The sequence below is a fragment of the Phragmites australis genome, chromosome 11, assembly GCF_958298935.1.
Source record: "Phragmites australis chromosome 11, lpPhrAust1.1, whole genome shotgun sequence".
Lineage (NCBI taxonomy): Eukaryota > Viridiplantae > Streptophyta > Magnoliopsida > Poales > Poaceae > Phragmites > Phragmites australis.
The window spans coordinates 4,088,658-4,144,984 of record NC_084931.1 but is presented as its reverse complement, the minus strand read 5'-3'; the positions used below and the strand labels follow the sequence as shown (position 1 = coordinate 4,144,984).

Below are 56,327 nucleotides of genomic sequence, written 5' to 3'. Positions count from 1 at the left end.
CTGTGGTTGTAAGAATCTCCAGAGTTGAAAGTTAAAAAGAAGAATAAAAGGGGACATCATTCACAGCTGGTGAACCAGTGGTAACACATGGCACAGAGAAGAGTGAGAACCAGTTCATTCCATGCAGTAACAATTATATAAACCCCAATGGCAGCGGCTTTTTTTTTTTTTTTTGCGGGCAGGCAGCGGCTGTTCCTTGGCACATTGAACAGAGAGGATTGGGTCTGAACCCCTCAATGGAGTTGCTGTCATATGCCCTGGGTTAGATCTAATCTTGCCTTTCCACTGCAAATTACATTGTTAATTACTGTCCACTGTACTTTCTGTTAATGTAGAGGAAGCCGCCATCCAGCAGATGAAATATATATACTGGCAAAAGTGCAGGAAATTTTGCAGGCACACAGATCTAGATCTACCTTCCTTCCTTCCTCTCCAAATTCCCATTGGTAAATGAGCTGTTCTGATTAACCACTGCAGCGTTACCGATCCCGTAGAAGATAACGGAACTTGCAGGGGATTTACATTGGAAGCAGAACTTCTGTTGCAGTGTTGGTTGTTTTACCTGACACGGTTGTGGTACAAACTCCTGCTCTGTTTTTACAGTATAAGAAACTGATTTACAGGGATAAGTGCTCAGTGCTCCGATAGCATACATGTATAGAGATTAAGGTCGAAGTAGAACTATCAACCATCCATGAGAAGCTACCCACACGCTCTGATCGACTAGGCTTAGGAACGATACTCGCTGATTGATCGGTGAACCTGACAAAGCAAGTACACTAGTAATTAGCTACCACTGAAAAAATCTCAAGACGCATAACAGTGCTCATGAACCAATCTATGAGAAGAGTTCATGAATATTGCGGGTAACAATACACATCATAGCATCAGAATGCAGCATCTGGGAAGCTGAGAGCTGGCACAAGCTTAAAGTCTAACCATTTTTTACATGGATGCAAGGGAATGGAGGGATGAAGCTATGCTTCCTGAATAGCGATAGAAGAGATAGTTTTTTAAAAAAGTACAGTAATTTGCACAATGCACGGTTTCCAAGGTTTTCACCACATCATGATCTAGATCTACCGACCCAACCTTGTTCACCTGCTCCAGTTTGTTTCATGACGCATATGGCATCGGCAGTTTTGTTGGCAAAATGTCAATGCATCTGTTCTCCTCGTGGTGCTTGTGCAAGCTGCTACTGCTACTCATAGTGGTAATCAAATCGACCAGTGGTTACAAGGCATCTCGGTATGGCATATGTATCTTTCATTTCATGAAGCAAAAGTGATCGAGTGATCACGTGAGGGAGTGGACTATTGGAGATACTTGCCGCATGACTGGATCCACCCAACCATATTCCATTGTTTCGTAGGCCTTTGTAGACATAATGCGGTTATCGGTAATCTTGTGTTTCATGTAACATATTATCCCCAATATTCACTTACAGTCTAACTCACTTGTAGGATAGGTCTGCATTCATATAGTACATCATTTACATCTTTATAATCATTTCGTGTAAAAGGGTTAATATGGATGTGTTATGTTTGGAGGACAAATACTTATCAGTTGCTCCCAACAAATCTAAACTATCAAAGTGACATTATTCCACCACACCGTAACACTTAAGGCACACGGGTCGAAAACAGAAACACTAATAGACCGGGTATTACACCTCATCTTTCGTTAGGAGGGTAATTACATATACCTAACCCAATACAAACCAAAAACAAGGTGAGTTTTAGGATTAGGAGAAGCAAAGGTGGACAAAATTCAAACTGAAAGGGGGAAAAGAGAGAAAGGGAATTAAAAAAAAAATATTCAAAAGCTAGCTTGCGAGCAACAGCTATATGAGAAAGTTTGCTTTGTGAATGAAAATGGTGAAGTGAGACACATTGGCAAGGAGGGAATCTAGGCATGAGAGGTGGGGAAGTGGTAGGGCACATGGAGGGGTAAAAGACATGGAAAATACAATACACAAGGACAAGGATAGGCATCATGTGAGAAGGTGATGGTGGAACAGATAAACACAGATTTCATTGGGGGAGGTGGACATTTGTTTAATTCCAAGCAATTAAGGACAGGGTAGACATGTATCAGCAATAAACAAGTGAAGTTAGTGCCTTAACCGGTGAAGAGCAATGAACAAAAAGAGCCATGGAGTGGGGCGGCGACTAATTTCCAAATTTTTGTCTTTCTGAAAAGATTGCAAAAAGATCCTGTCAATTGGTGATGCCTAGACCAGGGAAGACAAACAGAATAGCCTGCTCAGTTGTACATTGCCACATTTCAAAGGGAGATGCAGACAGGATCAGATTGGACACAATTAGTTGGCATGTCTGGTTACTATATTTTTCATAGAAATGAAACAGAATTTGCTGCATAGCGGCTAATTTCTGGCTCATTTCTAAATGGTTACCTGCTGAAACATTTTGGAGTCTGCCTTCTCGTGTTGCCGAACACAGGGATATGCGCCATCTGCCACTGGAAACTGACGAAGCTCTCCAAGAATATGGTATCCGTAACTGAAACCGTGTACAACTGAGGAAGGAAAATATGTAAAGCTAGAAGGGTTAGTACATAATTTTCTTCTTCAGATCTGAACTCTGAAGGCTTGACATCCTTGAGAAAGTAACAGAAACCTTCTCACTTGCAAACTCAAGGAACTTTAACCAGCTAAAGCTTTCTCATTTATACAAGCGAAGTTCCAGAAAATAACATTAGTTTCACACTTCAGAGGAGCAGCTGAGCTTCAGATGTCTGAATAACAAATTCCATGTAGAAATCTTGCTTTATTTCCTTTTCAAATAGAACCAAAGGCTTAAAAACGATTAATCTGTACCAGATCCATAAATCTTTTATATGAACAGCATTGAACATCTGTTGAAAACTTGAAATCATAGGTTTGCTTTATCAAGACAAATGCATACAAAACTTTGTCAACAACAGCATCATCCAGAAGCGCAGATAGTAATACATTGTATTCCCGTGTATTGTGAATCACCCTGTTTTCCATCAACCAGTTTGCAAATACCAATTGGTCCTATCATTTCCATTTTTTCCATCAAACCTGCTAAATCAAGAAATAGAAACATAGAATTGTAAACCACAGAAATCAATCAATTCTTTGGTGCACACAGCGGAATGATTAGAAATTCAGATATAGAATTGGTGAATGGTCAATTCACACACAAGCTATACATCTTTAGTTATTATTTAATTAACCAAGATAATTGTTCTTTAAAGAACCATCTCGAGAACAGTGCCCGGGTTCTGTGGGTAGTGGAATTATGTCCTTTGATCTCTTTCTGCTCTAAGCAGCTACTATTAAACCAAAAGTATCCATATAGTAGCTGTAACCATCTTTCTCTACTTTGTGACCTCATCACCTTTTATCATATGCAATTAATTTTTGTTTTGAGGTGGGTGTGCGCATTTCACACTGATAACTACGTAATTATGCAGTATATTCGTTGCTTGCCCACCATCAGCTCCAATCTTCTCCTGAAATAGCAGATTGTTCACGATTCCCAAGAAAGACTAGCTTTGCTTTTCACTGCAGGTCTGTGCCATTGGAAGCAGATTATTTGGTGACAGCAGAAATTAGGTATGAGATTAAATGGGACATGCACATTTTGAACAACACAGAATGGCTTTTCGTGGTGGTTTCAAAATTCTCTGCACTGATGTTGTGAAAAATCAAAGGTTCTGTTGTTCTTTTATATAGTTCTGAACTTTTGAGAACGTCCATCATCACACTTAGGTTCCAGTTCATGTCCAGTATAGTCCTATGTTAGTTTCTTGAAATAATGGTGAGGTTCCATGGTCAAATGATGTCATGATGTGGGACAGTGAAACTAAAATCCGAGGTATAACACTTCCAAACAGAGGTCAGCATCGTTGCATTGAACTTAGAAAATAATTGCATCTATAGTAAAATGCACCTAAGAACTCATGATTAAGGACAGGTAAGTACAAAAGCATTCACCCTGCTTGACAGTGCACCTAAGCACAGGTAAAATACGCTTTATCTTAATTATAGAGGAATGAACAACAAAGCAGCTAAGGTAATAACACCAGCTGATATGACCAAGAACATTTGAAAACTTTATGGGAAGCAACTTTTTGCAAGAGCTTATGGGAAGCATTTTACAGACCAAATGTGATATAAACTGGATTATGCACTAAATGTAACAATGCATGGAAAGGATCGCATCACCTAAAAGTGGTTCCTTCCTGAAATTAAGGGACCTGCCACATCTTAGTAATTGTATAAACCACAAAAGAGAAGCATGAATGGCTCAAAAGTACTGGTGAACTTACACTTGCACAATGTCTATACAGAGAACTATGACAGCATGCCATGATCCAAATAAACCAGACAAAAATGAAGTCAAGTTAGCTTTTTGAATGCAGAAAGTGTTGGCGGAGATAATTCACATAATTGATTGATTGATTGTTCAAGGTGCACGGGTTACACGTATATATAGCCCATCGAGGCCGGTGTGAATATGAGGCCAGTGTGAACACAAGGTGTGAATACGAGGTGTGAACACAACATCTGTCTAAGCCGAACATGAGGTCAATGTGAACACAAGGTGTGAACACGAGATGTGAATACAATATCTGTCTAGCACGCCCTCGCAATATGAACATCTACTCATAAACGTTCAGACTGGACCAAGATAGACGTAGGCAATCCCTTGGTGGAGACGTAGTCAATCTCGAACATCCCCCGCGGTCATAGAGTGAGCAACGCGGGCGCTCAGACTGGAGTGGAAGCCGACAATTTTCTCAAGATGATAATAGCCCTTTTGTTGATGATGTAACCTAGAGCGAGGTGATAGTGGTCGAACCGTGGAGGAGGATGCAAGCCTAAAGCACCAATACGAGCACACGCGTGTACAAAGTTAGGTTGATCCATCTGAGGACCTCGACTAGAGGCGGTGGCCTGGAGGTGTGGGAGGAAGGCACTAACTCGGAACGATAGCTGACATGGTGACGAGGACGAGCAGCATGGGGTGGAGTCACTACTTGGAGAGGTGGTGACCCCGATGATGACAGTGTGACCACAAGCGCCAGCGCTACAGTCATGATAAGCGATGCAGCGATAAACTCGTTCTCGGTAGTGTGACGGGCTCATGCTTGCGGACGACGAGCCGATAACGATGACCCGACGTGATGACGACAACAGGTGGGATGCTCGGAAGGCCACGAATGAGGGTCATGTTGACGAGCTCGTCACGTCCAATCACGACGTCATCAGAGAGGCGATGGAGAGGTCGAAGCCATGGTGGTGAAGTCCAAATGCGAGGAACGTCGATGGGTCATCAGGGCAACATAAACTAATATATGATCGGGAAAAAATAGAGAAAACCCAATCTGAAGATGATGCGGAAAACTTTAATTGGTGGTAGCCAATATTTAGATCGACGACGCGAACACTAAACTACGGGTTGCGTAGCCCCCGGTGGAGATCATGGGGATTGATCTCCTCAGGGCGGTGCGAGAAAAGCTATTTAGTGGCCCAGTTGATGAACGAAACCCTCTGATACCATGTTGGCGGAAATAATTCACGCAACTAATTGATTAATTGTTCAAGGTACATGGGTTACATATATATATAGCCGGTCGAGGCCAGAGTGAATACAAGGTGTGAACACGACATCTGTCTAATAACCGGTGTGAATATGAGATTGGTGTGAACACGAGATGTGAATATGACATATGTCTAACAGAAAGATAGAACCGTGCAGTATGGCAGGTTCAAAAAACAGAAAAAACTAATGTCATGTTGAACTTATATTTCCCCAACACTGTTTGATGAGGAAGCTGTTTTCTCCAGCACACAGCATGGGCGCTAACTGAACCAACTCATAGTTTATGAAATAATACAAAATTTGGAGAAACAAATTAAGTTTGTGGCTGCTGATTCTGTACCATCTAGCAAGAGAAACAAAATAGTAAAAGCGCCAGCATCTAACAGAAGTTTGAAACTAGCAAAATACGAAAGGGTAGAGAGGAGGGTGGGGATGAGAAGCAGAAATGATCATAAAATCAAAATGAGGAGAAAAGATATCAATACTCTGAATTGTAAGGTACTCCTATCGCCGGAGTGAAGACAGGAATAAAGGATTGATGCGTCAAGAACCTTCGATAAATGTCGAAATTCCATTGAAAAATCCAGTCTACACAGGCATGTGACAACAGGAACCACGGTGCATTAGCGACAAGAAGCTCACTGTCGGTTTAAATCATTGGCGATTTGGGGGGGGGGGGGGGGGCATACATTTGTGTATACTGAAATGGTGAAGTGGCGCCTGCAGTCCAGGCAGCTCGTCTATAAATGAACCATGATCGATGAACGAATGAATGATGATACCTCAACCTTCAAGCACACTCCAAAGGACAAAAACATTTAAAAAAATTAAAGTTGCGGTATTGCTCACAAACCAAACCAACCTCGTAGTTCAGATCCCCTTTCTTTTCTCTGCCCAGCATAACCAAGTGATTGGAGAAGAGAAACGGATCCATCAGAACATAGCATTTGAATAGTAAAAATGTCTAAACAAAATGGGAGGTATAACCTCGCGTGGTTACACGGGCACACGCTTTGATCATTTAGAGTGTGTTTGGTTTCTCGAACGAGATTTTGTACAGTTGTATTATATAAATAGTTTGAGGGAAAACATGCTGAACGGAGTTATATTAGTTGAAAAGAAGAGTGTTTGGTTAGATATATTTGTCTAGATTAACTAAGCTGAGTTTCTGTTTAGTTGATTGAATCTGATACCGTATGAGCGGATGCAAAGGTTAAAATTGTAATTGGTTACTTATATGAAGATGATTTTGTGAAACTGACAAATGGATCTGTCTGTATAAATTGATGCAGAGCATGTATCCGTCAGACTAAACTACGAAGTGAAGCTCGAAATTGATGCAGAGCATGTATCCGTCAGACTAAACTACGAAGTGAAGCTCGAATCGAGCCTCACTCTTGGGCCAGAATGAAGTTGTAAATTTTCACCCGCTAGATCAGACTGCAATAGTGAATACAAGCAATCAAACAATTTTTTTTAATTTTACGTATCCGTTGAGCCAGGACGAGAGGTGTGAAAAATCAAACACATTTTGAACGCATTCACGTGTGCATGTACTATTTTTCTTAATATTTAATTTAAAAAAAAGCACCTAATACGAGTCAATAGATTCCACGTAACGACCCTAATCTTGCTGCAACAAACTGACCTGTAGCATCACGGCCTTCCAGAGTGGGCGACGACACCGAGCCGGGGCCACCCTTCGGCCCAAATTTCTCTTGCTGATTAAAAAAAGTCCATAGAGTGGTGAAAGCCCATGGGCTTTGTAGTGGTAAGAGCCCATTAAGGTCCAGGCCCAGCAGCCCGCTCCGGCCCAAGAGTTTCCGGAAGGCACAAGCGTCACGGCTTGATTGCGTGGCGTGATCAAAATAATTATTATTTTTACATAATTAATCGCTTGACTCCCTCCCAAGCTACCGCCCCCAACTCCGATCCGCCGTCGCCTCGCCTCGCCTCGCCTCGCTGCGATGAACGCGTCGCAGTTCATGGACAAGCAGATCCTGGGCCTCGCCGCGGCGGTCTCCGGCTCCGCCGCCGCGTCCTCGCCCCCTCCCTCCGCTGCCGCCGGCGGGGGCGGTCTGGTCGATCTGATGAGCCCTGACCCGCAGGAGGAGGCGGAGGGCCTCCACGTGCACTGCCCCAACCACGGCGGGGCCAACGCCAACGATGAGGTGCTGCCCAGCTACGACTTCCAGCCCACCCGCACCTCCGCCGCCGCCAGCGCCGTCCCCGTCGTGTCTTCTCCCGCCGCTGGCGCCTGGGGGTCGCTCGACTCCAAGGCCGCGTCCTCCAGTCTCAAGGTACTAGCCTGCTCGCCTCCCCCGCGTGGATGGCTCCGTTGATAGATCTGTTTGTAGTGTCCCTTCACTCGCAAATTGAACAGGAAATTTCAAGTTTGTTTAGTTTGCATGCTTCCTATCGGTAGGAGTTGAGGTAGGCCGTTGGTGATGTCGGATGTCGTAGTTCAGGATTCTATTGGAAATGAAGGATCTGGTGCCTTTTGTCACTTTCTATTTCCATCAGGGAGATAAACAAAAGAAAAAAAAGTAGCCTTTTTGGCTCCGGTGTTTGTGAAAGTTGATGCCTACAGATTCCTCACAAGGAAAAAAAGTACCTGCAGATGTTATGCATTTTTCCTTTATCAACAGTATGGATGATTACTTTGATTTCTGTAATGAGTTGTCCACTCCTAGTTCTATAGACAGAGCCTTAGCCCTTGACACTTTGACAACACTTGCTGGATGAGTAAATAAGTAAATATGGATACCATTTAATTTTCTCAAACTCCTTTTAAGTATAGGTTCGGTCGTCAGATGCAGATGCTCCTCGCACCCTATGTATTTGTGTTCTTGAAAACAATGCTCGACACATTTGTGTCCTTGAAAACGATGCTCTTAATTCTTGCTCCTTTTGTGCTCTCCGCGATTACTCTTGATAGGTGTCTCATGGACCTTTTGTGCATGCGAATGCCATTTTCTATGATTTTGTTAAGGACAAAAAGTAACGGTTGCTCCCCTTTCTTTTTTTTCACGTATCATTAGTGCACTGCAATACATTGTGGGAAAACTATGTTCATTTTCAAAGTGTGCTAACTTCCTTATGCCTGTGCCTCCAGCATTGTACAACTCTCAGCGGTATAGGGCTCCAATACTTTATTCATGAACCAACAAATCCATGTTGTATTTGTGTTTGCAAAGTTAGCATGATGTTTGCGTTTGAAAAGTTAGCATTATGTCATCATTATACACAGTTTTATGCATTTCAGATAGTATTGTACCTCTCACTAACTTTCAGATAATTCTGTTCGTGCAATTTATTGGTTGTTGTTTCATTGTTAACATGCGGAACACAGAATCTCAATATCCATTCATTCTATATGTAGCTGTAGTTTGTAATAACCAATCCAGCATATATTCTCTTATTCACGTGATGCATGGTTGCTTAACAATTCACAGGATCATGATTCATATCAATACCCTGTTTTTCTCCTCTTACAACACAGCGTGCTGATGGATTGGAGCCCCATGTGCTAAAGACAGTTAGTCATGAAGAAGAAAGGAGCAACTTCACCGCAGTCACTATAGTGGATATTGATCGGACCATGAAGAAATATACTGATAATCTTCTGCATGCGCTCGAAGGTGTAAGCTCAAGGCTTTCACAGCTGGAGGACAGAATATACCATCTCAAGAGCTTTGTTGGTGAGCTGATGTTAACAATTGATAACAACAATGGAAGCACCGATGGAAAACTGAGACAATTCGATAACACACTGCGCGAGGTAAGCTTCTGTAACCCCCCCCCCCCCCTCCCCCTCCTCTTCCTCTGTGTCTCTCTGCGAGAGAATAGCTTCACTCTATCCTTTTCCTCCTCTTCCTCTTTTTTTTTCTTTTTCTTTTTTTTGCTGGAGAATGGCCATGGTGTCATACATAATTTTTTAGCTTTTGATAATTGAGATGGGAGCAATTTGGTTTCCTGTTGAATAACTAATCTCTTTCTTTACCTCGTCCATGTATGCTGCTGCTCTTGTATAATCTTATTTTTGAAACTGAACCATGTTTACAATACTTTTGTCACTTTGGGTGTTTACAGATGACAGATACTCTACTTCCAAGATGTTTTACTTATATGCTTATAATAACTTATGTCATTATCAGCGTCTTTGCTTCCAGTTGCAATAGCTTTGTCTGTTCAAGGAATGTATCGTATCATACTTGGTCAATCCATAAGCTGGAAATGGCTATGTGCATCATCCGAATTTATGCATTAGTTTGAAGTTTCTTTGGGCCCCAGTCAAGGGCATGGTGGAATGTAGATGTATGAACATCTTGTTTTTAAGTATCTTTACCTTGTTTGGCCATTTATGTACTGGCCTTCTTTATGTTTCCAATTCCCCTTTATATTTGTATGACATACTTCATCTGATGGTTTTATGTGCATTCACCTGGCATATGCACTCTTCGGTCATTTTTTTTTTCTTTCCTTTTGTCTTCAAATTGTCATGTAGTAATTTTCTGGCACCATTAGGCAACTCCTCATTTGTTGCTCATATACATTATTTTGTTTTTATATTTGTATGGCATACTTCATCTGATGGTTTTATGTGAATTCACCTGGCATATGCACCCTTCGGTCTTTTTTTTCTTTCCTTTTGTCTTCGAATTGTCATGTAATAATTTTCTGGCACCATTAGGCAACTCATCTGTTGCTCACATACATTATTTTGTTTTGTATTGTAAGTCCATAACCACTGTGATGGTTAGTTCCTTGATTAACTCTATATACTACTTGCAGGTTCAAGCTGGTGTGCAGATTTTGCGTGACAAGCAGGAAATTGTTGAGACCCAGATCCAACTTGCAAACCTCAAAGTGCCCAAAGCAGAGGATGCTCAAACAGAAACTACTGGTGCTGAGCAGGCAGACTCATGGCACCAGCCGACTCCACCCCAGCCAACCATTCAACCACAAAGCCAAGCCACTCTCCCTGCTCAACCACCGGCGGCACTGCTTGCCCTTCCTGCTCCAACTGTGCCACCTCCTCCTCCGCTTCAAAACCAATCTCCATCACAATTCCCTGGTTATTTACCACATTCCCAGGTGCCATCAGTTCCACCTGCTCAACCGGCTCCGTCGGTGCCAACCATATCACAGGAATCCTATTATCCACCATCGGCACAGCCATCTGAGGCCACCCACCAGCAATACCAAGCTCCACCAGCCCCGCAGCCACAAGCACCTCCGCCACAACCACAGCATTATCAAATCCCGTCACAGTATGCTCAATATTCTCAATCTGCCCCGCCTGCAAGTGTTAACCCCTCAGCTGCACTTCCACCTTCAGTGCCCCAGCAGCCAGAAGAACCATTACCTTATGGGCCTCCCACTCAGAGCTATCCACCAAATGTACGCCCACCGCCCCCTTATATGCCCCCTCCTAGCGGACCTGTTGCTCCTTTCTATGGACCAAACCCTGGCATGTATGAGCCTCCTGCAGTCAGGCCTAACTCCGGGCCACCACCACCCTACAACACCGGATACAATCCACAGGGTGGAGGTGGTTTCTCTGAATCATATGGTTACACCGGGTCTCCATCCCACCGTGGCAATGCTGGAATGAAGCCGTCCTCACCCTTCACCCCTGCAGGCGCCTCATCTGGAGGAAGCGGCAGCTACGGCAGGCTCCCCACAGCTCAGGTGCTGCCCCAAGCCGTGCCGGTCAGCTCCACTCCAAGCGCCTCCTCTGGCACCAAAGTGGCCGTCGACGACGTGGTCGAGAAGGTTGCCACGATGGGGTTCTCGAGGGAGCAGGTCAGGGCGACCGTGCGCAGGCTGACCGAGAACGGCCAGAACGTGGATCTGAACGTGGTGCTCGACAAGCTGATGAACGACACTGATGCCCAGCCCCAGAGAAGCTGGTACGGGCGGTGAGTAGACCTGCTCGGGCCGCTGGCCGTCCCCCGAGCACAGCAGCCTGTGTACATCGTTGAACAGCCATGGAACCCTTTTTTGCGTTCACCATTGAATTGACAACGTCCTTTGGTGCTATTGTTAATGACTTGCTAGAATGATGCACGAAATGCCATGGTCTTTTCTGAACGTTCTAAGGTGACGTGATGCCAAAACACTTGGCTTCTGTGGTGGCCCTGTGCAGCTGCTGATGTTCACGTGTTCTGTACTGTGCCAGCGTACTTGACAGTGTACCTGTCACGAGTGATTGCCAGTGTGCCGCCTTCTGCTTGCGACGACAAGGCCGGTGGCATTTTGTCTGACAATGTTTCCATTGGTAGCCGAGTGAGTGCTTCAGGCTTTTGTTGTAAAGCGTCCAAAAGCTCAAATCTTGTGCTGCATAGTGTGTTGTATAGGGTTTGATTGGTTGATCATATGAGACTAATCTGATTCGATAGATGCATATAATCTTAATAAGAAATGTGTTTAGTTGCTTATATATATTGTTACAGTCTAGTCTGGTGGATATAAATGTATATTTGTAGTCTAGCACGAGAAGAAAGCTTTCTTCACATCCTGCTTTGGTAAATGTAGGTTTTTACATTCGCTCATATAGACAGATCTATGTGTTAGTGTTATAAAATTATTTTCATACGAGTAACTAATAATAATTTCAATTTTTACATTCACTTGTACGATTTTAGATTCAGTCAACTAAACAGAAATTCAGTAACGTGTCCAAACAGATGTAACCAGCCAAACACTCTTATTTTTAATAAATATAATTCTACTTAGTTTACTTCCTTTAGTCTACTTTCTCTCAAATACATATACGGTCTATACGGGTGAGATTCGTAAGGCAACCAATTAAAAAAAACTTAATTTTATAGATATTATACAGAAAGATGCTCGTAAGATTCTATTATATCATTCATTTTATGATCTAATAGCTATATTAAAAAAAAAGGAAGAGAATGAATATGTATCATCACATATGAAAGAATTTTTTGTAAGACCGATCTATAAATTTACTTCACTAATCACACCCGATCGCGTCCGACAGCACTGCGGCCCCATCGCGTTTTCTCTTAGGATTCATATAAGGCTAAGGCCCCGTTCGGAAGGCATGAAATAGTTCAATTCCCGTAGCAATAAGAAAAGTCCATGTGTTCCAAACACTCTTAAGGAAGCATGACTGGTGCTTGCGCACACTGTTTCTTGCAAAACCCGCAGGAAATCCATGTTTCTTGCACGCTCATTGGGAGTTTACTTACGGAATTAGTTGCATTGTTTCTTGCAGATTAAACCCGTACGGAATTCATGTGTTACATATTTTTTATTTTTTATTTATTAACTCTCATTGTTGTTTTAAAATAAAACAACCGAAGAAGAGCTGCTCCCAGCTTCTCCATGGGTTGTGCTTATGCAGCATCGTCGATCCATCCAAGTTCGTTGCAACAAGCTCGCCGGAAAAACCAGGCCACCCGCCACCGTCGCCCGCAAGCCTCTTCCTCCTCCTCCTCGCCTCTCCCGTCGTCGTCCACCGGCGGCGCACCACGCTGCACGCGCACGCGCTCCGGCCGCATGCGCAGCCAACGTGTCGCCAACGCCGGCCCCCTCGTCCTACGCGGCTACAAATCCACGGGCCTCCTCCGCTTGCTCGTCAGTCCTCCTCAGCAGAGCAAGGTAAGGTTGCGCTGCTACGCTGTCATGGAGATGACCGGGGGCGGGGAAAGGTCGCGGGCGCGGGCGCCGGCCGGCGGGGCCGAGCTCGCATTGTGGGCGCTGGTGGCGTGCAACGTCGCCTCCCTCGCGCTCCTACTCCGCAGCTACATCGACAGGCGGCCCCGCCCCGCGGCTGTGTCGCGAGGTCGGGTAGGGGCGGCGCGCAGCAGCAGCAGCCGGCGGACGAGGAGAGCGAGGCGCGGGAGCACGCCGTCGCGCCGGACGCCGTCATCAACCCCGGTCGTGATCCCGGGGTGGCAGGCCATGAGGTACTTCTCCGACCCCAGCGCTCTCTGCTCGTTCATCGAGCCTGCGTTCGAGCGCGAGGTGCGCCGCCTCCGCCGCCTCGTCGGCAACGCCGTGATCGACGGCTACCACCTGGTAGTCGGCACCGGAGCCACCCAGCTCTTCCAGACGGCCATGTACGGGCTTAGCTCGCCTGCCCGCGGGGACGAGCCCGTCGCCGTCGTCTCGCCGGCGCCATATTACTCGGTAAGATCACAAAAACATAGTGTTACTGCTATTATAATGTGAACTTGTGAAGCAGACAAATTGATGACAAAAACATACGTGCTCATGAGCGATTAACAATGACGTACGATCTTGGACCTCACAAGGATTGAGATCTTCTGACTTCAGTTCTGTGAAGTCAGAGACGCACAGTAAACTGAGTCAACATCTGTAGCGAACTGTGACAAGTGTTGCGTGAAGGTATACTGTACGAATTCCTAACTCATTTCTCTATCTGAAATGGTGAATTGCTCTTTGCAAAGTTAGATAAACTAAAATCCCATACCGATGCGTTATATGAACCAAGCCTTTCTTGGTTTGGTGCCTCCAAATCGAACCAATCTCTCCGCTCTCAGATTGTTTCAGGGCACATTGGAGCTGCCACAAGCGTCATAGATTCAGAAATTTGGCGCGTTCGAGATAGATTAGGAAGGAATTTAGGATTGACACAATAGGCAGAGTCCTGGCATAACTCCTGGAGGCATCTTTTGTTGGCTGGGCAGCCAACATTCGCCATTGTTGCCATACCCCCATAACAAATACCGCTGCTGTAGCCCGACGAGTGCTCCCGCAGCTCGTGGACGAAGCAACACTTGTTCCAAGAACCAACCGGACCGTTCCAATGGGCATATACAACCCAGCATACAGCAACACGACCATACCAACTTCAACAGCAACAAAGTAAATGAACATGTCAAATAATCGACCAGATAATGTTAGATTCTGAACAAAAATACTTGATGCAGTACCAACACGATAGATATTTAATTCCATGCATAACATGTTCAACACAAGATAGGTAGGTTCAGACAAGGCATTGCAATACCAAACACAAGGGAGCTCAGGTTCCAGAAAAGCAAAATAAAGTTTGGCTAAAGCAAAACGTCCAGAATGTGTTCCCGCTGTGAGGTCTAGGTTGCTTAAACGACGACGGCATCAAGGAAAGCATTCCCGGGGGCGCGCTTCTCAAGTCGACCATGGTTACTGAGCAGCTGCACAAGGGTAAAAGAAAATGAAATTAGATGCGCACTAGCCAGTTTATTGTTCTTGAGATAATCAAACGAATATAGCAAATGAAGCCAAGGCTAAAAACGTGCTGAGACACATGCAGGCATAAACAGTGGCCAAGAAAAACTATAACTACCTAGTCTTAAATATGCTCACAAGCATCTAGGCATACGCAGTTGTTAAGAAAAATTATAACTACCTCATAAAAAAATGCTGACATGCCTAGAAATAACCAGTGGCCAAGTAAAATTGTAATTAAGATAAATATAAATATACCTTGGCGTTGACACCATCAGGCACAATTCTACCCTCACTCTTGTACCTCAGGTAATCAGCACGGCTGAACTTGGTGAAGCCCCTGTAGAAGAGTAAATTAGAAGAATTAACACAAACATACTTGATGCAAGCTAGACAACTCAACAATTAGAGACATAGTTCAATGGCTCGAAAGAGCTTTGGCACTCACCACTTTCTGCTCTCAATGATCTTTTGGCGGCCAGGGAACTTGAACTTGGCACGACGAAGAGCTTCGCTGGCATGCACAGCATTGTTGTCCTTGCACCGCACAGAAAGGAGGACCTGACCAATGTCCACCCTAGCGCAGGTTCCCTGGGGCTTGCCAAAGGCACCCCTCATTCCAGTCTGGAGCCTATCAGCCCCGGCACATGAAAGCATCTTATTGATACGGAGCACGTGGAATGGGTGAACCCGGACCCTAAGGTGGAAGGCATCCTTTCCTGCAGACTTGGTCATGTACTTGTTGCACGCAATACGTGCAGCCTCAAGAGCCTCACTGGAGACATTCTCTTTCTCCCAAGAGACAAGGTGCACACAGTAGGGGAACTCATCAACTCCCTTCCTCTTCATTCCAACATCATAGATCCTGATCTTGGGATCAGGGACACCACGGCAGTACCTGGACTTGGGATACGGCTTGTTCTTGATCTGGCGATAGCACCTTGCAGGTCCTGACCAAAGTTTCAAAGTTCAAGAGCTCATTATCAACAATTCAGAACTTACAGGACTGTATGGCAGTTAAGGATACAAGAAAAACATTCAATGCAATACACTGCTTAGTATGGGACCCAATTGATATGTCGATACAAATTCAAACTAAACGAAAAAACCACCAGTATAATTTACACAGTATATACCACATGTATAGGAATGATGCAGAATAAGCATCACTTATAGTCAGATTGTGATACGCTGCCGATGCATGACAAACATAAATTCACTACTAACACGTTCATGAAAATACTATATGGGATCCACTACCATTACCATAACTAACCACGAACAAGGAAAGGCTAAAGCCACCCAATACAAAGTTAAACATCCATTAGGTTACTCACGAGCAAATCCATTTCTATAAGGCAAAGCATACACCTGCTGTTTAAGGCCCACAAGCATTAACCCTAGCCAACAAAAGATCCAACTATTCGCAACGAACCAATCAACGCCTCGCTCTACCTTTACCTACGCGGCTTCTAAACTATGAAGAGCATGTTGCAAGCTATGAGCAACATCATTTCCGACCAGACTACCAGCACCCCCACCGTATGAACGAACACGAACATTGTGTCACCCAAATCCAGCGCACCCAGGGTAAAGGCCCTATTCAAAACAAGCGGTTGCATCGAACATCGCAAGTACACAATCAACACTAGAAGAGTATGCAGGAGATGAATCGGGACGCGAGCTTACTCCTCCCCATGGCGGCGACGGCGGCGGCGAACGGAGGACGGGCGCGGTTAGGGTTTGGAGGGGCGCGAGGAGGCAGGTTATATAGAGGACGCGGACGCGGAACGGGGGGCGTGCCGCGGTGGGTTTTGTGCGTCACGGCATGCGTGACGGGCAGATTGGGCTTCACTGTGTTGGGCCTTGGACCTATGGAGGAATGGGACGGCCCATTTTGCGACGATGCGAAAGAAGAAAAGTCAACTGGATCCATTACCATCTGGGTATAATATGCCACGGAGTCCATTCGAACATGTGATTACTCGTTGGAAAGCTCATTGAATGACCTATGCAGTATAGTTAGTCTCGGTATGTGTTTTTTTAGTGTACCATAATATCCATGTCAAACTAATAGCAGATGCATTAGAGTTTATTTCTTCGAGTCTAAGTCTGTAAGGAATTTGTACTAAGTTTTCAGAGGAGAGGAATAATGAGTGTTTAGTTATGTATTAGGTGAGAGTTTTGAGTGAATTTTTTTTAATATTTTTTTAGCTCCCAGCTACCTTGGTGTTGAGGGGTGCAGATGACGTGGCGCAGGCAGTGAGGGTGACTGCGGAGTATATTCTTCAGTGCCACCACAACCGCGACTCCAACTTCAACCTGGATCTTGTCCGAGAGAGAGCCGTGGTTGCTGGACCCGAAGCCGAGGAGAGACTGCAACGGGAGTGTCAAGGGGCGGTGGATTAAGTTGCGTCTGTCTTCTGGGTGGAGGCCACCGAGGAGTAAAAATATGACTGTAATTTTGGTTATGTAATATATTTCAATGAAGCTCCACACCTTTTTTTTTCTCTGATGAGTTTGTGTCTTTGTAGTCGTAGAGTTTCTAGAGTGCCTGAACCATTCGCCCGTACTGAGCCCCCGCCTATGTCGACCAGCACCAAAGCTCTCGCCGAGCCCTCAACCATTCCTACCGACGATCCCACCGACTGGCACATGATTTTGGGGTGTACCAAGCGACGAGTGCGTGATCTACATTCTAGGTGTGTGCGCGGGAATGTGTGTGTATGCTACTTAAGAACACGAGAGATTATCCAGGTTCAGACCCTCTATGGGGTAATAGCCATACATCATGTGTCTTCCTCTCATAGAGTCTGTTTTTGTGTTACAAAGATCTCTCCCCCTTCAAGCCGGACTCCCCTCCCTTTATATTCCAGAAGGATAGGAGTCTTACATATGGGCCTAACAAAAAGTCTCATACCTGCTTAGATGTTCAACATAAATTATCATTACAAGGTACATAAGCTATCATTACAAGGAACGCATGTGTTGTGCCTGCCCTGGAGCACTGCGATGTCTGTCCCATCCGTCGGTCGCATCCCCGCTTGTCGCTCTTAGGTCGCCCGATCTACCTTGTCCCATCGCCGGTTTCCCACACGACCTGTCACGCTCCCTATTGCGTTTGCGAGCTTGTCCCACAACAATTGATGTTGCGGATTGGGATACGGAAGTTTTGCGCCAGCCTCAGTCTCCTCAGCCGAAGTGGAGCATCGGGAGAAGGAAAACGACATGAGTAGCAGTATTAAATGAGAGTCGACCAATTAGATGAGTACCTATTCTGTGACCAGTAGAGACTGATCGCAGGAATTCCAGTGAATATTAGGGTCGTGGTCGCGCGGTGAGCCCGGATTAGAAAAAGAAAATTGATCCTGCAAAAACTAACAATTATGGACCATCTTAACGGGACCCTATATTCTTTACCTCGACATGTCTCATAAAGATGCAATCGCACGGGTAGCAACATTCGCAAAGGTATTATCCACACCAACTCAGAGAGCTACACAAAATCCAATGCAAAATTCCACACCAGTTTTTATGCCCTCGAAAAATTGAAGTTGCATTGCTCCATCAAAAAGGTAAATCTCTATTACTTCAAAAGTACGTAGTGGTTCCCGCACTAGGTAGGACGTTCTGTCTTGTTCCGTAGTCCACCCCTCTCTTAAAACTCGGTACCGACATGTGGCCCGCATCTCCGTGCCCTGCTCCACCCACTCCTTGTGCCGCCCCAACCCTACCCCGCCGCCCGGTCCTCCTCCTCCACCACCAGTTCCTCCTCCTTCTCCAGATCCGCTGCTACAGCTCCTTGTCATTGCGGATCGCCAGCAACATGTGCTCCTCCCCATGCATCTCCTTCCACCCTGCCCCCCTCTCTCCTCTTTAATCCTCCCTGCGTCGGAGTTGGAGGGAGAGGGGAGAAGCCTTCCACACATCCGCTCGCTCGCCGGCCGAGCTGAGTCGGCCTCTCGCTTGCCTTCCAATCCGGTAATCCCTACCTTCTTACCTTTGCGCTTGTGAGCCTTATCTTCTTTGTGAGCGATGCGATCCACGTCGGTCTTTGGCTGCCATTGAGAGTTCAGGCGAGGACGGGCGCGTGGTGGTGGACCTCCGCTCCGCGACGGAGACGACGGTGGCGGTAGCTGTAGCTGGCGGCGACGAGGTGCACACCACACCGCCGCACAAGATCGAGTCCCTCTGCATGCGCTGCGACGAGAACGTGAGCATGAACTGTTTTTTCTGATTCGTGTTCGGAGAGCGTAGTGAAATTTTATTTGTGAATCTGCAGGTGATCCTGATGGCTTTCGACTGCTCGCATTGTGGTGAGTGGTAATGCAATGCCCATTTATGATTTATGGGTAACTTGTGTCGTTGTGGCGATGCAAGTGTCGTCGTGCAATACTAATGTAGGACTTGTAGAGCTATTATTTACCACTTGTAGGATGATATTTTAATTTTCGTGCTTGTGCATTAGGAACAATGAGATTCAGTTTGCTGGGTAGCTCCGGCCGAAGGGATGCTACTACCGCTTAGACGTCCCATCAGGGCAGAGTGAGGTATGTCTTCTGCAGTGTGATTATATGTTTATTTGTTCATTATTAGTAGAATTAGGCCCTCTTGTAATGTGTATGTTACAACCTATCGATGTGTATTTATACTAAACTAACAAGTGATACTGGCACAGATCTTTAACCGTCAGGTTGTGAAATCTAATTCAGCGACTATCAAGGTATGCCCAACATGGGCTGCTTTTGAAATCTGCGCTTATTGATACATTTACGATAAATACACATCGTACGCCGCTTTTACCTTTATTCTTGATGAGCTTGCAGGAAACAGTTTCATTGAGAACCCGTAAGATTTTTTTGCATCCCTCAAAATTCCTATTATTCAAGATTTAAAATCTATAAGACTTTTAGATTTGTTTTGATAGGCAAGAGACTGTTCTCATAGTACAAATGTTAGAACAATTTGGGTTCTCTTTCTTTATGATAATACTGCTTACATTGTCTTTTCGCATAACCTGCAGTGATTTGAGTTGCATAGAGTATCTTACTATGTACTAATGATTACATATGATATTGTATATAGGAAGATAATAATACTATAATGGTCAGGATGTGTTTTAATTCGACCCATATTGATTGACCCTCATAAATGCACAGGCCTGCTCCATCATCATATCCTTTGTTATATGTGAAATTATATGAAAGGACATGTGAATAACAAGCAGCACTTGGTTTTGTTGCTGAACCACCAACAGAACAACCTGGTGTGCTGTCAAATAAATTTGATTTTGCAACTTTCTATTCCTTCATAATCTTACTATATGCTAGACCTATCGACATATTAAGTAGCCTGTAAACAATAGCTTACATATATTTGATATCATCTTACGTAATTTTTATTTTCGTTACAACGCTTAAATTCTCAACTAGTAAAGAAAAGAAAAATAATTTCTTCCCCAGGCGGCAGCCGGAAACGAAACGAGTCGCGCCGACCCGAGCCGTCCTAGTTGTGGCCGTTACGACGCGGGCTCCTCCACCGTCACGCCCGACGCGGGAAGCCGGCCGGAACCATCCAAAGCGGCGACCGCGTCGTCGTGGTCGCCGTCGCCTTCTCCAGACAGAAGGAAAGCAACACAAGTTGTATAAAATCCAACGTCCGCCCCCTTCCCCTCGTCAACTCCGCGGCGGCGGCGAGGGAGGGTTGCGGCTGGTTGCACATCGAGTTGGGTTTCTCGATCGCGTGCGCAGCGAGGAGATCCAGGGCTGCCGTCTCCTCCGTTCACAAGTACCGCGTCAGCTCTGCGGCTGCAGGCGGGGCTCCCCTTGGCGGCCAAATCCCCGCTCCGATCCCAGGTGAATCTTGCTCGGTTCCTCTCTCACCCGATCCGTTCCGATGGTTCTGGTGGCGCTACCTGCGGATCGTTTGGAAACGTTACTGCTTCGGAGGAAGAAATGTTTTTTTCCCTCTTTTGGATTCCCGAGGGGGGGGGGGGGGGTCCAACATTAGGGTTCATGCAACCTAGTCAGTGTCGATTACTCGTTTGTTATCTCCTGTTCCTTGGGTAATTGCGGGTAGTTCGTGCAGGACGAAAAGGAGGGGCGACATAGTGACTTGTTTATCGTCGAGATGGTTGTTTTTTGGGATTTAATTGGGATGGGCTGGGACAAGAATGGCTTACAGGAGGCGCGTGGTCGTTGTGCGGTCCCTGGTGCTGATTCCCGAGACGTTTGAAGTCACTGGTGAAGGTCATAGTGATGTTCAGATGATTCTAGATTAGGTTGTTTATCAGGCTCTCAAGCTGTTCTACTTCTATCAGCAAAGGCTGGCCGGGTTTGGTTTGCTTGATTTTGGTTTTTGTGTAAGGTGTTTTTAAAGCTTGAAATAGATACACACATTTTTTTTGGGGGGGGGGGGGGGGGCACCGGCAGTATACTTGTTGACATTAGAACACTTACCAGTCTCTGAGTGATCATGGGCAAGGGAGGCATCGAAGCGGTATTGTTGGAACCATATTATGGTGATGTATGCTCAAAATTTCTTTTGTTTTATGTCACTTACCAGTTTGTATTACCTATTAGGCTATTCATGGATGAGAAATGCTTTCCCCATTGAAAATCTAATTTTCTTAGAACGTGTCTATATTTTTAAAGTGCATTTTGTTTATATAGATATTGACTGGTCTGACATTATTTAGGAAGCAGTTTGTTCACTGGTGTGCTAGCTTTGTTGATTGGAGTTCACAATGGGAGGTTGTGCGGGAAAGGTGAGCCTTCTGATAGAATATTCAATTCTAAGTGTTTTTTTTATTGCATAGATGATAACCTCGAATGTGTATTTTTTTTTTCTTTTGGTCAGGCACGTCACGATGAGGAAGAAAAGCTTGATTTCAAAGGTGGAAATGTGCATATAATAACAAGCCAAGAGAGCTGGGATCAGAATATTGCAGAAGCAAACAGAGATGGGAAAATTGTAAGTGGGTTTGCAGTCTAATTGAGGGACCAGAGATATCATTCGCTTCTCATGATGTTTGTTACGCATACTTGGTGTTTAAATCCTTCAGTTTGCATCGTGATTCGTGAATGCAATGATATGGAGCTAATAGGTTGAAAAAGTCATTACACATAACCTGCTTACTACCATGCTTAATTCTCAAAAGGAAAACACTTATGCAATTATACTGTGAGAACCAGAGACTGAAATCCTGATGAGGTAATGAAACACATAATATAACCAGTAACAGGTCACAAATTGTCTACGAATAGTGATTTGCTGCTAGCTTTAGTTGTCTTAACTGTAACATGATTTGCTGATTCATCTCTTATGTTAAATTTCTGGCTGAAAAGCTTTTATGAAAATATGAGGATGCGCTCAGCTTGAAACCCAATAATATACCAGAGCAGTTGAAGCTTTTGCGGTTTTTTATAATAGGACTTAACATGCATGGTCCTTGTTCAATAAAATGGGCAATTTGTACTAACTATTGTATGGTGGTCTTGAATTTCTTTTTCTATACCTCTGAACTCTTAATTCTCTTGAAAGGCCACCTAGCTGGCTAGCTGTGTGAACAAATACATGAGGATACTCCTCAATTTCTATTGTAGGTTGTGGCAAATTTCAGCGCTACCTGGTGCGGACCATGCCGCGTCATTGCACCTATCTATGCTGAGATGTCAAAGACTTACCCTCAACTCATGTTCTTGACAATAGATGTTGATGAACTAATGGTAAACTCTATCTTGCCATATTGAATCAATCCTTTGAAATATACATCACTTTAGATTCTCTGTGAATAAAAAATACGACTGCCTATGATGCTGTTAATCTGATCAATAATGTTATTTTTCAGTTGATTCTGTTAGTCTTTGTGTAAACTGCACCAGTTAAGGGTTAATTAACATGACAAGATTGCATACTTAAAGGCATCAGCCGGTTGAATGACACACTGCAGTACCGTGGTGTAACCTATGTGTTCCAGTGTTCCCTATGACTTTCTCCTTAGTTGCCATCTACAGTCACATTTTTCTTACGGACAAGATTCTAAGCTATGCAACATTAATCTTGCAAATGAGCACTAATCCTGTAGTGATGACCCAGAGCATCTTATCATTTTTTGTTTGTTAAAAATAAGTAAAAAGATATGTGGTGCATGCTTATTATACTCCCATTAGCTGAAGTATATTATCATCCTGTCAGCTCCATGCTTATAGTTAGTTAAAACCTATGAGGGACGCCTTGTAACTTTTCTCGAAGCAACTCTCTTGCCCTCTTGTGCTTTGCTTCGGTAAAGTCCCCACTTTTGTGATACAATAGGCGAAACCTCCTGAAAAAAAAAAAACTGCAAATGACTGCATTGTGCCCTGGTGCTTCCAGCAGGCAGTGATGTAATTCAATTTGCGATTCATCTCCAGGATTTCAGCTCGTCATGGGATATTCGTGCAACCCCAACATTCTTCTTCCTCAAAAACGGGCAGCAAGTCGACAAGCTCGTTGGTGCTAACAAACCCGAGCTCGAGAAGAAAGTGCAAGCACTGGCCGATGGCAGTTCGACCAAGTGAGCGAACTAGAACTGGACAAGCTTGAAATGGCTTATCTGTGAGTACGTTCATGCTCGTGTCTCCATTGGCAGCAGTTTCCCAATGTAGTTCCTGTGTGTAACTCCCATGTTTCCTGGAGATGATGTTTTACAGTTTTGTCCCCCACGCCTGGATTTGCACATACAAATGTTGCCAAGTAATATGTAACGGTGTGTCTCGCCACCACAAAAAAAAAAAAAAATGAACATGTGCTGAACGCAGAGTTTTGCAGCATAATTTTGGAAGGAAGATCATGTGATGGGTTGGTGGATTCGTTACGCTGGTTGGGTAGTATGTCACTTCTCATCTGTTTAAATGAATTTGTGCTTTTGTGTTGAGACCTTACCAGCTTTAGCTTCGATCTTTTTTTATGTTATGGATTTGTGTGTCATGACTAATGAATTATTTGTGCTCTGCTAAATTGTCTGCTGCAAGTCAACGAGTGGGCTTTTCAATGGTCAAAGCTCGATCGTACATAAAGAACTACTGAAACTCGACCAGAATGCTGAACTATAGCTTGGACAGAGAGAGATGCAACTGCCAAAAAAAAAAAAAAAACTACGGGACGGCCTATGGTAATATTTATGTAGCGGCTCCTGTCAACTTTTCCCTACATTTGTGCCATGACAGCAGCTGCATGAGAGAGAAGAGAAAAACATGTAAAAGAGAAAAATAAACTTACACGAGGCAATTTTTTTTTTATATATCGCGATCTTAGCCGTAACACACAAGTAGATGTCACAGTACGACACCGTAAGCACGCAAGCCCTAACGGCTCGAAATTTCAAAAGAAAGACGACCCCATCATTTGTTTTTTCAAAAAGAAAGGGGATATTACAATAGAGGACATTCCTGCGTGGCACTATTATAATAGAGGGATTTTTTTTTTCCGGTCAGATCGGCGTATGAAAAACAGGCTACCAGATCGGAAGATGCATCTACAGCACAAGGCCGGATTCTTAATGAAGAAAATCGGAAGAGACTGGAAATTGAATGGTCTCGGAAAGATTAGACATTTAATTTTGGAGGATGACTCATAATACCTTGGCTTTACGAGTTAATCTTGCAAGAAGAGGGTTGGATTTGGACATGGCAGATTAGTTGCCCGCATTGGGTGATCCTGGGCTGGCAGATGGTGTGTTTGGTTCTCCGGATGAAATTTTATAGAGTTGTATCTTATAAGCATACTGAGAGAAAATAGACGGCTATTACTAGGGGCGATCCTCTTTGGGTGGGGCAAAGGGAACGAAGAGAAGAGGTTTAGTATAAGAACAGAGGAAGGGTTGGAAAAAGCAAGCCGAAATCTAATACTAAAAGAGTGAATTTATATTTGTTGAAAAGAAGAGTGTTTGATTGATTGTATATGTTTAGACAGGCTGAGCTAAGTTTCTATTTAATTGACTGAATATGAGGTTGTATGAGCAAACGCAAGAGTTGATATTGTGATTGATTACTCGTATGGAAATAATTTTTGTAACACTGACAAATGAGTCTGCTTGCATGAGCTGATGCAGAGTCTGCATCCGCCAAGCCAGGCTGTGGAGTGAAGCTCGAATCAAGTTTTACTCCCGAGACAGTGTGAGAGAGTATATTTATACCTACTGGGCCAGACTGCAACAGCGGATGTAAACAACCAAACGAGTTTCTTTTCAAGATTCTACACATCCGTTGTGTCAGAATGGGGGAGATGTGGGGAACTAAGCACACCTATAATCTCAGGGAGAAACGTATTTAGTTGTTAGCTTCCACTCTACCCTGGCTCTGCATATGCAAATGTTGCCAATATCCAATTTTTAGTATCACAAAATTACCTTAATGCGGGCAACCAATCACAATATCAACTTCTGAATCTACTCATACAACCTTATATTCAGTTAATCAAATAAAAATATAGATCGGCATGTTCATATAGATACAACAAACTAAATATTTTTCTTTTTAATAGATATAATTTCGTTCAGACTTTTCAATAAATATGATTTCGACCAACCAATTTATATGATTCATACGGGCAAGACCTCGTACCAATATCCAATCACACCCCGAGTATGTGATGTGTCAGCGTTTAGATGAGGACGGTGGGCATCTATTTTTCAAGTGCAAATGTGTTAAAAATATGGCGAGCTCTTGGAATGGAAGAGTATAGATGTAAGCTAGCATAAGAATCATCAGCCGGGTGTGTGATGTAAGAAATTCTGGACATGGAGGCGAAATACCAGTTAAAAGTGGTGAATATTTTATGGCAGTGGTGAATATGCCGCTGCTCCGCTGCTGGCTGCTCTCTGGTCTCTGCCCGGCCGGGCACCGCGATCCGAGGCTTTTTCCGGCCGGGCACCGCGGTCAGGAACGGGAGCCACGGCGGCCGGCCCACCGGAGCAGAATCGATCGCCGGAGCTTGGAACCAATCGCCCTCCCTCGCAATTAGTTTACGTTAAACGCCCTCCAGCTCAGCAGGATTGAAGCCCGTAATCATGATCCCAGGGGCATTACGGTAACTGCGCGTCGACGCCTGGCCTGGAAAACCCCACGCCTCGATGGGTTTTGGGCTGTAGCGCTCCTCCCCCTTTCGCGTGCGTAACTGCTGCGCCCTGCCGCTGCTCGTTCCCCCCGGCGTCTTCCATTCCTGCGCGGATGCTCTGATCTCTCTGCGCTTCGGTGATCCCCGCGGCTCCCCCCGTCGGTTCTTTCTCGGTTCGTTTTCTGATGTCGCTTGCTCTTTTCTTGATTCGAAATTTCTTGATCTCTCTTTCCCCCCTTTTTTCCTGGGCTAGCGGAATGCTTGTTAATCTCTAGTCGAAAGGGAAAGGGGGGCGGTTCCGGGCGTTCTGTTTCGGTGATCGTTGTTTCCATGTGCTGTTCTCGGTTCTTGGCGAGAGAGAGAGGGAGAGATGGTGCTGTCTGCATTGCAGCGGCTCGGATCTGTCTGTTCTCTTTTGGTCGGCGGAGATTTGACCGATGCTGCGCTCGGCTGAGCCTTCCATTGATTCTTCTCTGCTGTACCTCTCACGTCGATTCTTGCATCCTTGCTGAACACTCGATCCATGTCGCGCGTGCAGAGACAGAGGTGTCGTATTGTCTTGCATGGATTGTTGGAGTGTTAGCGCTCTTAAGGGCCAACCCATTGACCCAACAACAGTTTATTTAACCGATTTGCATTATTTTCTTGTTTTGCTGGAAATCTAGGATGGGGCACCTTTAAGTTCATCTAAATTCTTGACGTAATGGGTCTCTAGTTGGGGAAGCAGGAAGGATGAGGCTTATCTAGATTTTTCAAAAGCATGGGCTAGGAATGGCACCAGTTTGTCCCATGCACTCCATGGATGGAATAAACGCCCCTTAGAAATTAATATGAATTAAGTTCTCTTAGTTTTAAAGCGCGCAAATTTGCCTATACAGTTTTTTTAAGCTGATAAATTTATTTATTGATGGGTTGAAAACTGAAAAAAAAATTATAGGCATTACTTCAGTTCTACATTGCATTTACTACCTCCGTTTTGGCTTACTCGTCACCAATTTTTCACTGTAGCAATTTTGATCTTATGTTTTTTTTACGAAAGATTTATAAATAACTAAAACTTTTGTATCATTAGATTCATCGTGAAATATACTTTATTAGTATTAGATACTTTTAAGTATTTGTAAAAAAAAATTTTAAAAAAAATTGATGACAAGTAAACTGCTTGTTTGGAGCAGCTGGAAACTGTCTCTTTACCCATTGTTTTCTGAACGAAACTGCTCTCACAGAGATACTGACCATCACCTCAGGCCTCCATGTGCCCATCGAGGTGTGAGCCCTGCCATGTTTTGTGGATCCCAGACCTTTAATAATATTAAATTGAGTGGTCTTTATTTAGATGGATGGACATTGACAATAACATTTTTGGTTGCAAGTTTGCAACATCTTGCTTGAACCCAGAAGTTTGATCAATGTGGGGTACAATTTTGTGGCGTCCATTCTTCTTGTCTGTGTTTCAGTTTGTTCCCAGTTCATTGAATCCTCTTCTCTGACCTACCTAACAGTCACAGAGCTGTAGTTGCTGTGTCCTTTGCAGTTGGACTTGTGATAACCAAGTCCCAGCCAAATCGTTGTGTATATAATCGGTAGCTACAAATTCTGATTAACTTCAGTGTTGTTAGTTTTCGAAATATGCAAACATACATGTAATGCTTACCAATTTTGTGTTGAGAAGATTGTGCTCATGAAAGTGGACGATTTGTTTGCCACTGATGCTTTCTTTTGTTAATACTCCTAATCTAAAAATGATATTTTGCAGAAATATTGGTACATTTGCAGTTTTGCACTAAATATTGGCATACACATATTCTTTCATTCTCAAATTGATTCTTCAAGTAGTATGCTTTCCATATTTAGAAAAAAGGTCACTGTCATACACTCCATGTTACTATTCTTTGGGTAGCAAATCGTTGGTAGTCCTGGGCTTCATGACATCGATGTTGATTAGATCATGTTGATATGATTCTTTGCCTCCTCTTGGTTGTTGTCATCTTTCTGGTCCCTGGCATTTTGCATCTGATCTCTAATCTTGCTTCTTGCCATCCTTATCGTTAGGATAAGGTTGGGCTTATCTCAGAAGACTTGTTAGTTCTTGCTATGTTCTATAGGGCATGCAAGACCTACTCTGTTTGCTAGAGCATTGCGTATATTTAACCTTTCCTTTGTACAGGTAAGTTACTTGATGGGATCTGAAGTACATCCCAGAGTTTGTTATGTCAGCAGTTTCTGCAATTCTGCATGTTTGGGACTTTACTACTTGTTGTTTTCCTTTCTTTCCTTGATCACACTGTTCTGAGTGTTGGAATGACTTTTGGTTTTGAACTATCTTAAGTTTCTTATAGATTTGTACATGAGATTCTCTTTTCCCCACAGTTGTTGTTTTTCTAACAAGGCTAGTCTTATTGCATGTATCTTGCTTTCACTTCCCACTATTCACTGTTGTTCCTTTTGAATCTCAATTAGGTCTGCATCTTAAAGGATATTTTCTTATATTTTGGCGAAGATGAAGAGAACTCAAATGGCACAGTCAAGAAAAACCAACTCATGGTGGTGGGATAGCCATATTAGTCCACAAAACTCTAAGTGGCTCTCTGAGAATCTAGAAGGTAAGGACTATGATCTTCTATGCTCGTCAAACAACCTGAAGGTGTTATGCTTTGCTATACATGGTGATTTATAGTGACTCAGTCATGCATGATTTCAATACTTAGTCTTCACTCTAACTAGGCATGCCAGGTTGTTTTCTGAATATAAGTGTTTTTTCAATGAACAGAAATGGAGAAGCAAGTAAAAGAGATGCTGGGGTTCATTGAGGAGGAGGAAGGAGAATTCTCCGCAGAAAAGGCTGAGGCGTATTACCAGAAACGACCTTTGCTTATTACTCATGTTAAGAACTTCTATCACATGTATCATGCTCTTGCTGAGCGGTATGACAGTGTGACTGGAGAACTGCGCAAGAATATCCCATCATCTCTACATTCACATGGCTCTTTTGGTATCTCTGAATCAGATTCTGAGACACAATCTTCTTCTCCATCTCTAGAGCCTGATGTTCAAGAAATGATGCCGCAGCAAAAGCAAAAACCCCTACCAGATTGCTCTGATGTTTCAGTTGGCTCTGGTGTAAGCTCTGAAGTATCCAAGAAAGGGAGTGTAGGATCTTCATCATCTTCAGAATCTGATTCAGAGCTTGAAGAGGCCAAAGAGGAAAATAGCAGTATTTTTTATGCCTTGAGCCAAAAAATTATTGAGCTAGAAGACGAGCTTCATGAAGCAAGGGGAAAACTTGACACTTTAGAGGAAAAGAACATGCATTGCCAATGTGATTTTGGTACCGACTCAAAAGTTTCTGAACACGAGGACAAACTGCAGAGTTCAGATATGGAATCCAACAACCTTCAGAATGATGTTGAAGAAAGGGCTTCTGCTTTAGAGAGCTTGACAGAAGTCGACAGTGAAAAGGAAGCATTGGAAGCTGTGCTGTTGGAGCACAAAAACGAGATCGAAGTGCTGAAAGGAGCAATGACCTCAGCTGCTAAGCAGTTTGAGGTTGAATTGGCACATCGTGATCTTGAAATTGATAAATGCAGACATGAGCTTGGAGCCCTCTCAGAGAAATATCTGCATGATAAGTCTACTCTTGAGGCTGAACTTAGAAAGCTACAGGGAGTCATCAAGAATTTGGAAGGTGACCTAGCAAAAATGTCACATGAGAAATTGCAGCTTGAGCCTCGGATTGAAGAGCTTGAGCAGGCAGCTCACAGCTTAGAATATTCAGCTTCTGAGATAGTGAAGCTGCAAGAAGTAATAAGGAATACACAAGCAGAATTAGAAAAGGTTACAGAAGAGAAAGAAGTTCTCAAAGAACGTGTTATCGAATTCGAGCAACTTTTGAAGGACTTTGAGGTTTCAAGTAGAGAGGTTGCAAAGCTACCAGAAACCATCAAGAACCTGGAAGCCCAGCTGGAAAGAGCCTTAGAAGAGAAATCAATACTTCAAGACAGGATCAAGGAGCTGGAACAAGTTATGTGTGATTCTTTGGAGAAACATTCACATGAGCAGTCCTCTCTTATTGCTGATATTTTAAAGTTATCTGAAGCGAATGCTTCTCTTGAAGGCAAATTGTCCTCCGTAGAGGCAGAGCTTATGCAAGTTTATGTTGACAAGGAAGAAGAATCCCTCAGTAGTGAGAAGCAAATTTCTGCGCTGAAGCAAGATCTTGCTGATCTCAGGAGCAAGCTCGAATTGTTGTCATCTGGGAAAGCCACAGTTGATGATAAGTTGGCCAATCTGCTAACTGATATTACAACTCGTGATGAAAAGATGCAGCAGATGGGTGACCACCTGAATCAGCTTCAGCTTGAGCATGCCAAGCTGATGGCAGAGTCTGACGTTGCGTGCAAGTCCTTGTCAGAGCTGCGTGCATGGGTTTCTGAGCTGGAGGAGGAGGTGGAGAAGCAGAAGCTTGTGATCTCAGAAAGCGCCGAGGGAAAGCGGGAGGCCATCAGACAGCTGTGCTTCTCCATTGAACACTACCGCAGCGGGTATCAGCAACTGCGGCAGCTGCTGCATGGCCACAGGAGGCCACTGGTGATGGCAACCTGATAACTGAACGTGATGCGCATCCTTCTTGGATGCCCGATATGGATTTGCCAATGAAATTCACACTTTCATGCGTATTGCCGTGTCCTATCTGTAGCATTGTTGGTTCACAACTTGTGCTGTCTCGCTTCTTCAGTTACTAAGAATTCTGTGATATGTGTGTAAAACGTGTCGGGGATTGAATGGCCGTGTCGTTCCTTTATACTCCTATGAGTTTTGTTCTTGTTGTCAGCTATTGAATATTATGAATGTTGTGCTATGCATGATTTTGATCTTTTTCAGCTATTCGGTTACTAACAACTCTACGTTGTCAACCACTGAACCTGTGACATGTGAACTTTGTCTTCAATCTAAGATGTTTTTGTGAAAAGCATAGACTGAAAGTTCTTAATGTCGACTAGAGGGAGTGAATAGTTGTTTCTGAAAAATAAAAACTCAGCAGCGGATTAAACGGTGTCCGGAGACTCCAGCTCAATCCGGATACTCCGAGTTCCGGAGTATCCGAGCTCATCTGGATTATCCGAACTATACATGAACTCGAAAACAAAGTGAGCTTAAGAGAATCTGCTAAAGACTATGAGTTATCTCACTATCTTTAAGATGGATATTTTCTAATTAACAATAAAGCTACACTAAAATACTCGCAAGCAATAAAATTAAGGTAAATCCTCAAATAGCAATTTGAATGAATAGCTTGCAAGAATTTAAATGGAGATAAGATTTATTTCTGAAGTTCGGTCACTTCACAAAGAAGTGCCTACGTCTCCGTTGAGAAGCTCACAAAGAGCCGATCTTTTTCAACCATATCCTCACCTAAGCGAGCACAAAGATCGAGCCACAGTTCTTACTCAAATCGCGGGTAATACAAACTTCCTGTGACACTTCACAACGATTAGGTTCTCTACAGGTGACCTCTTGCTGTCTAGAAGCACAAAGCTTCAAGAAAAAAAGATTGCAATTCGCAACTTGGCAAGAAATCAAAATGCTCAAAAAAAAATTCTTTTTGCTCTTTTGCTCCAAATCTCACTTCCCAAACTAAACTCTCAAAGCTTAGCAAAGATTGGACACTAGAGGGGTTTGGGAGGACTATTGAATGCTCTAAAGAGAGTAAATGAACTGATGGTTCAGCAATCATTGAATGAGAGGGGGGTGAAGAGGTATTTATACTATTCTCCCAAAAACTAGCCATTACTGTGCTATTCAGGCAGACTCGGAGTCTCCGGGTTCACCCGAAGTCTCCGGGTAGCACAGAAAACCACGCACCTAACCTGTCGAAACTAGCCGTTACACTGACCCGGAGTATCCGAGTTCACCCGGAGTCTTCGAGTAACACTTTGAGAAAAACCGGCTACAATACTAGTTCGAAGGATGCCCGAAAGATCCAGAAGCATCAGACATCGGAGACTCCGGATCAACTCCGAGACTCCGACTAAAAACCTTAGCTAACCGAGAGCCTTTCTCAGAGTCTCACTCGGAGACTCCGGGACTTTAACAGCATCCGGAGTATCCGAACTAATTCGGAGACTCCGGGCTTAAAAATATATCGAAACCGAGAGCTCTTCTCGGAGACTCACTCGGAGGCTCCAGAACATTTGCACTGTCCAGAGTATCCAGGCTATATCAGAGACTTCGGGCACAGAATTAAAGCCTAACCAAGAGTTCTTCACCGAGTCTCACTCGAAGACTCCGGAACACCTATAGACTCCGGAGTTTCCGGACCAACCCGGAGACTCCGGAACTAGACAAAAACTGCTCTTTTGTTCCCGATATTCATGAGTGATGGTGTCTCTCAAAAATTGGTTTTCATAAAATACTTTGAGCACTGAAACACTACCAAAACTACAAAGAGCATCCCTCTTAATAGTACGACATTCCTAAAACTCAAATTCAAATTAAACTAGTTGGATTCTAAGAGTTTCTTTATGTCGCTTCTCCTTTTTTTAGGGTCATGGACTTCTTTTATCCATTTTTAATGAGACTAAAACCTGTTTATACACTTAATAAAATATTAGTCCCTTAATCGTTTGTCATTAATTATCCAAAACCCACACGGGGCTAGATGCACTTTCATAGACTGACTCTTCCAATTTTCAACTCCTATATTAGTGATGTGAAGGGCAGAAGGGGCTGGAGAGGCAGTTCATATACTCAACTCAGATGGTGAAGTTGTCCGAGTACAAGCCAGATCCAACCTAACTGACGTACTGGAAGACTCAAGTTTTCAGAACAGAAGTTTGGAGATGAATTGCCAATCCTGCACGGGCGACCGACATATATGGACATTAGGACATGACATCTGAAGCATAGAGCATTTTTCTATGACTTGGAAGAATTAGCAATTGAAGCTTGGAAATGAAGTCTGGCTGGCACTCAATTTTCACAGGCCTAAGAAAATGTTCGTGCAGTGAATACATCAACGGAATACCGCCAATTAACAGCTTTTATCTAGGTAGGTCGGATAAGACACAATCTCTTCGGATTGGCTGGGAAATTAGTTCATTTTCCGCCCTGAACAAACTGTGAAAGAAGAACACAGAAGGTTGATCTTGTGACCCGTGTGGGTATGCTTACCTTTTGATTAAACAAGCCTGACTTTTTCTTTCCACCCTGGAAAGATTTTCGTATATCGCATTTTTTACTGTTGCCAATGGAGATTTGCATATTCTTATTTGCCACATGAAACTCGTTTGCAGACAACTTAATCAAATACAACCATGTTAGGAATAGCACAGTTTGGTGGTCTGTCAGCATGTGTCTCTTCTCATAGTAAAGTGAGGTGCCAAGAACACAATTCTGGGTTGTATCAGCTATGTAGTTAGGTTTGGTACCAACTCATGCCAAGAGTAAGGAACTAGACCTTGATGCAGACAATATATAGCCTGTACTGGTCAGGATAATAGGTTTGTTAGACATTCATGCACATCACAACTGTTCCTTGACTTGAAATTAATAGAACTGGTACATCATTTTAGATCTAACGTCCAATCGTTAGTATCCTGTTATTGATGTATCAACTGTTACTCAACAGAGTTTTCAAAAAGAAAAAAACTGCTACACGACATATTAATTCGGTTGGAACAGTTTATTTATATGAACGGCGTAAATTTGACTCAAAACGGAGCGAATTGGATTTAGAAAGCCAGATGCAACTCACAGGTTATCAAAGAATAATTTTTTTTGATATATGAAAAGGAAAACGAGGAGAAAAAAAGAGAAGGGCAATCAGCCTCCAAGTCATATACTAATATTTTGAGTTTGTTTGGCTTTCAGCACATGGAAGATGGCCTTTTCCTAGCTGGACAGGGTATCGAGAGTTGAATTGTTCACATATCAAAAGAGGACCAAAAGTTAGGAGTCATGAGATCACAACCATTCACACTACCAAACCTCTCCCTTTCTTGGCAGGCCAGCCAAACCTCTTTCTTGAATAAAAGGCTCACCAAACAGCACAAGTAGTGGCAAAGCAAGGAACCTTGTTAGCAAAATTATTGATCCTTAGCATCTTAGAAATGTTGCCGTCATGCTAATGAGTGTACTAATGTTTTAACAAAAAAATTAGTGAGAGTACTCTCCTCATTGATCAATGCTCTATGCAGTAAAAAAATGTGTTCACATCACCATAAAAATTTAGTATACCTCACTGTCACTGGCCACGGCCTTGAGGCACATGATCTGCTCCGGTAGTATAAACCAGAGTGGCCTAAAACAAAGAGCAGCATTGGATCCATGCCCAAAGCCCCATAACTCTCATGGAAATTCAGGCCAACAAAAAGAAAAGCAACCCAATGACACTACAGGTTAACCCGGCTCCTCAGCCGTCCGATCCGCGATCCAACGGCCGAGATGCGGTTTCGCTGTGCTCATAGCTGGGGCAGGGTCAACTGATCCACATGGTGTGTTGATTTCTTCTAGCTGTGTGTTCCCTGCTGCCTTCTTTGCTCTGCTCCCATGGAAATGAGGCCAAGAAGAAGAAGACTATCCATAGGGCTACCTGCCAACCTTTTGTTGGCTTGTGTTCCTCTATTATTAGACCTAACTTTGAAGCAACCACTTTGGTCAAACCTCCTCATAATAATCTATGGTTACATTAACTACATCCGATCATGTTCAAGGAAAATGGTCGCATCCAACGGCTGTGAGTGGGGGAAATAGCGTATGCACGTTGGGGTGAAAGTGGCATATTCCAGCATCAACTCGGGATGGAAAGGTTAGCTCAATTCGAGTTCATGCTGCTAGGCATTCAGATTTCCAGCACAACAGCATAAACATTTGGCTGGAACAAAGAGTCGCTCATAGACTTTTTCTAGCATATCTTTTTATCCTATAGTATCAGGTACGTTCCGACCATTGAATGCCTTTGAGATTCGTGTCGATGTTTCGTGTAGTTCACCACCAATCCACCATGGAAATGGTTGACATCCGCTGCTAACTCACTTTCCGTGCATGCCAACATACAGGGTCTGTTTGACAGAGCTTTCAAAGCAGTTTTTCGATTGAAATCAGAGGAGCTCTACCAAACAAACAGCTTTCAGCTTTTAGCTCACTGAGTGTAATATGTGAGAGTGATTCTCTGAAATGAATTAGAAGTTGAGGAGCTGAAAAAAACAGTTTTATCTTATTTACTTCCCGCAAAGAATCACTTCCTCCATATATTTTATTTTAGAGAATCATTTTCAGCCACAGAATCACTTCCTCCAAATAATCACTCACCATAAAGAATTTGAATTAGAAATAATTCTACCAAACAGACCTGTGGTTTCTCATTGTATGAGAAACTCAATACAATATGTTGACGCACGTACACACTCATATCGCCTACTAAAAACCGAAAATATTAAGTTTGAAGATTAACAAAGTCACCCAATCACTTACCATTGAAAAAAAATTCACATTGATAAGATAAAAATAAGTAAATATAAAGTTTAATCTGTGGTCGATAGGAGGTACCAGTACAACAGCCTTCATTGCCTCTGAGCTTGTGCACAGGTAACGATGCCATTGTCACAGAGCACCAAATACACCTAACAATGGGTGAGTAGACATTGGGGCACAGAGACTCGAGCCTTAATATTCATAATCCACTATGGCTCCGATATTGTTTACCTAGGCTCAAATAATGGACTTCTCATCGATTCTAATACATAAAATGAAAAGAGCAAGATATGCTGTACTATACAATGGATAATCGATATAAGAACGATCCACTTGGCGAGGTAACAAATATTTATATAACAATACACATATTGGTATAAAATGTAGTCTACCCATGCCCCCATGTACGCACATCTTCGGGCTGTCCATTTTGGCGGTGCAAATGGTCAAAATTTGAAGGACTCATGTGCGTGCCTTGGAGCAATCCTAAAGATTTTACATGATCATAACTAGCAAAAAATTGATAAATCTTAGTATAATGGTGAAGTGTCTGTTAGGTATAGCTATAACTTCAATAATTTTTAAAATTGGTCATCTCTAGTTTAGAAAATTATGGAGCTAGAGCTATGAACCGATTAAAGATCTTTAGTTTGAACATTTTATATTTATTTTAAATTAAAAATAAATATTAATTATTTTATTTTATTTTATAAACTTTAAATCCTCGATAGATATTTCAAAGCTGAAGTTCTGCTGAACAAGTTTGAACACACCAATAAAATTGTCCCGCTATTTCAGTGCCACTCCACCAAAAATTTCCATTGACAAAGTCAACACTACACGCATACTAGAATCTACAATTTTTTGGGAAAGAAAGGTTGGTCCCACATAAAAATTCTCGAAAAATTAGCATGTAATTACCGCAGAGTCAATACCCTCCCATACCTGAATGCCTCTAATCACCTTCCTCACCGACGGCGACCAACCAGCCATATAAGAGAGACGAAGAGAACCTCCTCTTCGTCTTCCCTGTCCCTGATCCGCGAGACCAGAGAGGGCGCGCGCGCCACCACCGATCCTGCCTGCTCCTCCCCAGATCTCCCCTCCATTGCCATTCCCTCGCCCAGATCCGCCTGTGGGCCCTGATTTCTCGAGCCGACACAGGACTGGTAGGTCTGACCGGGCGCGACCCGTTTCTTGGCGCTTGCTGGTGTGATTTGCTGATCAAAATGGGGTCTTTCTTGGCTGCAGGTGCTCCGGACGGCGTGATCCCGGCGGTTTGATCGGAAAGTTTTGATCTTTGGCGGTCGTTCGTTGGTTTGTTTGTTTGTTTGTTGGTGCTCTGTTTGGAGGGCGGCGGAGATGGGTGTGGGAGGGGAGAAGTTCCAGCTGGGGACGGTAGGGGCGCTAAGCCTCTCCGTGGTGTCCTCCGTCTCCATTGTCATCTGCAACAAGGCGCTCATGAGCTCCCTCGGCTTCAACTTTGGTGTGAGATCTGACTGTTTCCTGCTTCCCAGTTTCTTGATTCGTTACATGTGTGTTCGTGCTGGATGGTCTGTGATTCGCGTAGATCTGCGTGCTCCATTGGGGCTGTAGGTCTGGTTCATGATGTGCGCGCAGGGTTCAAAACTTCAAATGGTGTTGAAGGGTTTAACTTCAGTGATAACTTCGAGAGAGGACTAGGAGTGTCAACTGAGCTCTGTTGAAACTTTAAACTATCGTTGATTGCGCCATTCGATTGTGAACGGTGAAACACATGTGATCTTGGAACTAACTTGCTTTTGATTGAAGCTTTGATGGTTGTGGATGTTCTGGATCAGATTTGCTTGTCTGTAGTTGGTGAACGAGGTTGGGTAGCATGTCCTGGTTGCTTTTTACTTAGGTTGCTTGGCACGAGGGAGTATCCTTGTTTGCTCTGGTGCTGCATTTGAATTTTGTCACGAGTGCATGCACCCATGCACCTTATGAAGAACTTGCTAACTTTGACTTGCGTTTTCCTGGACAACGTAAGTTGAATTTTGCTGATAACTTTGACTTCCGTTGCCTTGAATTGCAAGACTTCATATTGCAAAATGTAATAAGATACTTCAAATTTTATTTAGAGCAAAGATATTCTGAAATATGTAACATTGATTTGAATGACTTTTATATATATTTCTTTGTAATTGTGTTTTGCAGCCACTACCTTGACGAGCTGGCATCTCCTGGTCACATTCTGCTCCCTTCATGTAGCATTATGGATGAAGTTCTTCGAGCATAAGCCTTTTGATTCAAGAACTGTCATGGGATTCGGAGTACTTAATGGCATCTCCATTGGGCTCCTCAACTTGAGCCTTGGCTTCAATTCTGTTGGTTTTTACCAGGTACATAGCTATCTTTTCTACTGTAGTTCTTGTACTACGAATTTCCAATTTATTTCACGCAGTCCTGCAAGTATTACTTGTCTGGTACTACAGCAGTAATAGTTACATTTAAGATGTGCTTGTACAACAATAGTTACTCAGGCACAGGTCAAAAAATATCTTCTCATTGTTACCTTCACGCTGTTTTTGCTAGAAACGTTTCCGAGATTGCTTTGATTGGAGATGCAACATTTTGCGCAAGCATTTATTGCAATTGAATAATTGGTGTCCTCTTCCTTCCATACTAATCAATCCACCTAACTGATTGCTGAAATGTCCTTTATGTTTAGATGACTAAGCTGGCGATCATCCCTTGCACTGTTATTTTGGAGACACTTTTCTTCAGGAAGAAATTCAGGTTTGTATTTGACACATTTTGTGCAGCTTTTCCATAATATCTTCAGCTAACATCTCCCTAACTTTACATTGTAGCCGAAGTATCCAGATGTCTCTTTCTGTGCTCCTTTGTGGTGTTGGCGTTGCAACTATCACTGATCTGCAACTCAATCTTATGGGATCCATACTGTCCCTGCTGGCAATCATAACGACTTGCATTGCTCAGATTGTATCCTTCAACAACAGCTTATATTTCTCTTCCACAAAATGAAGTTTATGTGCATAATAATCTGTGGTCTGGGTAGAATTTGCATGTATGTGGTCACATTTTTAGTATCATCCATGTGATCAGGCTCGGTTGTTCGAGTATTCCACAAGGCAACAAATCTAGTTTATATTCACATCACTGCATGAGAAAATATCTGCCATCATTATATCTCGTACATTGTTGTTGTACCCTTGTAAATAAACAAAAGCTTGTTACTACCTCTGTTCTCTTTTACTTGTCGTTTATAATATCAACACGGTTTCCAATACACATGTTTCGACATTACTTTTTATAATTATTTCTTTGTGAAATTTGTTAAACATAGAATTATATGAAAGTATTTTTCATGGCGAATCCACTCATATCATTTACATGTGTCAAATCCTAGCAATTTTGTGTGTATTAATGGTCAAAGTTTTTGAAGTTTGACTGCAGTACTGCATGCATTCTAAAACGTCTATTTGGCAATGGAGGTAGTATAAGTATTTTTCACTCTGCCATTTGAACACAAGAACTTGCTAATATAGATTTTATCCTAATAACAGGTGCCTTTCCCCCTAGTAGTAGAACTCTATTGCATTTGAGTTTTTCTATGTGTTGTGTGATTCTGTTGTCCTTAACCAGTTATCAGATGACTAACACTATTCAGAAGAAGTTCAAAGTTTCCTCAACCCAACTGCTATACCAGTCTTGCCCCTACCAGTCACTGACCCTGTTTGTCATTGGCCCATTCCTTGATGGATTTTTGACTAACCAAAATGTCTTTGCTTTTGATTATACATCTCAAGTTGTGGTAAGTAGTGAAGCAGCCTTGGCAGATTTACTTCGTCAGTGTTCCATCTGATTCGAATTACCCTTTTTTCATGTGCAGTTCTTCATCGTGTTGTCGTGCTTGATATCTGTATCAGTGAACTTCAGCACTTTTCTTGTGATTGGGAAGACATCTCCTGTTACTTATCAAGTCTTGGGCCATCTCAAAACATGCCTGGTTCTTACCTTTGGTTATGTTTTGCTTCACGATCCATTTAGCTGGAGAAACATACTTGGAATCCTAATTGCAGTAGTTGGAATGGTCTTATATTCATACTTCTGCACAGTGGAGACCCAGCAAAAAAATGTCGAAGTCTCCCCACAGCAGGTACTTTTCTGTTTAAATTTCATTCTGTGCTGGGACAAGGTTTCCCCAAGCTTCCATTCGTTTTCTTCTTTACTTGTGATATGGAACGAGTTATAGATTCATTTGTTTATGTTTCTTGTTTATCATGGCCATGTGTTTCCTACATAGCAGGTGAAAGAAAGCGAGTCAGCCCCATTGATGTCAGACTCTTTGAGCAAAGTTGAAAACGGCGGCGGTGTTGCTGATGACGAGCCTCTGAAGGTACCCATGTGGAGCTCAAAGTATTCGAGGGCGTGAAAATTTCTTCCTCCAGACGATGGCATCATACAGGATTCAATTTGGTAGGCAGATAGTAGGGTTGGAAGCCAACCCAGAGTGTATGAACACTTCGAATACATTTTTGGGTTTCTTTAGCGTTGCTATCTACTAGCGGTAAAAGGATCTGTTTCTAAAGAGGATTTTACCTTCGAGTTCGCAGATCTACCTTGAAACTAGACAGCAGATATTGTATGATTGTATCTGGATATGCTCCACATCTTCTTACTGTAACTTCACATGCCTATATCCACAGATATACATCATTCTTTTGTATCAAAGATCCAGATAGCCAGAGTTGTGCAAGATTTGAAGCATTTATAGGTTCAAGTTTGTCACTGTCAGTTCATATTTACTTTGGACTCAGTGATGCAATTATTGTATATTTAAAGCCGATTTAAAAAACAGCTATTATTTCCTTTACTTTTCTATGTAACAAAATGGTCCATGTGAGAACACATTTAGTCTTCTGCTGTTGAATTGCACATGAGCTGTTTATCATTTCATGATCCACACCGCGGTTTGCGACTGATGGCTATCGAATATCCCATATCTTTCAGAAAATTTAGGCATTATACGAGGTTCAAATAAAATGTGATACCTAGAGAATCTAGCTTCAATGAGCTGAAAGGCATACACGTTTGACACAGCTATTTTTACAGTTCTTTTACTACAGATTCTACAACGCCCACATAAACAAAATGAAAAAAAGCTGTTCACTCCCTAGTTCTCACTGCAACGAGCTAGTAAACACCAATACTCCAGTCTGGTAGAAATGCCATTATACCGAGAATCCTACGGTTGATTTTACCCACTTTTGTCATATTTCTTCAGATGTATACTGTTCTGTAGTACTAGAAGCTGCAAAAAATTGGCTGCCCTTGAGTTGAGAATCTCTTGTTGGTGTTTCGATCATTGTAGAAATTAGCGGGTAATATGACATCTCCTTGTAGATAGGTCACTCGACCTTTGCAATCCCTCCATCTCGTAGGCTACTATCGGCAACTGCTTCTCGCACAAACCTGCAGAGCAGAGTGGCGTGGTGTAAAAAATCTTTATTTTCATCAAGACTAATGCTGAATGCTGAAATCTAATTAGCCATTCCTTCCCCTATATGACATGATGAAAGTGGGTGATGGTAGATGGAGTTGATGCTTAACTAAGCCAGCAAAATATGAGCAGCCTTGCTGGCTGGACAATTATATAACCGCACCACCATGGGTATGCAGGATGCCAAGAACATGGAATGTATTTATTCCAAACTCTTAAATGTGGTTTTAGCATAAGAATATCACATTCTTCACCCTAGAATCCCACAAACAAAATAAAATGTGCAGAACTGTACCTCGTCAACTTTTCCTGGGATGACTGCAGGACGTAGATTGCAAGAATGAAGGACAGAACAAGCCCTGCACATGTGAGTCCAAATTAATTAGGATTTGGAAATATGATATCCACAAACTGTTTGGTCAGTTGTTCATAAGGGAAGTTCTGAGGCTAACAAAAAACAAGGCACAACAAAACAAAAGCTACCTGAATTAGCCAATGAACTCACCAGATCCAGATAACACATAAAATCCTGCAGCGACGTCTATCTCTGATTGTTCCTCCCTGCATAAGAGTATCAATATAAATGTTAAAGGCTTTGCTTCAAAGTTTTTAGTCTCACTTTATGATAAAGGCTACTGGAAAAAGTCACATTTCATACACAATTACACAACAAGAAATGGGCCACATAAATTTGTACCATGTATATCTAACAAGAACGTATTTTGGCCAATTCTGTGGATCCCAGAAATTCTTTTTTATGTCAGGATGAACTTCCACATCTGCCCAGTAAACATGGATTGGTCAGTGGATAGGGTAATAAATTCACCATATAAGCCAAAGATTCATATAACAAACATGCTATTACTGAGAAATTGCCTGCTTGCACAGAAGATAGAAAGGAAAGATAGACAACAAGATGCGATAAAAGAGTACGCATTTTATTGTGACGATTGCAAGCCTTGAAAGTTGACATTTATATAGCATATTGGGATTTGAAACATGCCAGGTTAGCAGCATATATGGGCATATGGCCCCAGCATTGCTGTGGCAAACTAATTGATATTTGTGAATGGACATAAGGGAAGTAATGAGTGTTTATTGAATTCTCTTATACAGGATGCTTGATTAGCACACCACTGGTTGCCTATTGTAAATGACAAGTTGACCCCTTTACTAAGAATTAATTTAATTGCAGTTTCCCTTTATCTTCAAAACTAGTAATGCATATGAGAATGGCGAAAGCCTTATCACTAGGTTTTTAGTTGTAAAGTAAAATGACATGTGAAAAAATTGATTATATTACAGGGACAGACAATAGCATCACATACAGTGGTGAGGCATGTCCACAACTTTAGCTGTAACCCCAAGTAGATCGTTTCCAGAGTACTTCTGTATAATCAAAGGTATAACACTATTAGACACAAGAAGACAAACATTCCCCTTAAATTGTGCACAATAGCAGTTAAGCAAGGGGTGTATTCCTCACCAAATGGAAATCAATCAGTGGAACTTCAGAGTTTTTGCGATTTATAACATAAAGCCAAGGAACATGGAACTTTTCATGTCCAGTTTGAAACGTTCTGCATAGTTACAATAAGGTAAGTCAAACACAATTTTGTGAAGATTGTCTTGTTACACAAATAATACTTCGGTCCAAAACATGTCATCCTAGAATGTGTGAAGTTTTATACATCAAGGTATTTAAGTTTGTCACAGGAAAACGAAATTAGCAGATTTATCATCAAAAGAACTTCTATATCATTAAATTTTATTAGTTTATATTAAGAAAAAAATAATGGTCAAAGTGTGCAGGGCACCATGTCCATGTCCTAACATATAAAGTTAATCATACAGGAGGTAGTACAACTGAACTATAGCATAATATGTGATGGTTTTACCATTTTCGATTATTGCTATTTCTCTGACCAAGTCGATCCATTCTAACCTAAGCATAGACAGTATATATTCTGTTACACAAAACCTATTGAGTATTAGAATGTGAAATATCACAAGAATTGCAAACACATTATCATTTACCAATGAGCATTTGCACTGCGATTCTGAAGGTTTTTTTGGGGACAGTAATCTACCACCAATCATTACAATCACATTCATTCAGTGATGCTAAGTCTGATCTTCCTGGATATGAGTCTTCCACAACGAAATGAATCATGACACAGACAGACCTAGGCGCATAGTCATTACAAGCTACCAATCCTTCATTCAAAAGAACGGAATGAAACCTAAGAATTAAATTTCACATCCAGCGAACTAGGTCTTCTGCAAAATCTACAAATTCTAGTATCTTGCAGCCTTAAAACCAGTCAAGTCGGCTACACAATAATGACCCTGATAAAAATCAAACAATTCACACGTTCCCACTAAAATATTGCAAGATACTAATGCATAATTCAGCTAATGTAGTCTCAGACATGTTCATACGGCAAGGTTTTGAGAAACGACGCATGATCTTACTCACATCTTGTACGGATCAGCACCGGTGAACCCTGTCGGCTTCGGGATCGGCATCAGCACCTGCACAAGAAACCTCAACCAAATCACGAAAGCCTCTCCGCAAGAAGAAGCCCCAGAGATAGAATACTCGAGCCGTTCCAAGAAAGCCTCACCTCCCGGTTGACCGCGAAGGCCGGGCAGTGGCGGCCCACCACGTCGAACCACACCGACCTCGACTGCGAAATTAAGGAAAGAGAACGCACAGATCAGACACGTGCGAGCACAAATAGCTTCAGACTCGCTGCTCTCAAGTAAGGGCTGAGGCTGATTGGATTACGTCGTGGTACTGGCCGGAGCGGAGCATGGGGACGATGTCGCCGGGGCGGTATGCCGCGGCCAGGGGCGGGAGCGACGAGCAGAGGAGCAGGAGGGATAGGGCGGGGAGGAGGAGACGGGGGGCGGTGCGACTCCAGCGAGCGGCCATGGTGCGGACGCGGTGATCGCCGGAGTTGGGAGCGGCAGTGGGAAACGGGCACGAATGGAGATAGGTTTATTTCGGAGCGTCAGATCTGGCGAGGCTTCTTGGGCTTTTGACCCAACACGGCCCATTTTCAGCCCAGTAAGAATCTGGCCATCAAAGATTGGGCCCATACCCAGCCCACGTGTAATTGCCAACTTTAACCCTGGAAAGGATTTCATAAGTTCCGCTATTTGTCCGTACAATCCAAAATAATATAAGCATTGTGTATTGTAATAAAAACATAAATATTAGATATGATAACATCCACTTATTTGTGCTCATACAATGTATACGCTATGTGAGCACTGTCGAACGAATACGTCGGGAGCGTTGGCGTATGATTAAAATAGAAGAAAAATATCTGTTAATTTATCTCTTATTTTTTATTTATTTTTATTAGTAAAATATGTCATATATCTGTAGTTGGTAATAAAATAGGAAGGTTAGAGGACATAATGGATAGTAAAAGTGTATAAATTATTCAAATTCTAAATTTTTTTATTAGATAGGATAAGAGTGTGGAGAAAAGTTGAGTTATATAATAGAGATAAGTCACTGATGATACCGGCGATGGAATTTGTCCACTGTATATTTATCCGCATGTAGCTTGAAAGTAGTGAAAAATGACATGTGGTGCAGAAACTATCGTTAGAGAGAAAACAAAATTATGTACTTCATAATTCTTTGAGATTTCGGCCTGTGCATTTTACTTCCGTATTTTGATACAGTTCAGTACATATTTTTCATGGCCCAAAATTTAAGAACCTGGCGGGCTGATGTCATGCATACCATCCGAGATTTTGGGAGGCAAACTTTTGCATATACTCCGGTCAAATGTTTTCGTTGGGAGATGCTGAGAAGCTAATATATACTATTAAGAGCATCTCCGAGAGCTGTTTAAAATGATTCTCAATAGCTATTTTTAGAGATTTTAACTCTAAAATTCAACTCCAATAACCTCCTAATCTTGTTTCCAATTTTTACTGGTTCTAAGATGAGCTTTCATCCTAGCTAGAAGTGACCTCGGCTCCCAATCCACCCTTAGGCCCACAACCTCTGCTCTCCCACGGCCTCCCTTCTTGCGTGCCTTCGCTCCCCATCAGTGTTCCCGCCGAGCCACCCTCTGACAGGGCCAATGGCGAGCCCACCTGCCTCCACTCTTGTCAAGCCCGCCTGCCTGGGGCTTGAGCTCGGCCCCGCCCTCCGCTCCGGCCACCATGCGAGCCTTGGAGACCATGGTGTCGCGAAGAGGCTGATGGCAAGGAGGAGGAGCGGCCCGCGGCCTTCGATTTGTGAGCTCCTTGCCTCAATCTTGCGTGAGACGACGTGAAGGTTGGAGCCGAAGCTGGATCTTGGCACCGTTACCGGTGGAGCTTAGGGGAGAGACAAGAAATGTGGGGCTAATGTTTCTCGCCCGCTGTCGGAAGAGCTCGGGGGAGACAGGCATTGATGGGTGTGGCTAGGGCAATCGTAGCAACAGGTGGGCGGGGCCGACTCGTGGAGGCAAGCAGAGCAGTAAGAGCAAAGATGGTGGAGGAGCGTACTGGTACTGCTGCTAGTGAAGAGGAAAGGGAGAGATGACAGGTAGGGTCTATTCGTGATGATACAGTAGAGAAAATATAGAGAATGAGGTATTGATAGTTTGGTAGAGATGAAAGAGATTTAATGAGTGAATTTTATTAAGAATATTTCTTATATAATGATATTAGAAGTGAGTTTTTAGTATCCTTGAAGATGCTCTGAGGAGCATATTCTATGTTCTATTTTTCCATTGCTTTTTTTTTCCTTTTTACAATTGTCGACATCGTTCACTAATCACTAGTCCATCCAAGGGCAATGATTTATCAAGCTTTATCCACCAAGCACACGTGCAGCGGATGCAAAAGGAATTATGCTGCAAGTGAAAATTGACTTGTTCCAGCTGGTAGCAACAATCGAATCAATCACGAGTTTTGGAGATAAATTTCATCAAAATTCCTAATGTAAGGGCGCTTGATGATTTGCCTTTCGTATTTACTTTTTCCTTTTTAAAAAAGGCGACAATCACGAGCAAAAAAAACATCTAAAGTTTTTTTTTTCATATTTCTAGACGTGTGGTGAGTAATATTTCAAATTGATTCACGGTATACCTACCAAATACCAATAAAGAGCAAATGAAGGAGAAAGAAAATCCGTTTCTTCCCACACTTTACAGCCAGAAAAATTAAATACCGAAACAGATAATAACAACAATATTACAGAGAAAAAACAAAAACGAAATCGAAAAACTCTAAAAATAAAACCCCTCCACTACCATCCCTCTCTTCTTCTTTCCCCTTCCCATGGAGTCGTGTAGCTTCCGCACCGCCACCGCGCCTTCTCCCTTCCCTTCGGCGCCCTCTTCCCCCCCTCGCGTCCCATGCTCCGGTCTTCGGTTTCCGGTGAGCACTTACCTCCTCCGCTCGTATGACACTAATTTCTCGATTTTTTTTCTGATATATATATATATTTTTTGGGGATGTTATTGTGCAGAGACCAAGAAACGGGAGGCAGGTTAGGTTGCGAAGGAGGGCGTCCGGATTTGATGCCTTCCCGCCCCTCCCCGGCAAGGTCTTCGTCGATGAGGTGGTTTTTTTTTTCTTGTTTGCCCTATTTTGATTTCTTATTTGGTGTTGGAATTAGCTCCGTGCGAGCTCTGGATTAGGTACTAAATGGTTGACGGGTTGTGGATAAAAAAGTACTTTTTTAAATTAGTGCCATTATATTGTTCCTCGGTTAATCTTTTACGCTGTTTATTCTGGTTGTATTGGTGTATAAATGGGTGCTACCTTGCTCTGATTTGTCGCGGCGCCTATCGGATTAGATCCTTTCTTTCATTTCGGTGTGTTAGTTAGCGAATTTCATGTAAAGAGGCAATTGATTGGATGCATATGAGTTTGATGGCTTCTTCAGGTGAATTCTTCCCAGCATTTGTGTTTTCGGGCTTGGTTTGCTATTGAACTTGTACAGATAGCTCCAGAGTACATTTAGGCCCTGTTTGTAACACATGGGCTTCTCTCACAGGAATCGACCTGTTTCTTGTAACTTTCTTGCATTCGAAACAGTCCCTTATTCTCACCTGTTTGCTGCTCGAGGGTGTGAGCAGTGGCCAGCTAGGCTTTTTCTTAAGCTTCTTTTTAGTTGTGTTGCACTGGATAGTTGGATTGGTAACGTGCTATTAATTGAAACTGTTCCGGCTACGATTAATATTGGTCCATAGAAGTACTTGTTCTTTGAGGGTAGGGATTATTCTGTTTTTCGTTTTGTCAGTTCTTAAATAAATATGTTTTTTTTTTTTTGTTTTGGTTTATTAGGCAATCGGAGCTGAATATGGGGAGGGCTTTGAAACATTTCGGATGGATGGACCACTCAAGGTCGATGTGGTAAGTATCATCATTAGTTGGATTGCCATATCAGATTAGATGTATTTAACACCCAATAACATTTTTGTAATGTTAACTTTTACTATAAAATTTTCTTAATGTTTCAGGATTACCTGAATGAAAAATTGCAAGAATGCTTCCTTCAAAGGATAAGGCATGCTATGAAGCCGGATGAGGCGTTTGGTCTGATTTTCTCATGGGACAATGTCATTGTGAGTTTTCTTTTGGTGCTAGTGTATCCTACTGTAACGTTTAGTTTAGGCAAAGTCTAGCGTACACTGGAAATCTTACTCGGCTTGATACTTCACTCAGTGTTGCTTGCAGTTTCATTTGTGCATGCATGTCATTGATTGACTGACATCTAATGTCCTCTGTTCTCTTAGGCTGATACAGACTCACTAAAGTTGGATGCTTGGAGACAGCTTGCTTTGGAGGAAGGTGCGTGTATAGACAAAGCCATGCATTTAATGTTGCTTATTTAGGATACTGCTGTTATGTGACTAGTCTGTTTCTTATTGTGACAATGGGAACTGAGGGATCATTTTCTTGTATGGATTTATTTTTATGTCTGAATTTTCAGATTCTCAGTAATGATATCCATAGAATTCAATATTGTTTAGCGTCTAAGCACATCAAAAGTTAGCTCTCTTTTAGACTGAAATGCTGGGAGGGAGGGAGGGAAGGGGTATCTGGTGTATGATGTTATGGACAAAAAGTATGGGCTTAATTATCAGATGCATAGATATAAGAAGAACAACTTAAATCTGCCTGGATCAGCAACCAAATCAGATTCAGCTGGGCCTACGGCTGGCTGAGATATGCACATTACTATTCCTAGTATAGTTAGATTAGTATATCTGTTTCCTACTCTATTTCAGAGTCATGTTTCCTAATTGAGCTAGTCCGTTACCTCTTATATAAAGGTAGCCCAGTCTTTGTTTAGAATCGAGCAATAATACAAGTAAAAGGCCTTGCCCACCAATCCGGAGCCTCTGTCGCACGGAGAAGTCTAGCGACTAGAGGGCGATCTGCCCTTACCTTGTCGTCGCTGTTTTTACCGTTGTGCTCACCATATTATATGAATACACAGTTTAGTTGTTCACATTTTATTATTTATATATGGCTAGTCATGACATATCAAGGGTTGTTGCTAATCGCTATGTCATGGGCTGATTTACGGATGAAGTAATGCTTAAGCAGTCAGCTTCTTTGCACAGGAAAAATTGAGGCAATATCATTTCCATGTTGTCAAGCAGAGGTGGTCGTCCACCATGAGATTTTTGTTATACCCTGCAGTTCTATTTTAATCTACAAGAGGCTAATTGTGTCAGTGTTCTTCTCACCTTGGCTTTTGTTCAATGTTGACCCAAGGTAGAACACTTTAGTTCATGGAATTAGGTTGGGCTAATGAAGCTACGTTTTAAGTCTATTAGCACAGTCTTCCATTGTGGGCATTAACGCGACCTTAACTTTATACTGATTGGGCTTACTACACCTAAAAAGCAAAAACTATTTTATGAACTTCTAATATACCAATGAATTCATGCTGATATCAATGTTTGGTGATGTTCCCTTGGTGTACACTTACTAATGTTTTTTTGTCTTGTTCAGGGAAGGATATCCCTAGTGCTGCTCATGTTCGAAAGAGTATTCTTCATGGTGCTGCTGACCATGTTCTTAGAAAGGTATAAGTTTGTTGCATATGTCCAGATAATGTATCCATCAAATTTGTCACTATGCCCACATCATCAACTGATGTACCTTTTCTCAGCTTGAATTCGGCACTGAATTCTCTCAGCAGAAAACAAAGGAAAAAAAAAATGAAAATGCACATTCTCTCACTGGATGTTTTGTACTCAGCGGCAACTCTACTTGTGCTTATCCAGGTTTTGTATTGGGCAAAAGAGGAAGATCAAATGGAAAAATTGAAGGCGCGCCTTATAGAGTTGTACTACGAAAACCTCTTCAAAGTAATTTATTCTGTTGTTTTACATAAAAGATGGCGGTTAATTACAACCTGATCACGTCTGACTAATTGCTTGTTTCATTTAGCTTGATACACCAGTAGAAGGATTGAGAGAATGGCTGGATGCAGTTCAGACAGCAGGGATCCCTTGTGCTGTTGCATCATCCCTGGACAGGAGATGCATGGTCGAAGCTTTGGATCGGATGGCACTAAGTAAATATTTCAAGGTTCTTTAATTCATCCTTTTACCTTCCTAAGGTTTCCTGAAACATTATTGCCTGAAAAGCATACTGCTTAGGCATATGATCAGATACCAATCCATTTTACTCACATTCCTTGTCTATTGCAGGCGATTGTGACTGATGAAGATGATATGGAATCTATAGCACATAGGTTTCTGTCTGCTGCCATGAAGGCATGTTTGTGCTTGTTGTTGATCGTATTGTTGATCGGTGCTATGTACTGCTCATATTTATCAAATTTCTCCCTTACTTTAACTGCAGTTGGATCGTAAGCCCTCAAAGTGTGTGGTGTTCGAGGACGATCCAAGGGGAGTCACAGCTGCTCACAACTGTACTATGATGGCAGTTGCACTGATTGGTGCTAATCCTGCGTAAGTAGCTGTTCCTTGGAATATGCCATTGCATTCCTCTCAGATGATCAGATCTTAACTGGGTACTCTTTCTGATTAAGTGCAGGTATGAGTTGGTACAGGCCGACCTTGCCGTCGCAAAATACAGCGAGCTCTCAGTGATCAACCTCAGAAGGCTGTTTGCAAACAAGGGGATAAGCTTCATGGACTTGCAGAAGCAGATAACCGAGAGGTCACCTCCCAAGAGGAGGCTGACAGTAGACACCATCTTCTGATTAGTTATTTCCTTCCGATCCCGCCTATTCTTGAATAGCCAGCCACATTTGCCTTTGCACCGTGGCGTTGTATATAAGATAGTGCTGATGTTAGATGATCTATTGTGCACCTTGGTTCGTGTCCAGGTAACATGAAGAGAAACTGCTGCAACAATACTGCTTTTGTTGCAAGCTGACATTACCCAATTTATTCATCGATGTCTAGTTTCAGAATGAGAAAATGGCATGTTAAAAGAGATTTACTATGTTGATCATTCGTGAGCCAACATTGTCTATGCCAATGATTAATTTAGGAGGAAATTAGAGGAAGCAAAATAATGCACTGGAATAATATAGATTTCATTCAAGATCCAAACCGCCGATACAGAAGATGAGGAAAACTATCTCGCGTATAAGATCGTCCCCTGTTTTAGATGCTTTTAATTTTGTCCTTGCTTGAACGAGCTTTGCATTGGTGCCGATGGAGACAACCTACAAATGACATTGACTCTTCATCTTATTCGGTGATCCTGTAACTGTTCTTTAACGAGATTGATAGTACTAAGTCAAGGTAATTAAAGGACTATTTCGTTTTAGATTATTCCAATTCCAACGACAACACTTGTTTATCCAATTTTTTTTAATGAAATTTATAGTAAGATAAACTAACAATTATAAGAGTATAGTCACGTAAAATAAATATCATGTTATTTATCTATTTTTTTAAATAACATATCTTCATGTAGACAATCAAAGGTGACGAAAAGATCGACGAAGACGCCGAGGAGAAGGTGACGACGCTACGGAGGAGCTCAGGGGCACATGCATTTCACAAGCTTCCGTGGAGTCGTGGATGGTCGTCGGCGTTGCCAAACACAGTCCGGCACCGACATTCCCGGAGCGTTTGATATCTTCAGCACTAACAATGTTCGAAGGCCAGGCCTCCCGGACACTGGCATTACTACGCGACATTTTAATTGCACTTATGAAGTGCTAAACATTAGATTATATTTTGCTGTTGGAACAGCATCAAGGCTTAGCAGTAGATAAATGATCAATTTACAGGACTTGCCGTCATACCTTCCAAGTTCTTGTGTCTGCTTCATCTTCCAGTCGCAGGCGATGAGCTCGAGGATGAAGAACTGGCAGCTATACAGGCCTAGATCTCACCTCCACTTCCCGTTAAATTCTATATACAAAAATGTTTCTATTCTGCGATGACAACTGTAATATCCGGTATATAATCTGCCATTTTTTAGACACTTAGAAATCAGGATCTTTACCTAAGAGCTCTTAATGGGCCGTACAGCCCAACCTAAGATCATCTCCAACCTTATTTTTTTCCATTTTATTCCTTTTCTAATTTCTTTCTCTGTTCTCATTCCTTTTATTTTCTCTCATCTTCAACAGCTTCACTTCAAGAGGAATCGTAAAGAGAAAGGAGAGAGAATCCCGTCTAAGAGAAAATAACCTTAGAAATCCCTTCGTGACGGAAACCGTAAAAAGAAATCGTTGTAGCGCTGAAGGAAACGAAAATCCCTTCACGACAGAATTTTCATCCCCGAAGAGAAACAGTTGGCCTTAGTCTAACGTTTTAGCGGGCTATGAAGTTGCTACCAAATTTCGACAGATTACATGCAAATTTCCATGGGCTCATCATCATGAAACTTTGTATTTGTGTGCTACTCCCTCTCCTCTTTTACCCCTAAATTGATTATTCAAGTAATCGAGGGAAACTGATCAGAATATGAAAGTCAAAGTGAATTTCACAAACTCAATAACACTTATACACAGAACGGAGCAAAATGCGCCCTACAAAAAACAAAATGCAAATACATATCATGTCGTGAATAAGTGTCCTGATATTGAAGGCAGACTCGTTCTGGTGAAAGAGTTTATTCGAAATAATGCATAAATAGAAAACTTCAACCTAAACAACCAAAATTTTCCTACAATATAAAGTACAATAAAACTGAATTATTATCTGTTTCACACTGTATCTTCTCCTTTTTCGCGAGATTTCCTTGTCAACGTACTGTCTTCTTTGCCTTCGCTCCTATTATAGGCCACTACAAGCTTTTCCATGTACGTGTTCGAAATTTGAAAGTACGGTGACTGTATAGCAGAGTACAACAGCAACAATACGCTGATATATTGTACAAAGTGACATTGGAACAGCACGTACGTGTGGACTCATAACTGCAAGGACTATTTAAAGGACTCAAGAAATTAGTGTTATCGTCAGGGGAAATTAGGTAGGTATAATTGCATGCGATGAAGCTAAGCTAGGTTAAGTGATACTACTATTATCAGTTATTATTATTGCTCCCAGAAACAATAGTAGTAAATCCACGGAAAAAATCAACTTTACCCTCGCAACTATTGCTACGATATGTAACTTCCACCCTCAGCTATAATGTCGTTTATTTATTCTACAATTTTTAACACAGTGCAAACGGTAGTTTCCGGGAGGGTTTGAACGTGTGGAATGCTGAAAACAATAGCATATCATTTGCCACCTCACTTCGATCGCCTCTCTCTTCCCTTCTTCTCTCCGGACCCTACTGCCAGAGGTGGATTCACAGGGGCTAAGGGTCTGTTTACAATCCGAAGCTGAAATAAACAGATAGCTTTTGGTTATAGCTTTTTAAAATCTGCTGGTTGGATTGTGAGAATCTGAGAAGCTGATTTTTCTCAGCTTTTGATAGATTGTGAAAGTCTATTTTACTAAACTGTTCATCAAAGTTTTTTAGAATCTACGATCTAAAAGCTTTTCATAATCCAGCTTTTTACAATTCAGTTTTTCACAATCCAGCTTTTCACAATCCAGCTTCTATAAGCTGCTTTTCAAAATCTTCAGCTGAAACAAATAGGCCTTAAGAGTATCTCCAGCAGAAAAGCTATCCGGCTAGTTATCATTAAAATTGGTCAGAAGAACGAAAAGCACGGCTCCAGCAGAAGAACCAAACGGCTGACCATCCCTGTAGCATCGTCATCCGGCTCCGCTCGTTGGCCAAACTTGGCGTTCACCTCCCCGCTTGCCAAATTCCTGTAGTGACTCCTGTAGAGAGACGAGAGAGAAGCCAGCTAGCTTTTGCTTCAAAACTCCATTTTTTCAACCATCTTTCATAAATTCAAAAAGTGACTTTATATAACTTCTAAAATCACACCGATTTTTGTGCTCATAGATTAAATAACAAAGAACCCATTTTAACTAGTTTCAACTAAAAATCTCTTACAAATTTTAAATAAAAATTCCCAAATTTAACTGCTTTTGTGGTGGGATCGTAACTTCGGTTACGATACCTATGGCGGGATCATAACTCCGGTTATCATGTCTATGGCGGGATGGTAACTGCTTTTGTGGTGGGATGGTAACTGCTTTTGTGGTGGGATGGTAACTGCTTTTGTGGTGGGATCGTAACTTCGGTTACTATGGCTGTGGTGGGATCGTAACTCCGGTTATCATGCCTATAACGGGATCGTAACTCCGGTTATCATGCCTATGACGGGATCATAACTGCTTTTGTAATGGGATCGTAACTCTAGTTACCATGCCTGTGGCGGGATCGTAACTCTGGTTATCATACCTATGGCGGGATTGTAACTGCTTTTGTGATGGGATCGTAACTCCGGTTACCATGCCTGTGGCGGAATCTAACTCCGATTACCATGCATGTGACAAGATCATAATTGCGGTTAGACCACGGTAGATTCTGTTATGAGATCATAATTGTGATTACCACACAAGCACACGTATTGTAAATTCCTCTACCACCTGTCCACATGCATATGGAGAGTGGGATTTAGCTAGTCTGCTGGAGTGTACAGAAATATGGAGAGGGAATCTTTTGAAGTGGATAACCAAATGAAGATATGGAGGGTGAAATTTGGCTAGTCTACTGGAGATGCTCCAAGTGGGCTCCGCGCCTCTTCTTTGAGGCAGAAGAAGCAGTTAGCTTTCAAAAAGTCTATTCTACGTTTGTGCGTCTTCTTGAGGTAGAAGAAGCATTTAGTTCCTAAAAATCTATCCTAAGTCTGCGCCTCTTCTTGAGGTAGAAGAAGCAGTTAGCCCATAAAAATCTATCCTACTTCTGCGTCTCTTGTTTGAGGTAGAAAAAACATTTAGCACCTAAAAAGTCTATCCTAGGTCTACGCCTCTTCTTGAGGTAGAAGAAGCAGTTAGCCCATAAAAATCTATCTACATATGCGCCTCTTGTTTGAGGTAGAAGAAGCAGTTAGCCATCTATCGAGGTTTAATCACTAACAATGATTCTAGGGTATACCAGTTAAGGGACGCATGAACAATGTTTGCGGTGTATGTATGTTTGCATGTGTGATGAACTCAAGAACACATGAGTTATCTAGGTTCAGGCTTCCCAAAGTATAACAGCCATACGTCCTGTGTATTTTGTTATTAGAGTTTGTGAACTGGTTACATATGAGTTTTCACGATTCCTTATTCTCCATCCATCTACAAATCGGGTCCTCCTCTCTTTATAAACTAGAGAGAAGGAGAACTTATAAATATGCCCCATTTAGCAAACCCATGTCTAGCTAGATATTCTACCCTTAAATTATTATCATGGAGAACTGGGTGATCCCAACTTGCTCTGAGAGCTCCGTATGTCCGTCCTATCTGTGGAACGCCTCCCTTTGTGGACCCTGGACTCCTGACCTGTCCCATCATCGTGTGCCGCAAAATCGTCTACCAAACCATCCCGTCCGTGCGCTCCACAAGTCTACTTGCAAAATTGTCTACTTGCTTGGTCATCCTATAGACCCTATCATGTCAGTCATACGGCGCCACGTAGGCCCACAAAGCCTCATTCCGTAGTATTTAATGCTACGGGACGGGGCAATTCCCAACCGGGCCGACTATGACTTTGTTCACCAGATGGGGTGCCTAGGAAAGGAAAACACTTGAGTAGACAATAATATACGCGATTAGACGGGTTAGGTAAGAACTGATCATGTGACCAACAAGGATTGGTCGCAGGATCGCACAATATCGTAAGGAGGCTGGTCGTGCAAGCCTTGCCCTGGTCGTGCGAGTCTCCACTTAGTCGCGCAATGGGCCATGGGTTAGGAAATATCTCCTGCCAGCTGCCATATGCCTCATGTGTCCTGTCAGTCAGGATGCCCCCTCATCCAATACTCCGATAGTAGCCCTAAGCTTCCCCGTGGCCGTGGTCAGGTCTGGTCGTACCACTTGGGCCCCGAGGGAATATAGTCCCCCCTAGAGAGTGGTCGTCGACGCAATTAACTTTCAGAGTTTGACTCTGAACTTCACATCACATGAAGAGGTTAAGCGTCCTGAGAAAAAGAGAGAGAGAGGGAGACATTGATTGCCGCCAGGCCCATGAGACTTTTGGTTCCCCATGCACGCCCCCTTGGATTTCGAGCGGTTCTGATGTCGCACCGATTGAGGTTCCTCAATACTTCTGAGAGTGAGATGTCATGACAGGATGTGTATAAAAAACTAAGGTGTTGGTGCCTAGACGCTATCACCCATGCACGGGTTTGACCGGGGTGTGGTCATGAGCCCCTCGGGGTAGTAAATGAAAGGATTAGGGACATTTACCGCCGTGATTCCGTTTTTCACCCCAGACATGAATCAATGGATGGTCGGGCTATAAAAAGTAGGAGTTTACCCAGCCGGCCCCTCATTGAGGCTTTTTGCAAGGCAAGAAGGCAACTATCCTTGTGGATCATGGCGTCCTCCTCCCATTCTTCATCGGGAAGGTCGATGATTTTGGAGGATTTGGCAAGGGCCGAGTCACCTCTGACACAGGCTTCGCTTGCTGTGGTGCCCTCGGGGGCAGACAATCTCAAGGTCCTGCCTGCAGAGTTGGAACCAGCCGCCATCGTGCTTCCCTCACTACAGATAGGGTCTCCCCTGCCGCTCCCGCTAGGTCTCTAGCCTGAGTGGTTGCTCTGGTCAAGGTTAACGACATCTCCAACGAGGAGGAGATCGACTGAGACCTTCTAAAGAAGGAGACAGACGAAGAGGAGAAGGCAGAGGAGGAGCAAAAGGGGGTTAGCAGGGTTCACCGGCGCCTGTTAGTAGCTCCAGTAGGGTCTTTGCACCGGCTACCCTCTCCGGCCCCTACGCAGGTCATCGTCCGATTCCTGAGGTGACCAGTTGCCATCCAAAGGAAGAGTATAAGAGATTTCTTGACTCATTCAAGGCAAATAGGGGTCTACATACTTTTGAACTCTTGGAGGTGGTGGATCTTCACTACTTGTAAGAGTTAGGCAGATACTTTTTGTCCACCTTGCG

The 56,327-nt window shown here is 42.8% G+C and overlaps 7 protein-coding genes across 10 annotated transcripts; 5 read left to right on the top strand and 2 right to left on the bottom strand.

Annotated features, from left to right (window-relative positions):
* The first annotated feature begins 12,953 nt into the window (after positions 1-12,953).
* On the top strand, positions 12,954-13,857 carry LOC133885086 (tryptophan aminotransferase-related protein 2-like). The gene has a single exon (XM_062324721.1). It carries the CDS (start codon positions 12,954-12,956, stop codon positions 13,800-13,802), a length of 849 nt encoding a protein of 282 aa, XP_062180705.1. The 3' UTR covers positions 13,803-13,857.
* A 658-nt stretch (positions 13,858-14,515) lies between these two features.
* Positions 14,516-16,628, bottom strand: LOC133885436 (large ribosomal subunit protein uL16-like). Its single transcript, XM_062325150.1, has 4 exons — positions 16,494-16,628; positions 15,253-15,754; positions 15,063-15,144; positions 14,516-14,770 (listed from the first exon to the last, which is right to left on the bottom strand). Exons 1-4 carry the CDS (start codon positions 16,501-16,503, stop codon positions 14,699-14,701), a joined length of 666 nt encoding a protein of 221 aa, XP_062181134.1. The 5' UTR covers positions 16,504-16,628; the 3' UTR covers positions 14,516-14,698.
* Positions 16,629-20,334: 3,706 nt separating this feature from the next.
* Positions 20,335-23,725, top strand: LOC133884416 (thioredoxin H4-2). Its single transcript, XM_062323815.1, has 5 exons — positions 20,335-20,659; positions 21,502-21,570; positions 21,663-21,776; positions 22,409-22,531; positions 23,216-23,725. Exons 2-5 carry the CDS (start codon positions 21,550-21,552, stop codon positions 23,360-23,362), a joined length of 405 nt encoding a protein of 134 aa, XP_062179799.1. The 5' UTR covers positions 20,335-20,659; positions 21,502-21,549; the 3' UTR covers positions 23,363-23,725.
* A 1,719-nt stretch (positions 23,726-25,444) lies between these two features.
* LOC133885248 (protein NETWORKED 4B-like) lies at positions 25,445-30,778 on the top strand. 2 transcript variants are annotated; one of them, XM_062324930.1, is made up of 3 exons: positions 25,445-26,071; positions 28,359-28,501; positions 28,669-30,778. In XM_062324930.1, the coding sequence occupies exons 2-3, from the start codon at positions 28,399-28,401 to the stop codon at positions 30,498-30,500; spliced, it is 1,935 nt and encodes a 644-aa protein (XP_062180914.1). In that variant the 5' UTR covers positions 25,445-26,071; positions 28,359-28,398; the 3' UTR covers positions 30,501-30,778. The 2 variants fall into 2 exon arrangements, with proteins under 2 accessions (XP_062180914.1, XP_062180915.1); XM_062324931.1 differs by lacking the exon at positions 25,445-26,071 and adding an exon at positions 27,090-28,065.
* Positions 30,779-36,312: 5,534 nt separating this feature from the next.
* LOC133885883 (UDP-xylose transporter 3-like) lies at positions 36,313-40,088 on the top strand. 2 transcript variants are annotated; one of them, XM_062325650.1, is made up of 8 exons: positions 36,313-36,538; positions 36,621-36,855; positions 37,548-37,732; positions 38,062-38,129; positions 38,204-38,336; positions 39,007-39,168; positions 39,247-39,513; positions 39,661-40,088. In XM_062325650.1, the coding sequence occupies exons 2-8, from the start codon at positions 36,732-36,734 to the stop codon at positions 39,787-39,789; spliced, it is 1,068 nt and encodes a 355-aa protein (XP_062181634.1). In that variant the 5' UTR covers positions 36,313-36,538; positions 36,621-36,731; the 3' UTR covers positions 39,790-40,088. The 2 variants fall into 2 exon arrangements, with proteins under 2 accessions (XP_062181634.1, XP_062181635.1); XM_062325651.1 differs by having other exon boundaries at positions 36,315-36,538; positions 39,664-40,088.
* A 269-nt stretch (positions 40,089-40,357) lies between these two features.
* Positions 40,358-43,872, bottom strand: LOC133885885 (uncharacterized). Of its 2 annotated transcripts, none has more exons than XM_062325653.1 (9): positions 43,649-43,872; positions 43,485-43,547; positions 43,337-43,392; positions 42,344-42,437; positions 42,186-42,246; positions 41,555-41,636; positions 41,363-41,418; positions 41,153-41,216; positions 40,358-40,829 (listed from the first exon to the last, which is right to left on the bottom strand). In XM_062325653.1, exons 1-9 carry the CDS (start codon positions 43,793-43,795, stop codon positions 40,766-40,768), a joined length of 687 nt encoding a protein of 228 aa, XP_062181637.1. In that variant the 5' UTR covers positions 43,796-43,872; the 3' UTR covers positions 40,358-40,765. The 2 variants fall into 2 exon arrangements, 1 of the variants encoding a protein (XP_062181637.1); XR_009903273.1 differs by having other exon boundaries at positions 40,755-40,829; positions 41,341-41,418.
* Positions 43,873-46,091: 2,219 nt separating this feature from the next.
* LOC133885884 (5-amino-6-(5-phospho-D-ribitylamino)uracil phosphatase, chloroplastic) lies at positions 46,092-50,303 on the top strand. The gene is made up of 11 exons (XM_062325652.1): positions 46,092-46,251; positions 46,343-46,435; positions 47,164-47,232; positions 47,340-47,444; positions 47,616-47,670; positions 48,844-48,917; positions 49,119-49,202; positions 49,285-49,425; positions 49,548-49,613; positions 49,702-49,811; positions 49,897-50,303. Exons 1-11 carry the CDS (start codon positions 46,153-46,155, stop codon positions 50,063-50,065), a joined length of 1,065 nt encoding a protein of 354 aa, XP_062181636.1. The 5' UTR covers positions 46,092-46,152; the 3' UTR covers positions 50,066-50,303.
* Positions 50,304-56,327: the final 6,024 nt, after the last annotated feature.

What these genes read in the sequence shown, in the direction of transcription:
- LOC133885086 (XM_062324721.1), top strand. Translation starts at nt 12,954, where the DNA reads ATGGGTTGTGCTTATGCAGCATCGTCGATCCATCCAAGTTCGTTGCAA.
- LOC133885885 (XM_062325653.1), bottom strand. Translation starts at nt 43,795, where the DNA reads ATGGCCGCTCGCTGGAGTCGCACCGCCCCCCGTCTCCTCCTCCCCGCC. An exon ending in GCTCCGGCCAGTACCACGAC is followed by an intron (nt 43,548 to 43,648) that starts GTAATCCAATCA and finishes TTAATTTCGCAG; the next exon opens with TCGAGGTCGGTGTGGTTCGA. An exon ending in GTTCTTGTTAGATATACATG is followed by an intron (nt 41,419 to 41,554) that starts GTACAAATTTAT and finishes ACTCTTATGCAG; the next exon opens with GGAGGAACAATCAGAGATAG.
- LOC133885884 (XM_062325652.1), top strand. Translation starts at nt 46,153, where the DNA reads ATGGAGTCGTGTAGCTTCCGCACCGCCACCGCGCCTTCTCCCTTCCCT. An exon ending in GCAAGGTCTTCGTCGATGAG is followed by an intron (nt 46,436 to 47,163) that starts GTGGTTTTTTTT and finishes TTGGTTTATTAG; the next exon opens with GCAATCGGAGCTGAATATGG. An exon ending in GACCACTCAAGGTCGATGTG is followed by an intron (nt 47,233 to 47,339) that starts GTAAGTATCATC and finishes TTAATGTTTCAG; the next exon opens with GATTACCTGAATGAAAAATT.
- LOC133885248 (XM_062324930.1), top strand. Translation starts at nt 28,399, where the DNA reads ATGAAGAGAACTCAAATGGCACAGTCAAGAAAAACCAACTCATGGTGG. An exon ending in GCTCTCTGAGAATCTAGAAG is followed by an intron (nt 28,502 to 28,668) that starts GTAAGGACTATG and finishes TTCAATGAACAG; the next exon opens with AAATGGAGAAGCAAGTAAAA.
- LOC133884416 (XM_062323815.1), top strand. Translation starts at nt 21,550, where the DNA reads ATGGGAGGTTGTGCGGGAAAG. An exon ending in CAAACAGAGATGGGAAAATT is followed by an intron (nt 21,777 to 22,408) that starts GTAAGTGGGTTT and finishes TTTCTATTGTAG; the next exon opens with GTTGTGGCAAATTTCAGCGC. An exon ending in TAGATGTTGATGAACTAATG is followed by an intron (nt 22,532 to 23,215) that starts GTAAACTCTATC and finishes ATTCATCTCCAG; the next exon opens with GATTTCAGCTCGTCATGGGA.
- LOC133885883 (XM_062325650.1), top strand. Translation starts at nt 36,732, where the DNA reads ATGGGTGTGGGAGGGGAGAAGTTCCAGCTGGGGACGGTAGGGGCGCTA. An exon ending in CGACTTGCATTGCTCAGATT is followed by an intron (nt 38,337 to 39,006) that starts GTATCCTTCAAC and finishes ACCAGTTATCAG; the next exon opens with ATGACTAACACTATTCAGAA. An exon ending in TCGAAGTCTCCCCACAGCAG is followed by an intron (nt 39,514 to 39,660) that starts GTACTTTTCTGT and finishes TTTCCTACATAG; the next exon opens with CAGGTGAAAGAAAGCGAGTC.
- LOC133885436 (XM_062325150.1), bottom strand. An exon ending in ATCATTGAGAGCAGAAAGTG is followed by an intron (nt 15,145 to 15,252) that starts GTGAGTGCCAAA and finishes ACTCTTCTACAG; the next exon opens with GGGCTTCACCAAGTTCAGCC. An exon ending in CTGATGGTGTCAACGCCAAG is followed by an intron (nt 14,771 to 15,062) that starts GTATATTTATAT and finishes ACCCTTGTGCAG; the next exon opens with CTGCTCAGTAACCATGGTCG.